General features: G+C 35.8%; 5 protein-coding genes and 1 non-coding gene across 6 annotated transcripts; 4 read left to right on the top strand and 2 right to left on the bottom strand.

Moving 5' to 3' along the window:
- Positions 1-5,618: 5,618 nt before the first annotated feature.
- On the top strand, positions 5,619-5,725 carry LOC133799117 (small nucleolar RNA R71). The gene has a single exon (XR_009876320.1). It is a non-coding gene; the product is annotated as a small nucleolar RNA R71 (small nucleolar RNA).
- An 8,298-nt stretch (positions 5,726-14,023) lies between these two features.
- On the top strand, positions 14,024-15,059 carry LOC133793950 (light-harvesting complex-like protein 3 isotype 1, chloroplastic). The gene is made up of 3 exons (XM_062231173.1): positions 14,024-14,427; positions 14,521-14,658; positions 14,746-15,059. Exons 1-3 carry the CDS (start codon positions 14,067-14,069, stop codon positions 14,985-14,987), a joined length of 741 nt encoding a protein of 246 aa, XP_062087157.1. The 5' UTR covers positions 14,024-14,066; the 3' UTR covers positions 14,988-15,059.
- Positions 15,060-15,679: 620 nt separating this feature from the next.
- Positions 15,680-19,328, top strand: LOC133798078 (uncharacterized). The gene is made up of 8 exons (XM_062236263.1): positions 15,680-16,141; positions 16,761-16,900; positions 17,022-17,121; positions 17,221-17,319; positions 17,449-17,796; positions 18,117-18,209; positions 18,285-18,491; positions 18,760-19,328. The coding sequence occupies exons 1-8, from the start codon at positions 15,809-15,811 to the stop codon at positions 19,033-19,035; spliced, it is 1,596 nt and encodes a 531-aa protein (XP_062092247.1). The 5' UTR covers positions 15,680-15,808; the 3' UTR covers positions 19,036-19,328.
- Positions 19,329-39,927: 20,599 nt separating this feature from the next.
- On the bottom strand, positions 39,928-41,583 carry LOC133795799 (uncharacterized). Its single transcript, XM_062233259.1, has 3 exons — positions 41,286-41,583; positions 40,794-41,149; positions 39,928-40,722 (listed from the first exon to the last, which is right to left on the bottom strand). Exons 1-3 carry the CDS (start codon positions 41,581-41,583, stop codon positions 40,135-40,137), a joined length of 1,242 nt encoding a protein of 413 aa, XP_062089243.1. The 3' UTR covers positions 39,928-40,134.
- A 7,100-nt stretch (positions 41,584-48,683) lies between these two features.
- LOC133798077 (ankyrin repeat-containing protein BDA1) lies at positions 48,684-50,567 on the top strand. Its single transcript, XM_062236262.1, has 2 exons — positions 48,684-49,454; positions 49,729-50,567. The coding sequence occupies exons 1-2, from the start codon at positions 48,882-48,884 to the stop codon at positions 50,500-50,502; spliced, it is 1,347 nt and encodes a 448-aa protein (XP_062092246.1). The 5' UTR covers positions 48,684-48,881; the 3' UTR covers positions 50,503-50,567.
- A 651-nt stretch (positions 50,568-51,218) lies between these two features.
- On the bottom strand, positions 51,219-59,867 carry LOC133798076 (DEAD-box ATP-dependent RNA helicase 10-like). The gene is made up of 14 exons (XM_062236261.1): positions 59,733-59,867; positions 59,500-59,648; positions 58,711-58,834; positions 58,545-58,614; positions 54,829-54,891; positions 54,307-54,381; positions 53,940-54,059; positions 53,384-53,425; positions 53,217-53,291; positions 52,948-53,094; positions 52,729-52,866; positions 52,044-52,155; positions 51,860-51,948; positions 51,219-51,765 (listed from the first exon to the last, which is right to left on the bottom strand). The coding sequence occupies exons 2-14, from the start codon at positions 59,636-59,638 to the stop codon at positions 51,556-51,558; spliced, it is 1,404 nt and encodes a 467-aa protein (XP_062092245.1). The 5' UTR covers positions 59,639-59,648; positions 59,733-59,867; the 3' UTR covers positions 51,219-51,555.
- Between the last annotated feature and the right edge of the window lie 12,222 nt (positions 59,868-72,089).

Here is a 72,089-nt window from a genome sequence, read left to right as displayed (position 1 = left end):
TATGCAGTCTGCATTACTGAGGTTCATGTGGGCCAGAATCGGCTCCACATTCCTTAGCGACTCTTCTGCCTCAAAGGGGTCTGTAGTCCCTTTGAAGTTCGGAGCGTGCTGCTTGCGGAACCTCTCATACACTGGCTCCATGTGCTGTACTGGATATGGAGCGTAGTTCGTCATAGGCCATCCCCCATACGGACCAACTTGTTGGGGTGCTGGGGCCATTTGCTGTGGCTGCGGCTGTGGCGGAGGCTGAGATTGAGCCTGTTGGCGTTGTTGCTGCAGAAGTTCCTCGACTTGCTGTCGCAGTCTGGCAATCTCCGCAGTGTTGTCAGCTGGCGGTGCCGGCGCGTTGCGGCGAGCAGTAGCACGCACTCTCCTTCGGCGAACTGGAGGGACTTCATTGGTCGCTGGAACATCGTTGGTGGCGTTTCCGTTGGTGCGTGCAGATCTTCGGAGCGACATCGTAGCAGAGTTCTAACAGTTGAAAGAAACATGTTAGGACTTTACCTAATAGGCTCTAAGGCAAAAACTTATTCTAAAACAAACATATCTCGGACCTATTTATTATGACTTCTTATGAAAATTATATAAGTCTTTATTTATATTTAAAGTGGGTTTCTATACTTAGAAAAACAAGTCATCTTTATTTTCTAAGTGTGTTTCTAATCATCCTATATGACTTAATTCTCAGGCTCGAAACTTATCTTTGTTCCAAAGTTAACCATATTGAGGGAGGGCTGGGATCAGTAAAATCGTTCCCACTACTATGGCCCCCTAACTCTCAATAAGGAAACTTGGTTCATTGATTTGTATCCACCCTCACCGAACTTAGTCATTATTCATTTGATTTATTATTTATTATGATTGCGAAAATAGAATCAAACTCATACATGAAAATAAAATAGCATGTTATTCATTTGGAAAAACAATTTTCACTTATTACAATCATAAAAACAAAATAAATAAAACAAACAATAAAAGCTATTAATCTAAAAAATCGGGATCTTCTACATCCGATCCGTCATCTAACATATCATCATCTATCTCCTCATAATCATCATTATCATGAGCATCAAAATGCCCTCTAGGAAGGTTTGTGAGAATTCTATGTTTTTGTTCATTTGTGAACTGAAGCTCGAATTTTGCGGTGAACCTAACTAAGAGGAAATAATATCTCATTGCTAATGGTAGTTCATTCTCATCATTCATGTCTTCCCATATTTCTTCTAAGGTTGCTATTACAGTATGAAAATCTTATAATAGCCTTATTACTAGTACATATTGTTCCGTTGATCTTAACATTATTTGCTTAGCCTCTTGAAGGCCACCTATCTCTTGGTGAAACAAGAGCAATCTTCGAGTGATCCTTTCTAGTGCTCCTACGGTGTTTCTTGGCTCCCTTATTCTTTTTAACGCCTTAATGGCTCGGATATCTTGGTAGGTTAAAGCTCCGTTCATACTTAACTGAAAACATAAACACTAAGGTTGTTAGCTATACACATAGGCAAAATAACCATAACTTAAACACTTACTTGGCGGTCAGATTCGGAGCTTTGAGCGTGTGTATCGAGGAGAACTTCATGCGAAGGAACCGTTTCTCTGATACCAACTGTAATGATCCACTAATCTAGACTTTTGGACCATTAACGAAACTATACATACAAAACCTTAATAGAACTTACATTTGCGAAAATACCATAATTTTATTAAGTAACTTGTAAAAATAAGAGTTACTTACAAAATATCAAGAAGGATATGGGTACCCATTGTCTTTAAATCAAAACATAACTTAAAGTAAAAAAAAGAGTTACATAGAAAATGCGAAAAAATACATGTAAAACCATAAACAGTAAAACAAGACTACATCCTCGAGAAATCGAACTCTCGACTCCTTGACTCCATTCATCATCGATACACATTCTCTAAGCGTCCATGAATCTTACCGCCTCTAAAGCTATTTTCCTGCACATAAAACAAAAAGGAATGAGCCTAATGCCCAGCAAGGAAAATCTAACACATAGTCATAAACATAAAATTTCATAATAAACATAAAGACATATCATAACACTTATTACATACACTTATTATAAATGCCATTATTACTTGGGGTCCCATAGACTAAACAAGTCATATGCCCAAGAGATTAATGGGGTCCTACTAGCTAAGTAGGTCATATGCCCATAATCTATTTGGGGTCTTGTTAGCCTTATGGGTCATATGCCCAAGCCTACAAACATACATATTCATAACATATTTATAACATATTTTAGAACATAACACATAAGATAACATAAGCATAAAACATATAGATTCTATCCTATTTTCCTTACCAAAGTTACCGGGATAAGAGGACAGCGTTAGGACTTTTTGGAACACTCCTAAAACCATATATAACAGGGTGAGTCTAATGAAGAAAAGAGATGAAATGAAATGAATGGAAAGACTAAACCATTGAAAGTCACACTTACCAAAACTTATGTGCTCAAGAACTTAGATTCCCTAACCAAAATAAGAATGAGGTTAGAAGACTGAGTAAAAGACTAAGAGAAGGGAAACGTAACATAAAACAAATGAACTAGAGTTTTGGTTTACCTCAAAGACTTGTAAGACCAATCTACACCACAACCGAAATACTATAGAACCTTACTTCCCAAAGTGTTTGATAAGCTTATGATGTTTAAGCTTATGATTTCCCCAAAACCCAGGTGTTTATACTCTCACACTCACTTAGCACTTGCAGCCTCTGAACTTAGAGCAAAAGGTGAATAATGGCTGGGTACTAGGTCCTATCTATAGAGTTTAGGAATGAAAGGAATCCTAATTTTACTTGAATAAAAATAATAGCTTTTTAGGTGAAAATAATTTGAATAATCATTCAGCAGAGGCTGAAGATCCGTTCAAAAGATGCTGGACTTATGAAGAAGTTGAATGGCTGAAAGGACAAAGAATTCAAAAACATTTAAATTATGCTGAAGGAGGCGATATATCGCCCCCTGTAGGCGATATATCGCCTGGGCCAGTATGCCCGAGGCGACCGTGCATCGTTTCGTGTTTTCCGTATCTACGTGCTGCGATATATCGCCCCCTATAGCTGCGATATATCGGCACACGCTGATTAATTACACATTTTTAGCTAAGTTTGAATGGAGTAAATAGCCTTGACTAAGCCCCCAACGTATTCAAAGCTGCTGACTGACCCTATAACATTCAAACTTTACTCCTTATTAAATTAAATCCTCAAAATACTTAATTCTTAATCACCCATTCATAACATGTGCTTAAAATCCTATTGGTTGATATCTAAACCTTATAGTATAATAAATATTATTCTTAATATCAACTATATAATCAAACCTTAGGTTAAAATTAATATTCTTAAACTATAGGTTAAACTTAGAAAGTCTATAAGTACTACTATGAGTGTCCAAATAATTCCCGGTCTGAACCAATAATCCACAGTTACAAAGATAATACTAAACATACTATAATACTACTAAATAATTAGCTAAGTAAAGTTCTTGGACTCTACACCTAGGCCCATTCTACTTCCTCAAAGCCACCCAAGGGAAAAGTTGTCATTTTTTACATATCCCGTTAATCATAATTAACGTCCTCCAATTCCCATTATTCTCAATATCCTCAAATAATCATTAAATCATATCCCATTACCCGCTTATTCTCGAAAATGTACTAAACATCAAATTACCCCTAGGCTCACCCCGAGCCCGGTAATTAACCCCGTTATGACAAAGCCGCTAATTTGCTCCCTAGGATCGTCTCATGCCGAATATCTCAAATATATCCACATAATAATGTGGTCTCACTCATATATTACATACATGCACATAAATATACAAATATGCCCTCATCGGGCCAAAATTACGAAAATGCCATTCTAATAAGAAATGGGCCCACATGCATGCAAATATTATCATATAATAATATAACTCACATAATCATGCATATAATCATATAATCACATATTAAATCAATTATGGCCCTCCTGGCCCCTTAATCCAGCCACTAATCCACATTAGGGAATTTGGGACATTACAAGAGACTTCCAACTTGTTCTCTTATTTTTTTACCACTTCAACTCTACAACAAGTTGGAATCTCCGTTGCTGCAAAAACATTAAATGTTAGCTCCTCTTTTTGCACTCGCAGCTTCAACTCACCATTTTGTACATCGATTAAAGCCCTACCAGTGGCCAAGAATGGCCTTCCAAGTATTATTGGAATATTGTCATCTTCCTACATATCAAGAATGATAATGTCCGCAAGAAAGATGAATTTGTCCACTTTCACCAATACATTCTCAAACACTCCACGAAAATGTTTAATTGAGCGATCTGCCATTTTAAAAGACACGGTAGTGGGCCGAGCTTCTCCCAAATTCAACTTCTGAAAGATTGATAGAGGCATTAGATTCACATTGGCCCCTAAATCACATAAAGCCTTTGTCACCACTGAACCCCTATAGAGCATGAGATATTGAAACTACCAGGATCTTTAAGCTTGGGAGGTAGTTTCTTTTGAATTATCGCACTGCACTCCTCAAATGCCACTGTATCATAGTCCCCCAGTTTCCTTTTCTTTGATAAAATTTCTTTCATAAACTTCACATAACTTGGCATTTGTTCAAGTGCTTCGGCAAAAGGAATGTTGATGTGGAGCTTCCGAAAGACATCTAAAAACTTATAAAATTGTTTGTCTAGTACCTTCTTTTGAAGCCTATGAGGAAATGGGATCTTAATGTGATGCTCTATACTTATTCCTGGCTCCTTTTTATCTAGGTTTTCATTAACCTCTTCTTCTCATCGACCACTTTTGGTAACTGAATAGGCTTCTTACTTGGCTCTTCCAACTTCTTACCATTTCTCAAAGATATTGCATTGCATTGCATTGTTCTTTTGGGTTTACCTCAGTGGAGCTTGGTAAATTCCCTCAAGCCCGGTTTGTCATCAAAGTAGCCAACTGCCCCATTTGAGTCTCCAAACTCCTGATAAATGTCCTGGTTTCTGTCATGAACTGGTTCAGTACATTGGACTGTGCATCGGGTTGTTTCATATGTGTTGGTTGATGTGGTTATGGCTGTGAAGGTGGGTATTGTTGTTGACTTTGAGGGAAAGGTTGTTGTGCAGCTTGATTATTTGTCCAAGAGAAGTTAGGATGATTCCTCCACCCTTGGTTATATGACATCGAAAAAGGGTTGTTGGTTGGTCTTTGAAATTTTCCTATAGCTTGGACTTGTTCTATAGGTATATTATTCATATCCATGGCAGGACACTGATTTAATGGATGAGCACTCCCACATGCCCCACATAAACTCTAAACTTGCATGGTTTGGGCTAACAGGTTACTCTGTTGTAACTGCTTCGTTAAAGTTGCCACTTGCGGTGTAAGCATGGAAATAACATCCAATTCAATCATACCAGCCACCTTCTTTGGTTGTCCCCTTTCAGTTGGCCAATGGTAGTTATTCATTGCCATTTCCTCTAGTAGATCATAAGCTTCGCTGGCACTTTTACTCATAAACGCACCTCCAGGTGCAGCATCTATTATGGTACGAGTAGTACATTCAACCCATTATAAAAATTATGGACTAGCATCAACTTATCTATACCATGATGTGAGAACTTCCTTAACAACTCTTTAAATCTTTCCCATGCATCATACAATGATTCCCCTTCTGTCTGGTAGAAATTATTGATTTCCCCTCTCAACTTTGTAGCTTTTGCTGGAGGGAAAAACTTTGCTAAGAACTTCTGGGCTAACTCCTCCTATGTTGTGATCGAATTAGCTTGCAATGAAATTAGCCAACTCTTCGCCCGGTCTCGTAGAGAAAATGGGATAATGTAAGTCTAATCGCATCATCACTCATCCCATTCATCTTAAATGTTGCACATAGCTCCAGAAAATTGGCTATGTGCAAATTAGGATCTTCTGTGGGCAACCCCGAAACTGAACAGTAGATTGCACCATTTGTAATATTGTGGGCTTAATCTCGAAATTATTTGCAACAATAGTGGGGTGTCTAATGCATGAATGCACTCATGTGACAGTAGGAAGTACATAGTCTTGAAGCGTCCTTGGTCCTTGTTCCACTGGGACTTCTGCAATATTTGGGATATTATTAACATTAGCAGCATTGATTGCTGCATCTCCTTGATTATTAGCCATGGTAAAATCCAGCCTTTTCTTTATCTTTTAGTTTTGCTGCACGTTATTTCAATTTCAAGATCTACTGGTATGAGTTCCTTTTGTCTACTTCCTCGCGTATACCAATAATTCATGAAACAAAATACAGTCACAATCTGAATGAATACTAAAAGTACAAACCAAAGTAGAACAAAAAATAATTAATTTTGATATTGGATATTAGTCCCCGACAACGGCGCCAAAAACTTTATCGGTAAAATAATGCATGCAAGTATACGTGGTCGTGATAAGTAATAATTTCCGTAAGAACGAGATCGTCCCATAGAGACTACTAATCAATTACCAATAATTTATTCTTAGTTCCTATTTGACTATTGAAATTCAGATTGATTAATAAAATAATAATAAAAACTAAAGTAAACAAAACAATAATAATGAGTAATTCAAGAATAAAGACCTAGGGTATTAATTTCATCAACTAATTCTCTTGTCAATTTAACTATGTCACCACAATTCAATATTCTAATTCTATCTCAATAGTGGGTTATCAAAGACAATCTTAATTCTTTATCAAGATAAAAAGACATCAACCTATATGTAAATCTTCTACATATATGTGACAGATTTTAGCACATAGCAGACATTAAACATCATAACCCTAAAAACTATACAAATCATATAGATACTATCGTCCTATATGCAATCTATGTCTCAATTGCTACATAATAATTAACTCCCCCTCTCAGATCTTGAATTAAAATCATAAATCATACAATAAATGACCAATAAATTGTAAGCATTAAACACAAACCAGTAGAGATTAAGAATAGAAGAAGAAGAATAAAATTGCACTTAATAGAAAATCAACAAGAACCAAAGTGACTACATTAAACCCTAGAGAAAAAATATTTAGTTCTTGGCAAACAAAGCTAACACCATAAAAATAAATGTTATCATCTTTTATATCCAAAAATTGAAAAGAAATTAAAGAAGAAAAATACAGAAAATAAGTTTAGCCATCAAGAACGCTCTAAAAATTCGTAATTAAAAACACTAATTCTCCTTAATTCCAAACCTAATCTCTAATGTTTTAAACCTAAATAACATTTTTTTCTCTCTTCAGGGAGGCGTGCCACGACACTGACATTTCCATGCCACGACCTGTGTCTTCAAAATGACCAGGAGGTTCGTGCCACCTGTTCAAGTGCCGTGACCCTTATGAGTCATGTCGCGGCCCGTGTGAATGCCCAATTTTTCTTTGCTCTCTGCCATTCGTCATGCCGCGAACCTAAAGAGCATGCTGCGACATTTATTCATGCCAGATTTTGCATAGTTTCTGACTTTGCTAGAGCCGCGACCCTTAAGCCTATGTCACGACTCTAATTCTATTTTTCTCAAAACTTGACCATTTTGAATCCTTCCTTCATCAACTTCATCAAAAACTTCTTTTAGCTTCTCCTTCATGCCAATTTAACTCAAATAACCACCAAAAGCTCAATTTTTTCACCATTTCTTCTTCTTTCCGTGTTTAACTCATGATTCATAGCCCCGACCTACAACAAAGACAAACAAAAGCGTAATCTTGCACAAAATAAATAAAAAGACTCAAGATTACCACAAAAACACATCCTAAAACTACACTAAAATGGAGTTATCAATAGCACCCGTGAACCAAGGCTCAGCAAGAAAACTTAAACATGCTCATAAGCAATTAATAACATATCATAGAATTATAATAAGCATTCCTAGTAGTAATAACCTTACTCATCCATGCATTCTATTTAGATAAGTGAATACAGTGTCACACCGGGGGCCCGTTGCCCTAAATACGTGACCATAGAGTCACCCCTGGGCCGCTGCCCTAAATAAATGACTAATAAGTCATACTGGGGCCCGTTTCCCTAGGATAGGGGACTAGGGGCCTGCTATCTTCCCCTCTGTATAGCCAGCCTTAGAGCTGGCCCAACGTACCTAGTGCTTTAATTTTCCAACGACCATAGGGTTGGTCAGGTGTATGTCACACACCTGATTAGGCCTAACCATATCGACCAGCGCACAACGTGCTATTGTCGCCCTTGAATTATAAGTTAATACTTTAGACTAGCGCTCAATGCTACTGCTGTCCTTGACTTATAAGTCAATGATTTTTAATCAGATAATGCAAACAAGCATACATCATCTAGAAATTATCCACATATAGAGTATTCAAGAATGCTTAATCAAGCAATCACATACATAATCATAAGCATGCTCATTCACAGGGACCTGAGCCTTAATCACATATATCACGTATTGGGTGCAATTTTCTTACCTCTGGTCTAAGCACATGCTAATTAACAACGATCCCCGAGCACGATCCCCGAGCACGATCCCCTCCCAAGTCCTAGCAGTACCCTAGTCACAACCATAATAAGCGATATCCATAAATATCGAGTAAATAAAGATTTTCGAACCGAGTCCTAGTCTCCGGGACCTCGAATTCTACTAAATCGGGTAGTAGAATCCTTCCCGAGCCCTTGGGTTCGGGTTCCCGCTACCCAAAACCTAACTTGGCCAAATTCCTCAATTTGAGCCGCGATGCCCCTTACTAAGCGTCGCGGCTCTCCACAAGTTAGAGAGCCCAACCCTCAATTTCACTGGACACGGGCTGCAGTGCAAAGGCGGTTCAAGGAACTGCCCGCAGCGCAAAGGCGGTTCAGGGAACTGCCCTAGCCTCTGAGTTCATGAGGGCCGTAGCGTGACCCAGCGAACCCAGTTTTTCAAACATTTTTCCTGAGCCAATTCCTCCAAAATTCACCCCAAAGTGGTACCAAACTCATAATTACGTTCCAAAACATCATCAATTCAATATAAACAAAAAAAACCCAACCTCAAACTTAACAAACTATCCTCCCAAAACAAAACTCAAACTTTGAGTTCCAAAACACAAAACACCATAAAAACCAGACCAAAATTCAACAAAACAGAGCTAGGGATCTTATCTCAACAGTATAATTCGACCCTAAGCTGGCCCTTGATACAGTCCTCAGCTCTACACCTTCAATATCCAACAATATCACCTCCAAACTTTAGAATCCAAGAGTTTTCACAAGAAAAACTCAAACTCCAAGAGAGAGAGAGAGAGAGAGAGAGAGAATAAGATGCTTTTCCTTTGTTTCCTACCCCTAAAGCTCTCTAGTGACTAAGTCACTACTAGGAGAGAAAGGACCAAATTGCCCCTTGCCCATTAATGCCCTCTTCAATGCTCACAAGGGAAAATCAATCTTTTGCCACTTTTCCCGCTAATCATTATTAATGCCTCATAATTTCCTATTAGCTCAAATATCCTTGAATAATCACCAAATAATTTCCCATCACCCGATAAATCCTGGTAATGTACTAAATTATCAAAATACCCCTAAGCTCACCCTGAGCCGAGTCTTTGACCCTGTTATGACTAAATCACTAACTTGCTCCTTAGGATCACCTTATGCCAAAAAACTCAAATATATCCACATAATAATGTAGTCTAATATACCCTCAATGGGCCAAAATCATAAAAGAATGCACTTTTAATAAGAAACGGGCTCAATTGTATGCTTAATACACCTAAACATGCCCATATAGTCATATTATAGTATAACCCACATAATTCATATAATTATGCATATAATCACATAATAATTCAATTAAATCAATTATTGTCCTCCTGACCCCCTAATCAAGGCACTAAGCCTTATTAGGTAAATTGAGACGTTACAATTATCCTCTCCTTACAAGAATTTCATCCTCGAAATTTTACCTTAACTGCTCGGGATACTGATCCCGCATGTTGGACTCTAATTTCCAGGTCACCTCCTCGACCTTGCTGTTCAGGTAAAATTCCGAGTCTTTCCCTTCCAAATGTGTTTCTCTTTCTGCAGACTTCCCCAAGGGGATAAAATTTTGTTTCGGGATTTATTTTTAATTTTTATTTTAAGATATATTTATTTTATATTGTAAAAGAAAAGAAAAAGTAAAAAAAAAGTTATTTGTTATTAATTAGATTTTTAATTTTTGACTATGTTCAATTTATTTAATTAATTTGAAACTTTTAGTATTGTTTATTTTAAAAATAATTTTTAAATTTTTTTAAGGATTTAATTATTATTTTTAAGAAAAATTTAGATTTTCTTAAAAAAAATTAAATTAGTTTTAATAAAAATGGCACAATTTGGCGGTGGTCAATGTTTGAGAGGCAAAATTGTTAATTATTATACACATGACATTGCCACATCATTAGTCTGTTAGCTACCTAGGACGAAATCTAACAAAAGTCCCATATTTTAGTAATGTGTATAGTTCGGAGGGAATTTTTAACATCACAAATTATTCAGGAGGCACGATCATATAGTGATCATTGTTCAGGGGGAAAAATGCTATTTATTATTTTTTATTACTCATGATTGTTTGATCTCAAATGGTGTTATACACTCATCCTTTAAGAGCATCTTCAACGCATATGCAAATCTATGATGCATTTCTAGAATATAGCTCTTGGGAAAACTTATACATGATCTTGTTTATTTTCTTGTAAATCTTATATTAAACAAATTAATATAAGCCAACCTCGAACATGTTTCTATAATTGAATTTAAACAGAGATAATGATAAGAACACTTACATTATACGCACCAGAATGTATTAGTCATTCCTTCAGTTTCTCTAACCCTTGAATCCTTTCTGTCGCAAGGTATCACCAAGAAACAGAACTGATCTTCAAATTTCTTCACAACCTTCCAAAGTATCCTTAGAATCACCTAGACTAGAGTGAGAACTTCTCAACACATGAGATAGAAACAAAGAGAAGATAATTTAGGGGCTTAGAAAAGGACTTTTTGCTGTAGAGAGAATCTAAAAACCTAGAGCATCAAATCTAGATATGCTCTGTTCTTCTGTTCATTTGTTAGATCTTCTTATTTCAACTCTCACTTAGCATTCATTTTATAAACTCAATTAGGTCATTTATTTAATTAGAAATCAATAAAATAATAGGTAACATCAATCATTAGGTCAAAATTATCATGGGCCTTAGGCCCGTGAAATTTTCCATTTAATTCTACGCCCGTTGGACTTAAAATCAAGGTCCGTATTATTTTCTATTGATTAATTAATTAAATAATTATTTAAATCATTTATCAAATTAATTATTTATAGTTTGAACCTTGATTTAAACTTATTTATTAATTTAGACACCAATTTGTCTTAATTAATAAATCTGTTATAAAATCTCTTTTCTTCTCTAGATTGTATAACCCTGTGAAACTATCAAAAAATGACATGGTCAACTTTGATAATTCTAATTGATAATTAAATTACTTAATTGAGAATATCTAGATAATTTTATCCAAGGTACAGTAGGGACCATGGGCCTATGAAATCAAGCTCCAATAAGTTATCATAAATTTACTAACTTATTAATTCCTCGTGATTCCATAAAGACTCAGAATTGCACTCTTCAATTCATAGAACACTCTATAACCAATATATATATATGCTATTAATTATCCATTGTTACAATTATAATTGTCACTCAATCTTCTATAGACGGTCTACAATGAGATGGGACTAAACATACTGTTTTACCCCTCATTGTATTTTATTCTTAAAACACTTAGTTCCTTGAAATGATATTTCAGTAAACTAATATTAATTACTGAAATGAGATCTCTATCATTTTTCACCTTGAACCAAACTAAAAAGAAACCATCATTTTACTTCTTCATCAAAAGCTATAAATGTTCATATCTATGAAACACTCCCTCTCAATTATACTACCGTGTTCCCAAGATGTAAGTATGAGCTAGTCCGTAGGGTAAGCTGATAACGAACAAGTCAAAGAACTCAAATAATACAATCAGTTATAATACTAATCACTCAGAATTGACCTATGGTAAACTATATGATATGACTAGAATAGATAATAACGATATGTTTACTTATTCTAATTATTGTCAATATCGGTGCAGTCCGATGTAATAAATACATCCGATCTTATCTATTTTGCTAATGTTCTGGAAAGAACATAACACTACAATGTGTAAGTAGATTATATCATAGATTGACAAGTTAGTATAAATCCTGTGCACTGACTAATCTTAGGACTGACTTATTTTGAACATATAATCATATTTATATTCCACTGTGATTATGTCACTATAAATATGATTAGTTATATACTCGGGATTTAATAGAAGTTTATATTAAACAAATAATCATGAAAATAAAACATGTGACTAAGTTAAAAATGATTTCTATTCTTTTATTGATAATAAAATGAGATTACAAATAAATTAAGTTTTAATTAGGGTATAAAACCCCAACAATAACATAATTCAAAGAAAAACTTTTCTAATGATGTGCTAAAAGTTGTTCCGAATTTGATTCATACTAAAAGTTGATCCAAATTTAAATTAGAATATAACATGATCCAAATTTAAATCAGCAATAAATATTTAATTTTTTATTTATTCTTTTACCATTATTTATTATTTACATTAAATTTTTTTTTTATCATTATCTATATTATTATTATTATTATTGTTGTTGTCATCCTATTTATTATTACTTTTTTACATCACTTTATCTATATGCATTAGAGTGGAATTATAAAAATTGTGCTCAATATGTCATTTATTAACATTTCGTGCTAAATTTAATACTATTTCTCCATCCATCACGAGAAATGATCTAACAATAAGTATTATGTTTGTTGATTCAAGCACGTGCAAAACAAAGACTTGCCATCTTCTTTATGACAGTTTTATGGGAACTGCCAAACCTGACTCTTGAAAGTTGAAACCCGGAATAATCCTCACTTGGGGGCATGCAGTAGAAGTTAGGGCTCAGCATAAAATCCAAAAAACTAAAAAATTTGTATACACCGATTTACTGAACACCGAAAAAATTAAAACCATTTAAACTGAAAACCGAAAAAATCGCCGACGGTACAAACCATCACTGTTTGGTCGATTTTGAAATTTTTGGTGAACCGACCAATAAAACGGAACCGACCGAACATAATAAAATAATAATATAATATTATAGAATTATTAATTATTAAATTTTTTAAAATTTGTACTTTTAATTATGTTTCAAACTTTAAAATTTGTAAATGTAATTATATTCTATATATTTATGTTTTAAAAATGCACAAAAATGAATTCCAACAATCCAAAATTTTTAATTTTTTAACTAAAACTTTCAAAAAAAAAAAAACAATAATCAATTCGGTTTGGTTGGTTTAACCGACCAAACCGCGGTCCAAAACAGTCGGTTTTTTTTTAAACTGGTTTGGTTCGGTCAGTTTTTGGATTGCACCAATCCAGACCGAAAACCGAATTCTGAATTTTTTGTTGTGAAATAACCTCCCAAACCGACCGATGCTCACCTTAGTAGAAGTGTTCTCAGTAGAGTTGAGATACCATTCTGCACCCTTTTATTTGTTTATTTTTTCTTCGATTTTTCAGAACTTTCATAAATGAAAATGAAGCGAATTGGATAACTGTTAGAGATTGTATATAGTTAGGCTGTTACAAGTTTGTTAGTTTTATTATTAGTTTGTTACAGAACCGTTATGCTATACAGCTGCTGTAGATTAGTTTAGCTTAGTCTAACCATATGTATTTATAAATACTCTGTAATCAGTGGGTTTGAAAACTAATGAGAAGATTACTTCATTCAGACTTGTTCTATTTCTTTACAATAACAAATAAGAGCTTGCCCATATCGTTACTGACAAGCCACAGGAAGAGGAAGATAAGCTTTTAAATTTGGAAGCATGGGGCTTGCTCCCTACTTTCTATCCCATAAGCTCAATCAATCAATGCAATTTGCAAGTGAGAATAGAAAACCAAAGAACCAGATTAGGAGCTATCCTTTGAAAGAATTATGGCTTCCATTTCCATATCTGCTTCCTTACAAAGAGCATGCAACTCAAACCATGTCACTAAGAAACAACAGCCTCATCAACCCAGAGCTGCAAAGTCTTCGGGAACAAAGCACACTACAGCTAACGTTGTGGCACTAAACGTTGAAGGCCCAAAAAGTTTGGGGGTCTCTGAACAAGTTCAACACAAGTCTACTTCTCACATCAGTAAACCAGAGAATGCTGACAATGAAACTATAGATGGTTTGGATTCGAATTTCGATGCTCCAAAATTCAGCGATTTGCGCTGGAAGAATGGAACATGGGATCTGAACAAGTTTGTTCTTAATGGAAAGATGGATTGGGATGGCCTCATTGTGGCAGGTGAACTCTAAATCTTGTTGTGGTTTATGTATGTTATTTGTTTTTGGTACAAAAACGTTGAAGAGAGTTATTTGGGTGTGGATTTTATTACAGAAGCAAAACGGAGGAAGTTTCTTGAACTATTCCCAGAGGCATCTACAAATGAAGACCCAGTTCTCTTTCTGACCTCCATCATACCTTGGTGGGCATGGCTAAAGAGATCCCATCTCGCTGAAGCTGAGCTTCTCAGTGGTATTATTAAGACTTGAATTGAAACTCAAAAGCACTTCCTCAGTTCTCTCTTTTTCTCACTCACTACATAAATCTAAACTATTATAGGTCGAGCTGCCATGATTGGGTTCTTCATGGCGTATATGGTAGATGTTTTAACAGGGCTCGATGTGGTTGGACAAACAGGCAGTTTTATATGCAAAGTGGGGCTCTTTACCACAGTCATTGGTGTAATTATATTCAGGAGAACCAAAGATTTTGATTACTTTAAAAAGTTAGCTGAGGAAGCTACTTTGTATGATAAACAGTGGCAATCTTCTTGGCTAGATCAAAACGAAAAGAAGCTCTAAGCTTTCTTAATTAGTACTGTGAATGTTGTTCCATTCCATCTGGAAATTTGGTGAAGCTTGTTTTGCTTTTTAGCTTAGCCATATATTTATCTTATCAATACATAACCTTTGTTATTTAGCAAAGTTTCTCATATGGTCTTATTCTTGTTATTATCTGATGTAATTCGCCATACTCTGGATTGCCCACCATTTGACCCGCATACTTTAAATTTTTTAATAATAATTAAAAAATAAATTAAAATAAAACTTGAATCTAGATAAGTATATTACTCTTTTTTGAATAAAAAATGTCCAATAATTAGATTGAACAATGAGAGATTATAATAAACAAAATATTAAGGGATATTATTCAATATCCAACCAAATAGCATCACCAAAGGGATAAAACAAAACATTTTAACCATCAAAAAGTGAACGCGAGGACTAGATCGTTTTATTAACTTCCACTGATAGTTTATGGATTGGAAAATGTGCATAAAATGTTTTCTAGTGCATTTAAATTGTAATATATCTATTTAAAAAAAGCATAGAAAGTGACGATTGATGCTGAAGAAGTGTTAAGTCTAAGCTAAGATACATAGAAAACAACACCCTTTGGTTGGACCCATCTCCCACTTACGAATGAAATCAATTTCATCAAATATATACAATTACAATACCATAAAATTAAATAAATCTCATCAAATATAATATTAAATTCATTTTATCAAAGCCGAAATGAGTAATTAAAAATATCATATTTAATAGCTTCATCTCCCGCTAATTACAGTCGCGGGGATCCCATTCTTGCATTTGCAGATGCCAAACCTCTCTTCTCGACAATGGCGTCGACTATCCCCGAAGATCCTTCCACTCCGATGTCGCCTCCGCCAGCTGATAGCTCCGACGCCGAGCGCCGCCTCCGTGAAGCAGAGGACCGACTTCGCGAGGCCATCGAGGAACTTCAGCGCCGCCAGCGCAGGGCCGCCGCCTGTGGATCCCCGCAACAACCGCCTTGTCACCACTCCAGCGATGAGTCTTGTGTCGCCAACGCCATTGGTAACCTTTGCCAGAGCTTCCTTCTATCCTATGGTGTCCGAGTCGGTATTGGCATCCTCCTTCGCGCCTTCAAGCTTGTTCGCGGCCAGTCCTATTCTTCACTGCTTGATCTCAAGGTATTGATGTCGCTTTAGTTGTAATTCTTGCTTGATTGTGGTCTGTGGAACTTTCTTGTTTTTTGGTTTTGGCTAGTGATGGTTTTGCATGAGAGCTATTGGTGAGTAAACAAGATGGAATTAGGGTTTAGAGTTTAACAAATTGAATAATTTCATGAATTAAGGTTAGCTACAGTTCTGTTCTTCACATTTCTGGATGTGTGCTATAGTTTGGTGCTCGCATTGGCGAGTATATTGAAAATGAAGATGCTGTCCATAAGAAGTTTTAGCCATAATAATTGGGGAAGAATTTTGATAAAGAGAGAACCGATTCAATCTGAAGATATTTTTCTTATTACTTTTAAATTCTGGTGTATTAAATAATTTTTTGGGAAACTAGGCATTATTTGATTGTATTGAGAATTTTGATTAGTTATGCTACTTATGATCAACTATGTTCAAGAAAAAGAAATCACTTTGCAGTAGCAAATCACATTACTCTTGCAAGACATTTAAGAGTTGTACTATTCATGGTATGATGTTAAAAAAGAAAGTAATTCTAGTTCAATAGTTTGGATGGGTTGATAATGATAATCCCAAATTCTCATTTCTGCATTAACTTATTTTTCTTTTTATGCAGCAACTTGTTTCAGAGAAAGATCTTATAGTAAGAGAAGAAGCATGTCGTGTTGGTTTACTTTTTGGTGGCTTCACTGGATCATACCATGCTCTTAGATGCTTGTTGATAAAGTTGAGGAGGAAAGAAACTCCATTAAATGTGTAAGATTACATAATTTGTTGAGGAGTTTCGATTTACCACTGGAATTTCTTTATACTTGCTATTGTTTCATGATAAGGCATATCCCTTATTTTTGACCTTTTTAAGGGCATGATGGAGCAGAGTCATAGCAGGTTCCGTTGCTGGTTTGTCTATTTTAGCTTTAGATGATTCAAACCGAAGGCGCACACTAGCTCTATATCTGTTGGCTAGGTTAGCTCAGGTAGTCTCTTAATGAATCTACTCTGTTTATTACTTCTTTTAACTTTTAAGCTATCTAGTATTCTAATAATACTCAAATGGTTTTTCCCTGTTTTCTCAGTCTGCTTACAATTCTGCAAAGTCCAAGAACAAGTTTCCCGTTTGGGGAAGCCATTTGAGGCATGGGGACTCGTTGCTTTTTTCCCTTGCATGTGCACAGGTATTAGAAATCTTATTTGATTTGTCAAGCTTTTATTTTGAACTATAATGTTACTAACAAAAAAAAAAAAAAAAAATCTGTAAAATGTGTGCTATCCATGTCACTTTATTAATTTACAATTGTATTCAGGTTATGTATGCCTTTGTTATGCGTCCAGAGAGCCTTCCAAAATCATATCAAGATTTCATTCAGAAGACAGGGCCAGTTGCAAAGCCTGTGTACAAAGCTGTGAGAGATTGTTGTAGAGGATTTCCAGTGGACATTACATCACTCTCTGACTATTTGTCGAAAAAAAGTAACTCCAACTTTGTAAAGTTGGAAAAGTTCCCCTCCATCATCCCTTGTTCTGTTATTCATCCAGAAACAAGTTCTTGTTTAGCTCATAATGCAAAAGCAGCATCAGCTACTTTCAGAAAAACATTTCCTCTTTATTTCTCCTTGACATTTGTACCATTTGTCGTTCTGCACTTACAGAAGGTATACTTTTTACCCACTTGTATTTTCTTTTACTTTATTTCCCCTGTCAAGGGCTTCTGTTCCCAGAAGTAAAATAAATAAGACGATGTTATTAATAATGTTTACATCTGCTCTTAATTAATCCACATTTTATCCAAGTATTCTTATATTTATTTTGCTGTTTAGCAGCTGCCAACATGCTATATCCTTTTCCTTTATTCGATTGGAAAAATAAAGAAAGGTCTCGATATGGGATATCAAATAGCAACATCGTATAAATATATCTACATATATTTTTATTTTTATTTTTATCATTATATATTAACTTGATATACTTTTAGTTCTTAAGTTCTCCTGCTCGTACCTGTTGGCTTGCTGTCAAAGGCGCTGTTCGTTCAACATCATTTTTGTCTGCTTTTGTTGGAATCTTTCAGGTAATCCCGTTCTTCATACTTATTAGTGCTTCCCTTATAATCTGCATAGTGTTAACTTTTCTGTGGTGATGCAAGGGGGTCATATGTTTACATAGAAAAGTTGCATCAAAAGACCACAAGCTTGTATATTGGATTGCAGGTGGATTATCCGCACTTTCAGTACTAATAGAGAAAAAGGCTAGACGTGGTGAACTTGCTTTGTATGTTCTTCCACGAGCAGGGGATTCCTTATGGTATATCTTAGTGAACCGCCACCTGCTACCAAATATCAAGAATGCCGAGGTATTTACCTCCTTATAAATTTTTTCTTTTGTTTTTTTAAGAGAGGGGGAACGTGGGGTTGTATTATCGAGTCCGCTCAAAGACCTCATCTCTATGTCCCTTAGTAAACATCTTGCAAATCTTATTTTTCAGTTATCTAAACAAGGGTCTTGTTCTGGTCTCTCCATGTTTGTGAATCTACTACCTAATGGAACTTGAGAATTTTTACCATTTAATAAATTTTCTTTGGCTTTAAACTAGAAATTGAACCATTCTTTGAACCGTACAGGTGTTCTTGTTTTGTATGTGCATGGGCGGAATCATGTATTACTTAGAGCATGAACCTGAGACCATGGCTCCATTCCTAAGGGGCCTGATTCGCCGCTTCCTTTCCAGCAGAATAAGCAATCCCAGCCCTCCGCCTAATCGGAATGCTTCCTACACTTATTTGCAAACTCTTGATGCTATGAATATGCCAAACTTGCAGGAGAACGATGAAGCTGAAGCTAAAGCTAAAGCTTTGCCTTCTGCGAAATACAATCTCGAATCAATACCAGGGCTGTAAGTCGAATATGGGGAACGATCAATACTAATAGAGATGGACACAGATCTAACAGATTTCTTGAAAGTTTTCTTATAGTTCGGGGGATCTTATTAAATGAAACTCAATAATTTTGTCTCTTCTCATTCTTGTACAAAAGTCAAACTTCGGTATTTGATGTACTTGATTGATTACTAATGAAATCAATCAGATTGAACTTGTTTGAATTCATAGCAAAAAAACAAAAAAGTTTGATTAGTTTTTCTTCCTCTGGACGAGAAATTCTAAATGCGCTTTGGAATTCCTTTTTTTTTTCCCACCCCAAATCCAAGATCCAATTGTTAGTGATATAATAATGTCGAATGGATTCAATAAATATATAAATATATATATATATATATATATCTTTTATCTCAAACCTTCATACAAGTTTAAATAAATAATAAGAACGTCTGGATATAATTGAAATACGTCCTGAAGTATATAAAACGATGCATATAAAATTTTATCAATGAAATCCATTGAATTGCATATATGTTTTAAAAACGCATCAAAATCTATAAATTTGCTAATTGATTGCAAGTGTCAAAATCTTATTGAACTGCTATGGGAGATAAAATACAAAATATTGCAAATCTTAATAAAATCGATTTGTATCGGCATTGAAAATTTTAATACTAGTAAGATTTGACGACCAAAAATTTGATTATTAAAAAATTATTTCAACAAATATTAGCTAATAACATATTGATTAATACTAAACATTTTAAATGCCTACATAACCATTGATGAGTGCCTAATTTATGCATTCATTTCATGGTTTTTTATCTTGTTTTGGTGTGTTTATCTCAAATTTTGACGTGGATTTGATGTGTTATTTTTAAATGTGCAAGAATAAGCTTAATTGATAATTTTGTGGTCAATTTGAATATACTCTTAGTTTTATGTTATCTTGTGTTATATCATGGTTAATGGCTGTTTTTGACATATTTATTATATAGTTATGCTTTATATAATTATGTTTAAATTTTATTTAGATTATGAGAATTATTACGTGAGAGGGGAACATTTAAATAATTTGTAAGCGGGTAAAGCAACTTAAGTGGTGTGAGATTGAAAAATAAGCATTTATGTAGATAGCCGAAATAATTTTGGGTTGTGAAATCGAGAAGTGAAATACTTAGAATTGTTTTTAGATCTAGTAAAACTTAAAGAAGATAAAAATAGTCAGAGATATATGTTATATATCACTTACACATATTTTATGCAACACTCAATAAAGGGTATAGAGATAAAATAATACTTCAAGTTCATGAGAACATAGGTCTAGATTAGGCACGTGCACATTAAAGAAAATAAGTATAATTATATAAAAATTAAACTGAAACCTTGACACTTCAATACATTCTTTGATTCTGAAGACCTCGGTACTACAAGCTTTATTTGGTGGGACTCAATATTGAATTGCACCAAGACACTTTGTGTGATGTTTGGTACTACTAATGTACCTTAGCAATACTTTTTTCAATACATTAAAATGAGAGAGAGCTAGCTATTGTAGTCCGTTACGTGTGAGTCTCTTGCTTTTGTGTTATTTTAATATTGTTGAAAGGTAAATAGTGTTGAGTTAATTGGCAAAGACTTAGAAATGTTAAGTTTTTTTTTGGTTGGACATTTTGTGTATTCCTATGGGTAAAGCTAAAGGACATATTTTATTGGATATGTAATTAAGTCCACGTGACACATTATCCATATACATTGATACATTATTTTGCTCATGAGAGACATATCTTTTTGGAATTGTAAAATTTGTAAACTAAAAGAACCCATATTTTGAATTGATATTATATTTGGTAACATGTTTGAGTGGGAGAAAGCATATATTTGGTTGGATTTTATTTATTAATGTGGTATCATATAAAATTGATTGTAAGAAAAAAAATCACAAGAGGTAATATTTATTAAGTTGAGTTAGTGGTACATGTTAAGAGTAATTAATAGAGGAAGAAGACATCTAGGAACTTAAAAGTAGACTTAATAATTACAAATATTGTAACGAAAAAAAAAAACATAAGATACATAGTATTTCTTTAGCGAAAATTAAAGGAGTAAGAGATAATGTAAGGTGTAAAGTTTAATGATGAAGAGACAATGATGTTCTAGAGGGTATCGGAAAATGGTTCTTGACTTGGAGACCCTTCTGTGTATTTGCTTATTACCAAATCTTGTCCTTGAGAACTTGATGATGGTGGCGAAGGGCCGGTTGATCCTGTTTGAGATCTTCTATTGTGGTCAACACCATGCATGGCACAATGCACTCTTCATTAGCTAGTGTTTTAATGATGCCCAATGGCCATTGTCTGGGCACATCCTCCCCACTACTTCATGTGTTTCCAGTACATTTTGGTCTAACATAAGCTATGATAATATTTGCATTGTTGTGATAGCTTTGACTCATTCTCAGTTCATTGCTCCTGGCATTCGAACCTATTGCAAGAGCATCCTTGAACATATTGGTGTTAGTCTTGCCACTTCTTTCTATGCTATTTTGTGAGCTTTCTACTTTGATGGCAGGATAGTCGTACATCATATTTGTATAAGTTGTTTTTTTTTTGTATGTTTACCAAACAATTATATTGCAAAGTTTTTTTTTTCTTCAAAAAAAGTAATTTTTAGCTTTTCTACAAATTGTACTAAACAAGCCCTTAATAATAGTGCTTTTGTCAACATTAATCCAATGAATAATTCTAGACTTTTTGCCATTGTTTGCGGTAAACTGTCAAATTTTCCAGATGGGAAAAATTGTTTGAGTATTGAGAGATGAGACGAAATATCTGGGTTTATATTCGTATTGATGTATATATTGTATATATATTACAGAGAAAAGAACTAAGCCCTATATATATACATAAAAATGGTAGAGTCATGTATTGTACATTAATTACATAAAAGGACCTAAGGGTATATATGTACAAATACTACTTATCAGCCCCCCGCAAGATCAGCGGGCTAGTGAGCACGGTGAGCTTGGTGCGAAGAGATTGAAAGGGCTGAGAGGCCAGAGGCTTGGTTAAGCAGTCTGCAAGCTGATCCGTGGATGGCACAAAACGAACATATAGAGAGCGAGCAGCAACACGTTCACGAACGAAGTGGAAATCAATTTCAACGTGCTTGATGCGAGCATGTAAAATGGGGTTGGCTGTCAAATATGTGGCACTGAGATTGTCACAGCAAAGGGTGGAAGTGGTAGACAAAGGAATACCAATATCAGCAAGAACAGATTCAAGCCACGTGAGTTCAGATGTACCATTAGCGATGCTGCGGTATTCAGCCTCGGTGCTGGAGCGAGAGACAACTTTCTGCTTTGACGAAGACCAAGAGACAAGATTAGAGCCAAGAAAGATGCAATAGCCACTGGTGCTGCGACGATCATCTGGGCAGGAAGCCCAATCCGCATCGGTGTAACAAAGAAAAGAAAAATCAGAGGAGACTTGAAACCATAAACCAAAATGCGGAGTGCCTTTAAGATAGCGGAGCAAGCGTTTGACAGCCAGCCAATGCTCATCAGTGGGATGATGCATAAACTGACAAAGTTTGTTGACGGCATAGGCAATGTTGGGTCTAGTCATGGTGCAATATTGAAGGGCACCAACTATGTTGCGATAAGTAGTACCATCCGAAAGGGGAGTGCCGGTATGAATAGACAAGGGAGAACCCGTGGCCATAGGTGTAGGAGCAGGCTTGGAATCCAATAAGGCAGTGCGGACCAATAAGTCATGAATATACTTGGCCTGAGATAAATGAAGACCCTCTAAAGTACGTATAGCTTCCAACCCCAAGAAGTAGTGTAAAGGACCTAGATCCTTGAGAGCAAAGTGCTGTTGCAAATGAGAAATCAAGGTGACAAGAGCAGAAGAGGAGCTACCCGTCACTATTATATCGTCAACATAGATAAGGACCACGGTAGTGACGGAGGTAGTGCGATGAACAAACATGCTGCTGTCAGAGTTGGAAGCCAAGAACCCAAATGAAAGTAAGGCAGCAGTGAGCTTGTGAAACCACGCACGTGGGGCCTGCTTTAGACCGTAGAGGGACTTGCGAAGCTTGCATACAAAATGAGGATTAGAAGTATCAATAAAGCCCGGGGGTTGCTGCATATAAACCTCTTCAGATAAATCCCCGTGAAGAAAGGCATTAGACACATCTAATTGCTTAATAGGCCAAGAAAGAGAGACAGCCACAGAACTAACCAAGCGTACAGTGGCAGCTTTAACAACGGGGCTAAAAGTCTCAAAATAGTCCAACCCCTCGGTTTGGTGATATCCTTTGGCCACCAAGCGAGCTTTGTACCTGTCTATACTACCATCTGCTTTGAGCTTGAGATGATACACCCATTTACAGCCAATAACAGTCACATTAGAAGGGGGTGGAACCAAGACCCAAGTATCATTGCGACGAAGAGCAGCCATTTCAAGAGACATAGCATCATTCCATTCAATAGACTTGCTGGCCTGAAGAAATGTTTGTGGTTCAAGAGCTTGTCCTGCATAAACACTAACAAACAGCCGAGGCTTATGAACCCCGGCTTTAGCACGTGTAATCATAGGATGAGTATTAGTAATAGGTGTGGCAGGGGCATCAAATTGGGCAGGTAAATCCACAACTAACGGGACAGGGGGAGGGAAAGAGGGAGAAGAAGAGGAGGGAAAAGTGGATGAAGATGAGAGAGGAGGTGGCGGTGGTATAGTGTGTGATGGTGAGGAGGAAGATGGAACAGTAGGAGTGAGGGAGGTGGATGGGCCAAGAGAGGTAGGAACGGAAGGAGGAGAGATTGAGGGAGGGCGAGTGGATGGAGAGGAAAGTGAAACAGGAGGAATAGGAAGAAAGTCAGAGGAGGACGAAGGAATAGGAGTGGAGGAGGAAGGAGAAGAGGTAGGAGAAAACGGGAAAGAGTGTTCGTTAAAGACAACATGGCGAGAGACATATACACGAGAAGTGGAAGGATCAAGACAGGAGTACCCCTTGTGTTGAGAGCTATAACCCAAAAACACACACGGTTTAGAACAGAGTTGTAATTTGTGGTCCGTATAAGGCCGAAGAAAGGGGAAGCAAAGGCAACCAAAAACTCGTAAATGAGTATATAAAGGGTGTTTTTTATACAAGAGAGAATAGGGAGATTGGTGCCCAAGAATTATAGTAGGCATGCGATTGATTAAGTATACAGCCGTTTGGAAGGCATAAGGCCAAAAATGCAGGGGGACATGTGCATGATGTAATAAGGTTAAACCGGTTTCCACAACATGTCTGTTTTTACGCTCAACTCGACCATTTTGAGCAGCGGTATGAGGGCAGCTAAGGCGAAGAACAATACCAATTTTGGAAAAGAAGGAGGACAGGGGACGAAATTCACCCCCATTATCAGTTTGAACTTGCTGGATTTTAGTGTCAAATTGGCGTTCTACAAGAGATTGAAAAGTAGAATATGCTTGGTCTTTTGTGTGTAAAAAATAAATCCAGGAAAACCGAGAATAATCATCAACAAGCAAGAAAAAATAACGAAAACCAGCATTAGAAACAACAGGGGAAGCACCCCAAAGATCAATGTGTATTAACTCAAAAGGTCTTAGAGCCTTAGAGGCTGATACAGAAAAGGGGAGTCGGTGACTCTTAGCTAAATGACAAGAATTACAAAAGAAAGGAGAAGAGCCAGTAGAAGCCGAAATAGCACAGGACTTGAGAACTTGAGAGACAATGGAGGAAGTGGGATGACCAAGCCGAGAATGCCAGACAGAGACATCGGTGGTGCGAGCAAGAAATACTTGAGGAGAGGACGATGAAGAAGGAAGCGGCACAGGAGCAAAAGAGACTCGATAAAGGCCTCGATCAAGTAGACCACGAAGGAGGATATTCTTGGAGACCTGGTGTTTGACAAGAAAGTAAGAGGGAAAGAACTCAACATAAGCATTGTTGTCTTGACACAATTTAGTAACACTGATAAGATTATGGGTAATGGCAGGAGAATGAAAGACATGTTGTAGTTTGACAGCGTTAGTGAGATTTACATGACCAATATGAGCTATGGGAAGAGCCTTACCATCACCTATTTGAACCTGATCAGTACCCGAATAGGGAGATGCAGAGGACAGAGCAGACACAGTAGGGGTAAAATGGTGGGTAGCCCCGGAGTCCATGAACCATGCTGGATCGGAGACAGAAGAAGCAGAGGCATAGAGACCAGCCATTCCAGTTTGAGAGGAGGAATCAGGGCCAGGAGAGAGGGAGGTGTTAAAATTTCTGGGTTGGGAGGTAGGTTGGTAGTGGAGGTTCTGGCGATGATAGCAGAGAGCAGCAATATGGCCCAGTTTGCCACAAATTTGGCATTGAGGGCGAGAACCCGGAGAGTGGTTAAGAGGAGGAATCCATGGTTGAGATGTAGGTGGTTTAGAGGGGGGTCGGCCAAGAATACCAGAGGTGGGGGAGGAAAATGGTGGTTTGGAGTAGAGAGGGGAATTTGTGGGAGATGGACGGTGAGGGTATCTGTGGGGCCGAGGGTGAGTGTGAGCAAGGTTTGCCTGAAGATGAGGAAGTTGGTCATGGGTAGAGTGTCTTTCCAAACGAAAATCGAATTGCATAAGAAGGCTATGTACCTCTTCTGGGGTCGGTTTGTCAGATCGTGTGATAATAGAGGAAACAATTGGATCATAATCCCGATTAAGACCACCGAGCAAGTAGAGAAGATGATCTCGGGCAGAAACCGGATCACCAACAGCAGCTAGTGTATTGCACAACCCCTTGAACTTCTGAAGATACTCAATCATAGAGAGACCACCCTTTTTGATATTCTGAAGAGATGTACGAAACTCAGTAATATTAGAGAGAGATTGGGAAGCATAAATCTGTTGCAGACCATCCCAAATTTCTTTGGCAGTGTTGTAGGAGACAATCTGAGAAAGGAGACCCTCGGATAGGGAAGCATAAATCCAGGACATCAGGAGACGGTTGTACCTGTTCCAAGTTACATAAGTAGAATCTATCACAGTAGGCTCGGCAGAGGAAAACTGGGCTGGGCAAGGAACCGAACCATCAAGAAAACCTTCAAGGCCATGAGCGGCAACAACATTGAGAAGCTGATTGCGCCAGATAAGAAAATTGGAGTTGTCAAGTTTAACATTGAAAGGCTGATTTACAGAGGGAAGATTCGAGAGATGGGCAGAGGAAGAGGAGCTGTTTGGAGTGAAGGGAGCTAACGGGGAAGACAGGGAAAAAGGGAAGAGGCCGGAAGAGGCGGAAGCTGGGAGGCCGGAGGAAGAGGTCACCGGCATGGTGGAGGACCCGACTGGTCCGAGAGAAGGAGAGGAGAGCGGCGGCTCTGATGCCATGTTTGAGTATTGAGAGATGAGACGAAATATCTGGGTTTATATTCGTATTGATGTATATATTGTATATATATTACAGAGAAAAGAACTAAGCCCTATATATATACATAAAACTGGTAGAGTCCTGTATTGTACATTAATTACATAAAAGGACCTAAGGGTATATATGTACAAATACTACTTATCAAAAATTGATATTCTTCTTCACTACAAAGTGACTTGTTTGTCAGGAGTTCATTAGATTTTTAGTAAAAGATTCAGTATTAGTTTTCCTTTCTGCATTTTTGACGTTCGTTGAGAGATTTGTATTTGTTCTTTAAGCAATTCAGACATAAAAAAAACAAAATAAGAGAGAACATAGTGCTAAAAACACATTGGAATATTAGAGGAATTTTTAACTATATTCTATCGGTGTTAAATAGCATCAAACCAACTCGTGCAAGCCTTACCTCATTTCTTGTTGTGTTCATATTGAATTACTTTGTTAAACAATTCATTTTTTGTTTAGAGGTCTTGTATCAGCCACTTGTATATCTCTGAACTACATGACTCATCCCAAAATATTAAAGAAAAAGGATGTATATTTAATTATAATATGATGAATATATTATTAAAATAGCGAGCCGACTACTCGTAATATTCAAAATAAGTAGTAAATTACATATAGAAATAAATTAAGGAACGAAATGAAATTTTCTGATGCCAACGAAATGACGAGGTGTCGTTTCGTATGGGGAGAAAACTATTTCTTAATAAAACTACATTGATCAAATCGAAAATAAAATAAGAAGGAAGTTATCAGTTACGTACCATCCTAAGGTCAACCAAGATTATTGTAATATATAACACCAATCCCTCCCAGGGAAGGGTATATATTTATATTTGTATATGTATGATCAAGCTCCATAATTAATGAATTAAAAAAAAATGTTTGGTCAACATAAATTTATGATAATATTAAGCATGCTACGCGTCACTAGTACTAATAAATATGCACTGATTTGTGTTTCTTCATAAAAAAATATCATTTAATTTTGTGACCAACATTATCATATCCCAAAGTACCAAAAATAACGACATATTACAGAAAAACAGATTAGTTACATAATGGACACAAGGCTATTAGAGCAACCGTAGTGGACGCTACTATAAAAGTACCTTAACTCACCTGCCACTATTTTATCAAAAAAAGAGAAAGAAAGATTAAAAAAAAAATAGCATATCAACAACGTTGCTTATATTTATTCTAACAAATACCCATTTACCTCATCACTTGACCTCACCACCTGACAAACTTCTTTCCTAGCAACACCCATTGAAGTTTCTCTTAGAGGCTTCTCGAGAATGAAGTACCATGATGTTACTGTTGGTACTTTTTGTACTTTATGAATTATTTTTCAAAAAAATAGAAAAATGTATTTTGTGTGTTAAAAGAGAAAGAGTCTCACATGTATTTGGAATACTCTTTTAAGAATGTATATTTAGTGGGAGCTCTACCTTTAGGGAAAATCCAACCGAACCACAAAACTCCATTTTGATGTGAATTTCACATCATATATGGGCCAATTTGGTACAACTGTGTTGTGGGAAAAATCAGTTGTAGATGTGCTGTGGGGAAAAGTCGCTGAGTGTTTGGTAAATTACAGATTTTAAAATGCTGTAAGTTGGAGAAGTTGTATGAGGATGTCATATTTATTTTATTTTATTTAAACAAACTTACACTTTTAAATTAAATGTATTTTTGATAAAAGGCTATTAAAGCGATACTAAACAAAAATATTATGTTATATAATATACATTATGATGTATATATATTATAACTATTCGATGTAGCTAAGATTCGAATTATAATGATGATAGTATTATAATCTTGTTCATAATATAATTAAATATGTAAAACTTAAGTTATCTCAAAACACTCATTTTTTATGTCTTTAATTATTTTCCTTTTATTTTTTTCCCTAAAACATAATATTGATATGTTTTTGATAAATTATAATTTAAAAGCACTATGAGATACAAAAATAATATTATAGTGTATAATAAACTCTACATTAAAGTGGTTTTTTAATTTATACTTACTAAAATAAAATAATATCTAAAGAATATAAATTATAAAAATATTTTTTTGAAAAAAATATATTTAAGAATTAAATATTTTTTATTTTATTATGATATTAATTTATTTAAATATTTTTATTTTGAGTAATATATAATAAATAAGTTTTTTGCAAAGTTTTTTCAAAAAAACTACTTTTAGAAAAAACTAAAAGTTGGGTTTTGCCAGCTTTAGCTTATAGCTGTAGCTTTTGCATAAATTATTCAATAAGTTGTTTTCCGACTCTTTACCAAACACCATTATTGCACAGTTTTGTCAGAATTCAACTTTTTTAAAAACTGTCCCAAACGAGGCCATAATCCAATGATACTGTAGTTTCTTCACCAAAATGATGGGATGCTACAGTGGGTACACTGTAGCCACGACATATTTTTTTCTAATTTTATATTAATATCTTATAAATTTATATATATATTATTTGTAGTATAAATTTAGTTAGTTTATATTATAATTTAATTGTGAACCAAATATGCAATTGATATGTAGTTTATAAAAATTTAAATATATCACAATTAAATATTTGTATAATTTAGTGTGTTTATAATCTAAAGTATTATTGTAAAGTAATTAATACTAATAATTATATTAAATAATTAATTGGATTTAATAATTATTTTGATTTAGTAAAATAATATAATAATGAAGAGAATATCCTATTTTAATAAATAAATAATATAATAATAAAAAATATACTTTTTAGTGTAACTTTTAGTATTGTGGTTAGAATGGAAAAAAATATAGTGCTAAAATTATACTATTTTGATGTTGGTTCAATACCAAAATACATTTCATGGTTGGAGTTAGCCTTAGGGATGTGCCCCAAGGGGTACCCAGTTTTGTGCGCATGGGTTAATAGAAGACACACAATCGCGTGCCGTCGTCTGGCTGGTTGGTGTGACACTAATTATTTTTGTTGAAAAAATGTTTTAATAAAATCTCTTTTATCTGAACGTGAACCACCTCTTTCCCTACATCACAAACATTTTCTTTTCTCGTTGTATGGCCTGGCTTTCTATTTTTTTAAATAAACATTCTTTCTGAGTTTTTTTAGCATTAACGGGGTGTACGTAGAACAGTGTTCTTCAGTGCATAGGGATATTGAGATAGAGGCGATCTGGGCTATTTTTATCCTGGGGACGACATGGTTGATAGGTTGTCTTGCACAAATTGGGCAGAGCCACGTAACTTCTTAAAGAAAGAGACTAAGTCTGCGACTCAACTCAGAAAATTCATTCGGTAAATTCGTTCCTTTTAATTTCAGCAACAACAATTTTAAGACGATTTAGTTTCTGCCATGTCTACTGATGAGTTTTCTGGTTCTGCTTCTTTTGATATCAACAAGCCTTTTTGTTTTGAGGGTCTCTATTTTAAACGATGGAAACAAAAGATGTTATTTTTCCTTACCATGAAAAAGTCGCTAATGTATTGCCCACTGTTAAACCTGTTGTATCTGAGTCTGCTGATGAGAAAGAAAAAGAAAAACATACTAAGGATGTACAATCTTGGGACGAGAATGATTTCCTTTGTAAGAATTTAATTTTGAATGGTATGTCTGGCGATTTGTATGATTACTATAACTTTGACAAATCTGCCAAGGAAATCTAGGAGGCATTACATAAGAAGTACGACACTAGGGAGGCTGAAACTAAGAAGTATGCTGTCAGTCGCTACCTGAAATTCCAAATGACCGATGACAAGCTTGTAGAGACGCAGTCCCATGATCTACAAAAAATTGCGCATGAAATTATTTTTGAAGGTATGCCTCTTGATGAACAATCAGTGGATCAGATGGGTGATGGGTATATATCGGCGCTTCTCGCCACGTCTGCTATGATCGTGCTATGCTCAAAACATACACTGCTACTGAGGATAAGAAAGTGTTGTTGGGAGACTCTCACACCACTACTGTTGCTGGAATTGGAAATGTGGAACTAAAGGTTACCTTTAGAAAGACATTGTTACTAAAAGATGTAATGCATACTCTAGAGATGAGAAAGAATCTGGTTTTTGGTTTTCTGCTTAATAAGGCCGGGTTTACTCAAACTATTGGGGCTGATTTGTACACCATCACTAAGAATGGTATTTTTGTTGGGAAGGGTTATGCTACTAATGGCATGTTTAAGTTGAACGTTGAATTTAATAAAATGTCTACTTCTGCTTATATGTTGTGTGATTTTAATGTTTGGCATGCTATACTTTGTCATGTTAATAAGTGTGTTATTAAGAACATGAGTTACTTAGATTTAATTCCTAAAATGTCATTAAATGATTTTGAAAAATGTGATTTTTGTAGCCAAGCAAAAATAACTAAGACCACACACAAATTTGTTGTTAGAGAATATGAGCCTTTAGATTTAATTCATTATGATATATGTGAGCTTGATGGGGTATTGACCAGAAATGGTAAAAGCTACTTTATTACATTTATTAATGATTGTTCTGATTTTTCCTACGCTTATCTTATGAAAAATAGAAGTGATGCACTTGACATGTTCAAATTAATGGAGACTGAAATTGAGAATCAATTCAATAAGAAAATTAAGATATTTCATAGTGATAGAAGAATTGAATATGATTCAAGCATGTTTATTGAGTTTTATAATTCACATGGAATTGTTCACGAAAAGGCTGCACTATATTCACCAAAAATGAATGGTAAAGCTGAAAGAAAAAATAGGAGTTTTACTGAATTTGTTGTTGCTATTTTATTGCATTCTGGCGCTGCATCTCATTGTTGGGGTAAGATTTTGTTAGATGTCAGCTGTGTCTTGAATAGAGTTCCTAAGTCTAAGAGCAAAGTATCACCTTATGAGATTTTGAAAAATAGGCAACCTAACTTGCCTATTTTAGAACCTGGGGTTGTTTGACTTATGTTCATATTCTTGATCTTAAGAGAATTAAGCTAGCAAGTAGAGCCTATGAATGTGTATTTATCGGATATGCAATTAATAGTAAAGCATTTATGTTTTATGATCTAAATGTAAAAGTTATTGTGGAATCAAATGATGCTGATTTTTATGAAAATAAATTCCCGCTTAAATTGAGAAATAGTGGGGGTGCATCTTCTAGTAACATTCCTATGATTAGAAGTAATGAGCATATTGTGGAGAGAGAATCAGAACCTAGGAGAAGTAAGAGAGCTAGAGTTGCTAAAAATTATGCATCTGATTTAAGTGCTTATACCTTAGAGGAGGATTATGCTAACCTCAAAGAAACTTTGTCTTCTCTAGATGCTGACCTTTGATAAGAAGCCATAAATGATGAAATGGAATCTCTTGAGTCTAATAAAACCTAACATTTAGTTGATTTAACTCTTGGTTGCAAACATATAGGTTGTAAGTGGATTCTAAAAAGAGATTGAAACCTGATGGTACTATTGACAAGTACAAGACTCGTTTGGTAGCCAAGGGTTTTAGGCAAAGAGAGAATGTAGATTTCTTTGACACTTTTTCACCTGTTACTAGAATAACATCCATTAGAGTCTTGATATCCCTATCTGTAATTCATGATTTAGTAGTGCACCGAATGGATATTAAGACTACATTTTTTATTGGTGAATTGGAAGATGAGATTTACATGATTCAACCTGAAGGTTTTGTGATCCCCAATCAGGAACATAAGATTTGCAAATTAGGTAAGTCTCTATATGGTCTTAAGCAAGCACGTAAGCAGTGGCATGAGAAATTTGACAATTTAGTTATCTCACGTGATTTTAAAGTGAATGAAATTGACAAAATAATTTATTATATATATGAGAATGACATTTGCACTATTGTATGTCTATATGTGGATGACTTGCTTATTTTTAGTTTGAATATTCATGTTGTGAATATGTGAAATATCTGTTGTGTGTCAACTTTGATATGAAAGACCTTGGAGAAGCAAGTGTAATCCTTGGTATAAAGATTACTAGGTGTGAAAAGGGAATTTCTCTGGATCAATCTCATTACATTGAGAAGATTATAAAGAAATACAACTACTTTGATTATAAACCTGCTTACACACCATATGATCCAAGTGTAAAATTATTTAAGAACACTGGTGACAGTGTTAGAAAATCCGAGTATGAAAGCATCATTGGCAACCTTCGGTATGCCACTGATTGTACTAGACCTGACATTACCTATTGTTATCCCCAAAATTTGAAAAAGATGACGTGGCAATAGAAGTGACTAATGGCAAGGAATGGTTGGGTGACCTGGCTTAGGAGTGACCTGGTGGACCAGTGAAGAATTTTGACTGGCCAGAGAAGTGTCATGACCGACCAGGCATGACCTTGTTTGACCAGTCACAAGTTTTTCTGCCCAGGCATGACCTTGTCCAACCAGTCACAAGTTTTTCTGCCCAGGCATGACCTTGTTCGACCAGTCATATGCTTGTCTGCCTAGGCATGACCTTGGCCGACCAGGAATGACCGTGGCCGATCGGTCATGACCATGTCTGCCCAGTCAAGTGCATGTCTGCCCAGCCAAGTGTGTGTCTGCCCAGTGAAGGTGTTCGACCAGCTTGAATGAGATATGGGTCGACTAGATAGAGCAAAGCTGCGCAGGAGATCCCAGAAACGGCTTCAACAAGAATCGGTCTTGGCTTGCGCGAGAATCTCTCATTTATCTCACGAATATAGTGTACTGTTACATTTTGAATATTATTGTAGTTTAAATATAATGAGAATAATAAAATATCTCGATTGTGGGGGGATATCATCTGTACGATCATGAGCCTATAAATACAAGGCTTATGGCATCATAAAGGAGACTTTTTGGGACTTTTGGGAATTTTTTATTCGAATTCTTATTTTCTAGAGAGAGAGAGTACTTGTATTTGAGGGAATTCTTGTATTCTTGTAATCTGCACTGAAGAAACTCAGTTGACTCAGGTTCATTTGATCTTGAGTGCAGATCTATAATCACAATTCTAAGTTGATTAGGCTATTACCAACATATTGGGGCTGAACCACTATAAAATCGTCTGTATCGTTTATTTCTCTTGAATGTTTTTGTCATTTTTGATGTCTACACGTCGTTGGCCAAAAACGCGGTCAACATTTTGGTGCTTTCATTGAGAGCTTGAAGAGAAAGACAAAAGATCTCTGAAGTATTATGGCGCCTAAGAACACCAATGTGGCCTCCAAGAAGATAGGCTCCTCTAAAGAGCCTGCCAGATCAGAAGGTCCTAGCCTTCAAGACCGTGAAACTGAGCCTAGAGTCGTGCTCGAGGACGTAACTCCAGAAGTTGAAGAGCTCCAGGAAGCCATGAGCGCCTTCCAAGAGGATATGGCATAATTCAATGCCAGACAGGAGGCGTTCGCTAAAGAAATGGCTAGACAGAATGCCGTATTCGAGCAGCAAAGGCGGGAAATGGATGGCAGGAGTGAGGAAATCTGACGACAGCAGGAGGAGGCCGATAGGGACATTGCGAGGCTGTACTCGCTCTGGAGGCAGCTACGCAGCTGACTCGAGCCAATGCCCAAGCTGCACCTGGAGTGGCAGCCACCACAGGAGCAAGGACCACATAAACTAGTCGTAAGAACACTGATAGACCCCATTCTCGAGGGCCAAATAGGAGTGATAGTAGCCCACCTGGTCGAGAGGAAGACGGGGTCCGGTCGCGCACTGCCTCAACTCAAAGGGGGAACTCCAGAACCCCTCAAGGAGCCACCGATCAGAGACTTCTAAGTCTGGAAGTCATAAATCAGGTAGCAAGAAACTCCACCTGAGCAGGAGCACAATAGAGCTCCTCGAGGTAAAGAAACTTCCCACTTCAAAGATGGGCATGGGCGTGATGAAGCTGATAGTCATCACACTGAACAGTCGAAGGAGAAGAATGATAACAACCGTCGAGGAGGAAAAGATCGCCCAGCTCAGACAAGAAGGCCACCACTGCATCCCAAACAGTGCAGTGGCAAGGAGCATGTTTCGCCTAGCAAACCTTCCAAGAAAACTCAGAGTACAGTGTTCGATCGATTAGGAAAGCACACCACTCAGAAGGATCTAAGAGATGTCATTGCTGATAGGAGAAGGATCGTCTCGGTCGAAGGGCGAGATCCAATCCGACCTACCAGTCAAGTAGAAATACTTGATGATGGTCTGCCGGATAGGAACGCCCGACCAGGCGGTCCCGAAAATGAGGCCCAAGCGGTGGCCCCAGGAATTCAAGCCCAGCTTAATGCTCTGACAGCAGCAGTTCAGAGTTTGTCAAAATGACCATCTACGATTGATCCAGTAGACCACAGGAGCGGCAACCTTTTCTGTGCTCGAATTAGAGCAGCCCAACCACCAGCAAAATACAAAGCACCGATACTGCCAGTTTATACAGAAAAGGCAGACCCAATAAGGCACGTGGGGAAATTCGAAGATCAGATGGAGCTGCTCGGGGTAAGTGATGACTATCGGTGCAGAGTCTTCCCCACCACATTGTCCAACACTGCCCAGGAGTGGTATTGGAAGTTTAAGCCTAACTCCATCACTTCTTGGGAAAGTTTTAGAAAGGAGTTTTGCAGGCATTTTAGTGCTGCTCGGACCCCTCCTGTTTACGCCAATCACTTGGCAGATATTAAGCAAGGAAAGGATGAGTCTCTCAAGAACTACATACAAAGGTTCATGAGGGAAGCTAACCGAGCTACTATAGTTGGAGATGAGGGGAAGATGGTGGCAATTTCTTCCGGCATTATCTATCGGAGTCCTTTGTGGGACAGCATTCATCGCAATCCAATTTCAACATTACAACAATTTATGGACCGGGCAGACAAATACATGAAGTTGGATGATGCGATTGAGAAGGGAGAGAAGGGCCTGGACAATCCGAGCGGATTGACTGATCCTCCCAAGAATGGTGGAAATGATCAAAATGGTGGTAAGAAACGTGGGAATAACGGGTCTGACCGCCACAATGAGAAGAAGGCTAAGACGGGATCAAACGACAAGCCAACTAAGTATGAACCCCGGTTCACCAATTACACCACTCTTTCGGCGAGCCGAGCGGAGATCTATTTAGCAAGTCATCAAGAGGTCCCCTACCGGAAACCCCCACCTATCAAGAAGGAGACGAGTAAGAGAGATATGAATAAGTTCTGTCGCTTCCATGGAGACTATGGTCACGACACGAATGAGTGCAATCATCTCAAAGATGAGATAGAGTTTCTCCTCCGGTCGGGGAAACTGAAGAAGTATCGAGCAGAGAAAACCCAAGGAGGAGGTAGACGAGATGGATGTCGACCTAAGTTTTTCAGTTGTAACCGATCGGGAAGAGGTGTTAGAGGAGTTTGGCCAAGAAAACACTCTTGGTTTAAGAGAACAAAAAGCCCCATCCGGTGATGATGTCACCAAATAGGGCATTGCCCAAAGCGAGGGAAGGGACTTTGATCCTTGCTTTGGGGATTATGAAAGTGATGTGGGACCGTCCGAGGAGTTAGAGGAGGTCCCAATAGATGAGAATGATCCGACCAGAGGAGTCAAGGTTGGAAAAAAGTTGAAGGCAGAAGTGAGAGCACAACTAATAGAATTTTTGCAAAGGAATCAAGATGTCTTCGCTTGGTCGCACAAGGATATGGTGGGTATCTCACCAACTGTGATCAGCCACGTGCTCAACGTGGATGAAAGATATCCAGCGGTGCAGCAGAAGAGGAGATTGCTTGACAAGGATCGAGCAAAGGCTCTTAAGGAGGAGGTAGAGCGGCTAAAGGAGAATGGGTTTGTAAGGGAAGCATATTACCCTGCCTGGGTTTCAAACCCAGTGCTAGTGCCCAAACCCAATGGAAAATGGAGAACTTGTGTAGATTTTACCGACCTGAACAAGGTGTGCCCAAAGGATTGTTTTCCTTTGCCAAGAATAGACCAGCTGGTGGATGCAACCTCTGGTCATGAAACATTGTCCTTCATGAATGCGTATTCAGGGTATAACCAGATCAGCATGCATCCTCCTGATGAAGAACATACCAGCTTCCGAATAGACATAGGGCTATACTGCTACAGGGTCATGCCCTTTGGATTGAAGAATGCAGGAGCTACCTACCAGCGTTTGGTAAATGGTATGTTCCGTGACTTAATAAGAAAAAGCATGGAGGTGTACGTAGACGATATGTTGGTGAAGTCAAAGGAATCTGAAGGACATGTGCGAGACTTGGAGGAGTGCTTTGCAATACTGAGAAAGTACAGCATGAAGTTAAATCCCCTCAAGTGCTCATTTGGAGTGAGTTCTGGAAAATTTCTTGGGTTTATTGTGAACTCCCGAGGAATAGAAGCAAATCCAGAAAAGATAAAGGCTCTCGCAGAAATGAAGTCTCCGACTAGAATTAAGGATGTGCAAAGCTTGACTGGGCGGATCGCAGCTTTAAGCAGGTTCATCTCTAAATCAACGGACACGTGTGTCCCGTTTTTTAACCTGCTTAGAGGGAGCAAGAAGTTTGAGTGGACGGTAGAATGTGAGCAAGCTTTCCAAGCCATAAAGGAACATTTGGCCCAACCTCCTGTTCTTTCGAAGCCAGTTGATGGAGAAGACCTCTTTATGTACCTAGCAATCACGGAGCATGCTGTTAGTGCTACCTTAGTACGAGAAGAGGATAGAGTGCAGCACCCGGTGTATTATGTTAGCAAGCGATTGATAGGAGCAGAATCCCGATATCCCATGATCGAGAAGTTGGCTTATTGCTTGGTACTTGCATCGCGTAAGTTGCGGCCATACTTCCAGGCATACCCCATTAAAGTCCTTACCGACCAGCCCCTACGTCAAGTCTTGCAGAAGCCGAAGTCATCTGGTCGGCTACTTAAATGGGCGGTTGAGTTGGGCCAATTCGAAATCAAGTACCAACCGAGATCTGCTATTAAGGGTTAGGCTTTGGCAGATTTCATTGCTGAATGTACTGGGATCGCTGATGCTCCCGACCAGCAAGAGCATGTCACTAAGCAGAAAGAGGAACTTCCTACTTGGCAACTTTTTGTTGATGGGTCGTCGAATGAGCATCATTCAGGAGCTGGAATTATATTGGTCACGCCAGAGAAGCACCGAATTCATTGTGCACTAAGGTTCGGATTCAATGCTTCTAATAATGAGGCGGAGTATGAAGCCCTCTTAGCAGGCTTGCGCCTGGCTAGGGATGTGCGTGCCCGATCGGTGGAAGTGAACAGTGATTCTCAATTGGTGGTCTATCAAGTCTTGGGGGAATATCAGGCAAGGGGCCTACGCATGGTGGCATACTTAAATAAGACCAAGGATCTGCTAGCACAATTCGAGGAGTATACCATCAAGTTGGTACCACGGGAGCATAACTCTAACGCAGACGCTCTAGCAAAGCTAGCTAGTGCAAAAGATACCAAAACTCTGAACATAGTACCGGTGGAATACTTGGCGGAGCCGAGCATTAATGAACAAGAAGCCATGCCTATCACAATAGCTGACACTTGGATGACACCCATCGTTGCTTACCTTGAGCAAGGAACCCTCCCAGACGATCGTAATGAAGCAAAGAAGGTTATGAGGCAAGCTGCTAGGTACATTATGATGGATAGGGTATTGTATATAAGAGGGTACTCTTTGCCTCTACTCAGGTGCATAACACCCGACCAGTCAAAAACTTTGTTAGCTGAAGTGCACGAGGGGTTCTGTGGAGATCATGCTGGGGGGCAGAGTCTATCTAAAAAGATTTTGCGGCAAGGATTTTTCTGGCCTACAATGAACGAGGATTCTATGGAGTACGTAAAGAAGTGTGATAAATGCCAGAGATTTTCTAAAGTGCCCAGGGCACCTCCGAATGTCTTGAAGCAAATGCAGAGCCCATGGCCTTTTGCAGTTTGTGGCATTGATCTGATTGGGAAATTACCCAAAGGGAAAGGAGGAGTGCAATTTGCAGTGGTTGCCGTGGATTATTTCACTAAGTGGACTGAAGTCGAACCACTAGCCACGATCACCTCAAAGAAGGTGTTGGACTTTGTGGTTAAGAATATAATATGTCGCTATGGTCTACCCAAGAAGATAGTGTCTGACAACGGCACCCAATTCGACAGTGACATATTTACCGATTTCTGCACTCGGTATGGCATCACGAAAAGTTTCTTCTTAGTGGCCCATCCACAAACCAATGGGAAAGTTGAAGCCGTAAACAAAACTCTGAATGCCACCTTAAGAAAGCGTCTGGAATGAGCTAAATGTGCTTGGGCGGAAGAATTGCAAGAAGTCCTTTGGTCATACAGGACTACCGCCCGGACAGAAACTGGTCATATCCATTTCTCCTTGGCATATGGGTATGAAGCCATGTTACCTGTGGAAGTAGACCCACCATCTCATCGAAGGACCATGTACAACCAGGAGTAGAATCATCAATTGCTGGCAGAATCTTTGGATTCCCTCGAGGAGAGACGAGAAAAAGCAAGCTTGAGAGTTGCTTCTCATCAGTAAAAAGTGGCGCGCTATTTCAATTCCAAAGTCCGAGATCGAAAGTTCCAAATCGGAGATTTGGTCCTCAGAAAGGTGTTCATCAGAGATCCGGCGGCTGGAGTACTAGGACCAAACTGGGAGGGGCCGTATCAAATTGAGCAAGTCTTGCCACCTGGCACTTACAAGCTTGCTCGGTTAAATGGAGAGCTAATCAGGAACTATTGGAATGGCGAGCACTTGAGGAAATATTATCAATAAATACTGCTTACAGGGTAGTAGCTTTGTATCAAGTGCTTAACTTGTTATTTAAGTTTGTTTGTGAACTGGCTATTTGCTAACCAGTCATGTTATTTTGTTTAAGACTCGTAATTAGACACATTTTGTCATTTTTTTTACGAGTAATAAAAGAGATCACGCGCAGCGTGGTCGAATCTTGCTACAAATTTTGCATATATGTTGATTATTCTTGCTGGGCAGTGTTCAACTGTCATTACAATTTAAAACAAAAAAGGTCTTCTAAAATATATATATATATACCAGGTAGTGTTCAATTGGTCGGTATCCATCGGATGAATGACCAACGTTTAAATAGTTGCATGTTTTTGCAGTGGTTAACTGCTGAAATATGTTTGTATATTCTATGTGTTTCACGAGTAGTAACTGCTCGGACAAATTCGGTCAAGTAGCAAGTGATCAAGGATTTTTCAACCCTCAATCACTTGGGGGGCACATAGGGTATACTGGCGTGCACTTCAACACAGGCAATAAGAGCACGAGCAAAGATATATGTTTTTAGGCTGACTTGTAAATTTTTGAAGTCCAAAAAGGCCATTAAGCTAACTTGTTTGACAAAGCTTAAGTAACTTGGAATTTTTTAAAATTTTAAGTTAGAAACAGATATTCGTGTGACAATAAACGTTAGGCTCATAAAATGTTAGAGCAATAAGAGCGTGAGGAAGTATACTTAGTATGGACTTATGAAATGTCTAGAATTTCTAAGTTAGAAAACTAAGTACTCATGCGAAAATATAAGGCATATATCAGGGTGACTTTGCTATTCACAATAAACTTGTAATGTTTTAAGTATAAAAAGACTTGAATGTTTCAAGATAGCCAAAAAAGAAAAGTAAAGTACAAATGCCAAACAGCTCGATCATACGAGCAAGAGTATATAGCAAAACACAAAACAAAGTATGATAGAGGGCTGGTAGAATGACAACTTGTTTGGTCAGGCAAAGGCTTCTCTGGTCAGATGAGGGGTCACTGGTCGGCTCTGGCAGGTTGGTCAACCCCTTCCTCAGCTTCAGCTGCTCCTTCCGGTCGGAGTGACAACGTGGGAGAAGTAGATGTGGCGCCGGCAAGATTAGTAGCTTCCTCAGCAGCCCTAGCCTCACATTTAGCAAGCTTTTCTGCCTTAATCTCCTCGGTGAGAAAGTCGAGGTTGAGATGCTTGTTTAGTTTCCACACCTGATAAAAACAGTTGAAGTAGATTTCTTCGTAGCGAGTAAGATCAGCTTCTTTCTCCTGCTTCAGCTCCTCATTCTCGCGAATCAGTCCCTCGTTCTCGCGAGCCAACCCCTCGTTCTCACCAGTCAGTTTCTCTAGCCGATCAGTCAGTGACTTGTTGGTTTGGGTTAGTTTATCATTCCCATCAGCCAACCTCCTAAGAGACTCCTCTTGCTCAGCCACAGTCTTCTCTGACTGCTCCAGCTTGGATTTGGAATCTTTCTCCGAAGCAGTTAGAGTTTCCACTTTAGCTTGGGCGTCCACTAGTTGATCATTTAGGACCTTGATCAACTCCTTATAATCAACTGCTCGGAGTTGAGCGTGACTAATGGTGACAAGAGACTGCATGGGAAACATGATGTTATTACGAGTAAACATATTAATAACAAATTTTCGTAAGATAAAACACTTACATTCATCAATTGAGCAAGCCCTCTTCTTAAGACGACTTCAACGCTAAGCCGAGGAAGTGATTCGAAGCTTTGGAGCATTGAAGTATCATGGGTAGTTTCCTCGAGTAGTTCTTTTCCGAGGCCGCTAGCAATGCGGAGGACCTCACTCGAGCTAGCTGAGCGGGTAGGAGTTAGGCTCGCAGAGGGAGGAAGCGAGGAAGGAGTCAACTGCGGAAGTGCAATCAACCCCTCAGGCTGTCTCCTTTGGCTGGGCGGTACTGTCCTCGAGACCTTGCTCGGGGGAGTGGAGCCACTTCCTTCTCCAGACTTCCTCTTTAGGGCAGGATGGACGTTGTAATGCCTGAACATCTCTGGATCTGCAAAATAGAAGGCACAAGATTTGTTAGTAAAAATATAATAAAGCAATATGTGGATAAATACATTACTACTACTAGACAGTTTTATTAATCTCATATCACCAAGTTATCAAACATATTACTATGACTACTAGACCTGAGTTGAGGATCTGATTGAGGAAGTCATCCTCGTCGTCGGATGATGAGCTCAGGTCCCTTTCAGGCTGGATGGCCTTTCCATTCCCGGACTGGGTGGGAATAGTAGGTCTGCACTGATCCTCTGGCTGAGGCTCCCTAATGATGAGATCGCCTGGTCTATGGCAGTGAGGAGATGGTCCAGGAGAAAACTGGTCAGCCACCACCTTAGTGCCGGTGTTGGACTGATCAGTTGTGTTATTCTCCTCAGCAGTACTCTCCACTGTGATGTTTTGGTTACATGGTAGCAGACCCACCATCTGAAGGTTGTCCACAGTAACCAAAATTTTCACGTCCTTCTCCTCGATACACATGTTGGCCAACTCCTCTGCTCGCTTGAACATCTCTTGAGTGGGCAAGGGTTGATCGAATGGACCCGCATGTGTAAAAGCCAAGTTGTTGGCTCTGATGTCTGATGTGAGGAAATACTCTGTATAGTATTTCCCAGGGTTCGACTTGTGGGCGATGCCACAAAGGTATTTAACCCCCTTTTTCCTATGAAAGAGGTGGAAAAAACCTGTATTCTTATGGCTTGGGTTGGTCCTGAAGTCGAACAAGTAATGTATCTCGTGAGGAGTAGGCTCATCCCAGCCTTGCATGTAGTAGAGAATGTACAGCGCAGAAAACGCCTGAATCCCGTTCGGAGCGATCTAGAAGGGAGAGACGTTGAAATAATCCGCTACTGACCAGAAGAAAGGGTGTAGCGGGATGGTCGCTCCTGTGAATATATGGTGCCTGGACCAGGCACAGTATGGTCCACCGGGCCTGTTAGCTCTCTGGTGAGGGTGTGGACATATCACATTCACCCCTCTCAAACCCAAGGCTTGGATGTGTTTGTCAAACATCCCAGGGTTGAGTTTTGTAGGCTTGGCGGTAAACCAGGAAGGTGTGTCTTCTCCTTCCTTCCTTGGTTTTTGGACGGCCAGGTGCTGGACCTCGGTAGCGAAATTCTGGGTGGTTTGTCTCCGAGTCTTGCTTGATTTTGACATCTGGCGAGGTGGCCTCGAAGAAGCTGCAGTGTGGACCTCACTGTGTTCCACCACTTTTTGCACCGCTCTGCGGGCAACTTGAGGATCCTGGTCCTGTGGGAGTCTATTGGAATTTTTCACCCTCATTGTCGACTGTGCAGCTTGATGAAGGAACTGCTCTTCGTGAAGAAAGTACAAAGCTGAACGGGGAAGGATCTGCTTAAAGCGGCGGAGGCGATCCTCAGGAGTGCGACTGGTGGGAGACTTTGACGAGGAGTCGTTGCTTTGAGGGGTCTCGATCGACTGCGGGACGGACGTATCGGAATTCGTGTGGTTGTCACCTCCCCTATAGTCAAAGCGATTCATCTACAAAAAAAATAAAAATGGGGAGGTGAGTAACCATACAGATAAAATTCAACAAAAGCAAAGTTTATTTTTTCTACTTAGAAAAAATTTATCTAAGTAGTGAAAATTTAGCATGCATGGAGAAAAAACAATTTTAGTGCCTAAAAATGTTTAAAAGTGCCTCAAAATGCTAAGGGGCAGCGTAAGTGTGCGCTCGGGTGCGCCTGGTCCGAGGGGGTGCGTGCCTGCAGTGTGGTGTCCTCTCGGGTGCGTCTGGTCTGAGGGGGTGCGTGCCTGCCGTGTGGTGTCCGCTCGGGTGCGTCTGGTCCGAGGAGGTGTGTGCCTGCTATGTGGTGTCCGCTCGGAGCTGCACGCCTGGGTCGAGGAGCTGCGCGCCTGGGTCCTGGGGTCCGAGGAGCCATGATGTCCAAGGTGTGTGTCCAATCCGAGGGGCCTAGTCCGAGCAAAGCCAGCATCCGATCGGATGCCCTTGGGTCCGAGGGGCTATTATATGGTCCGATCGGACCATACTTTTTACACAAAAGAAAGAGCTATGGCCACTCGGGCATACCCCATGTCCCATACCCAAATAAATCTTAAGCCGAAAACATAAGCCTAAAATCCCTAGCACAAACACATTTTTTCACCCAAAATACACAACCAAAAGATCAAATGGGGAAATTGAAAGGTTTTCCAATGTTCTTGGACCCAAATATACTATCAAATATCCAAAAATCCATATTCATGATTTAGGTTAAAATGAATCATTTTTCTTTAAATTTTTATGAAATTGAAAGTAAAATTGGGTTACCCATAACCTAAACAACATCAAAACAGCCACCAAACATATTATATCTCCAAGATTCATAGACAAAATTCAAAGAAAAATGCTAAGGAAGTTTCGACCATCTCATGCATTTTCATGGAGTTTTTTAAAAAAACTACAAGAACATGAGGGCATGGAAGAGGAGACTTACCCAATATTGAAGAGCCCTTTATTTGCTTGGAGAAATGAGAAATTTTGACTTGAAGGTCCTTGAAGTTTCAGCCAAGGGAAGAAAAACCCAAGAGGGTTTCGGCCAAAGAGGAAGAAGAAGATGAAAGGGTTTTTTGATGTTTAACTTTCTTGTGTGTGTGGAAATGTGGAAGTATAGGGACATATTTAAAGGGAAAAAGTGGAAATTACCATTTACTTTTGGACCTTTGGGATTCCTGAGATATTTTTTCTCCCCACAATTATGAGCAGTTAATTGCAGTGATCGTGGTCTGTGGAGTGGTCTGTTGCATGGCGGGAAGATGAACAGTTGATTTTTTTTTATAGTGCCGTCAGCTGTGGAGAAAAAAGTTTATTATGTGAGACATCATATAATAAACTTGGGGGGCAAATGTTATCCCCAAAATTTGAAAAAGATGAAGTGGCAATAGAAGTGACTAATGGCAAGGAATGGTTGGGTGACTTGGCTTAGGAGTGACCTGGTGGACCAGTGGAGAATTTTGACAGGCCAGAGAAGTGTCATGACCGACCAGGCATGACCTTGTCCGGACAGTCACAAGTTTGTCTGCCCAGGCATGACCTTGTCCGACCAGTCACATGCTTGTCTGCCCAGGCATGACCTTGGCCGACCAGGCATGACCTTGACCGATCGGTCATGACCATGTCTGCCCAGTGAAGGTGTGTTCGACCAGCTTGAATGAGATATGGGTCGACCAGATAGAGCAAAGCTGCGCAGGAGATCCTAGAAACGGCTTCAACAAGAATCGGTCTTGGCTTGCGCGGGAATCTCTCATTTATCCCACGAATATAGTGTACTATTACATTTTGAATATTATTGTAATTTAAATATAATGAGAATAATAAAATATCCCGATTGTGGGGGGATATCATCTGTACGATCCTGAGCCTATAAATACAAGGCTTATGGCATCATAAAGGAGACTTTTTGGGACTTTTGGGAATTTTTTATTCGAATTCTTATTTTCTAGAGAGAGAGAGTACTTGTATATGAGGGAATTCTTGTATTCTTGTAATCTGCACTGAAGAAACTCAGTTGACTCAGGTTCATCTGATCTTGAGTGCAGATCTATAATCACAACTCTAAGTGGATTAGGCTATTACCAACATATTGGGGCTAAACCACTATAAAATCGTCTGTATCGTTTATTTCTCTTGAAGGTTTTTGTCGTTTTTGACGTCTACACGTCGTTGGCCAAAAATGCGGTCAACACCTATGTTGTGGAATTACTGTGCAGATTTACTAGTAAACCTAGTTAGAGCATTGACATGCTATTGAAAGGATCATGAGATACCTTAAAAGAACCAAGAACCTCGAATTACATTATCAGAAGTTTCCAGCTGTCCTTGAAGGATACAATGATGCAGATTGGAACACTTGATTAGTGGCCAAAAACACACATTTATTTATTTTAATAGTTAAAATAAATTAAGTTTTAATTAAGATTTTCATGGAATTAATATGATTTATTTTATAATTGAAAATATTTAATTTTAATTTAATTTGTTTTATTTTGTAGGAATTAGTTGGTATTTTTGGCACTTGAAAATTCAGAAAATTTAGAAAAAAGAAAGAATTGTTTAAAATGAAGAAAAGAAGGAGAAAAGTAACATTTTTCAATACCCAAGCCCAAAAGACCCAGGCTTGCCTGTCTCTCTCCCTCTCCCCAGCATGCTACTTGGCTAGCTGAGTGTGCTAACAAGTGCCACACGTTTCGTAAATTCGAGGAGTCAAGTTAGCGGCCTGTGACAGTTGGTATTAGATCTGGGTTAGAGAAAGTTTGGTGACCCCGCATGATGGTGAGCAACACTCAAAGGATCGAAGCACTGGAGAGGCGCGTTGGAGAGCTAGATGGCCTGAACGAGAGGGTCAGGGATCTTAGCTCTATTAGGCTAGAACTAGAGTCGGACGACACACAAAATCGCATGGCTATGTTGGAGTGGGATACAACCAATTTACTAGCCCGCATAACTGCAATCGAGTGAAGGGAGAACCTTTCAAGTACATTCAATAGTCCTCAGAGGGAGGAACGTATTGAGGCAGTGGAACGAGCGGTGAAAGACCTACAAGATACACTAAATGACCTTGTAGAGAATCGCAGGGGGTCAGTTGAGGCGTTGAAGGACGAGATGTTGGAGATGAACACTAAGTTGAACCTTACCATGAGGGTGGTCAGGAATCAGCCTGCAGTTGGACCCGTTGGCATGGAATATGGAAGAGTAAAAGTGCCTGAGCCAAGGCCCTATGGCAGAGCTAGAGACGCAAAGGACTTAGAGAACTTCATCTTTGACATGAAGCATTACTTCAGAGTCGTGAAAGCTGAATTAGAAGTTGATTTCGATCGTGGAAGGGATGAGGCTTCACCATGGGTTCCGACTAGGGACAGAGAAACTCCTCAACGTCAATCATTCTCAAAGCCAAATCTCGACTGTTGGGAAGGACGAAGCTCCTTGATGGAAAAACTCGATCTATGGTAAGGACCATTGGAAGGGATGGAGTACCACAAACCTAGATCTCGACCATAGTTCATAGTTCTTCAGATCAACAGAGAAGAAGAAGAAGAAGAAGAGACAAATATTAGTTTTGTTGTTTTTTTTAATTAGTAAGAATAGATTTAAATTTTCACATTTAGTTTCTGTTAGTTTTTAGTTTTCTTTTTTATTTAGATTAGATTTATGTTTTAATTTTAATTTTAATTTATATATTTTTTATGTTTTTATTGAAATTATTTCTTTGCTATTACTATTTTAAAGTTTTAATTAATTAAAAATTTTATTTTTTAAAATTTTATATTATTGTTTAATTGAATAATATTATATTTTGTATAATTTAACTCATTAGCTAAAAAAACTAAGGGCATTTTAGTTATATTGAAAAATTGTTTAAATGAAATTTGGCTCGGGATATTATTTTGATCAATTTTACAAGATACAAGGTCTGATTTGTCATTTAACAAAATACAGGAGCCGATCGAGTATTCAGAAAAAAATACGGGAACCAAACTGGTATTTTCCCTATTTATAATACACATGACTACTAATTAATATATAGTCGTGAATGATGACGACATGAGATTAATTTTTATTGGCGATAAGTTTCTAAAATGAAGATACCAACAAGATTTTTTTTTCCATGTAACACATATAACTAGCTCCATTTTCAACTAATAACACAAAGGCCGATCGAATATTCAGGAAAAATACGGGGACCAAACTAGTATTTTCCCTATTTATAATACACATGACTACTAATTAATATATAGTCGTGAATGATGACAATAGGAGAGTCGATAAGTTTCTAAAATGAAGATACTAACAAGATTTTTTATTCCATGTAACACATATAACTAGCTCCATTTTTAACTAACAACATTTGGCCTGCACACATTTTTTTCTCATTATTAAAAAGAGTAATGATATGTGCACCCAATATATACACTCAAAAATTACATAGTGACGTGACATTGTTTTTCCAATTCAATAGTAGGTCCCAGTTTTGATAGATGCGATTGAGAATAAAATGAAGAAAAAAAATGTGTCTCATGTAAATTTTCCAATTCTAATCCCCACTCCAATGTCAATATATATTTATTTAATATTAATTCATTATTTTAAAAAAATCTCATACGAAACATCAAAAATCATATTCAAACCCAAACTTTAATCCCAACCCGCATATAAAATAACATCATAGAAATCATATTTAAATACCCTACCCTTTTATTCAAATAGACAACCAAGAGAACAGATATGCCTCATAAGATATTTTATAAAATTTTTAATTAGCATGCACAATTTTTCAATTTTTGCATTGAGTTGCATTGATTGTGCGTTGGCGTTGTATTGATTTTGCATTAAAATCAAATTTTGATAGGATCATCAAAATGCATCGATATAACATTATTTTTACATCTTTTTTTGCCTCTAAAATCAAGTTTTGATGGAACCATCATCGTGGCAGAATACTACTTATACAACCTAGAAGTCTTGTTGGTTAAAATTAGGATATCGTCCCTCCAAGACACCAATCATGTGGTGTGTCGGTAAGATAATCAAGGAGTTGTTACCCTTGATGTGAATCCAGCTTTCATCAAAGAACAAAGCACATCAAAATTGGTGTTCATGTTCTTCCCTTGAAATATTAAATTATGCTTTGTCCCTATACAAGATCAAATTGTTGACCAATCTCTCAAACTAGACATAAGAGATCAATTTCTTCAGCTTCAGCCCAACCTTCAAGTTGTGGAATCCCCTTTTTGTTTGAGGGGATATGGAGACTAAAGAACCGGCACAAAATGAGAATTAAAATTTATGTTTTTATGTTAGTCTAAATTGATTATTGAAGTTATTTTACAGTTAAATAACTAATTTTTACTAGCTTATGTTTAGTTAGGTTCTTTCAGTTGAGTGTACGGTAAAACCTCTATATAAGAATAACATTTATTTTATTATAAAAAAATTTGATCCCAATTTCAGCTGGTTATAAATAAGAATAATCTCTAAAATGTAATTAGTTATATATTATTTAAGTCTCACATGAAGAAAATATATCTCTATATAGTAATAATTATGTATACAATTAAATAAATATATATTATATCATTTATTTGTACTAAAATGAAAAAATTAAAGATTTATTCCAAAATTGAATTGCTTGAATTACTTTTAAATATATAATAGTTATTATCGAGTTTTTATTGTTATTGTTGTTAAAGTTTATATTTTTTATGTTTGGAAATCATTTTCTACATATACCTCTATTTAGTTATAATCTATCAATTAGAATACAATTAGTTCATACAGCATTTTCACATTACCTTTGCAATATCATTTCCTCGTTCTCTATCTCTCTCTACCATTTCGTTACAGATATTAATACTATATGGAAAGTTGGAGTAGACACGCAACAAGAAATAACTAATAGTGTAGGACAACTCCTAATCCTAAGGTCAACCAAAATTATAGTAAGCCTCAAGGAGGAAAAATAAAACTATATTATAGTAAGCCATTTATCAATTGACAAATGGTTATTCAAATTGATATAATACTTGGTAATATTCTTCTATAGTCTCAGCGAAATCATGATCACCATGTAGACATTAAATTATTTGATTTACGTTTCATCTTCTTCTAGCCAGGTCCATTCAACTTTCTCACCAACCAAACATATCCAAGTCCTAAAATCAACCCTCTAACGACATATCACAAGAAAAACAGATTAGTTCATCACATCATGGACACAAGGCTATTGAAGGCTTCTCAAACTGGAAGTACCGTGATGTTACACCAATTGCTTCAAGAGAATCCTCTCATACTCCACACACACGATCTTTTCTCATCAGACAATCCCTTACATGTCGCCTCGATGGCTGGCCACGTGGACTTCATCAGAGAGATTGTAAGGCTAAAACCAGAATTTGGGAAGCAATTGAATGAGGATGGTTTCAGTCCAATTCACATAGCTTCTGCAAAAGGGTATTTGGAGATTGTGAGGGAGCTTTTGAGAGTTGACCAAGGACTTTGCAGGTTAGAGGGGAGAAATAAGTGGACTCCTCTTCATTTTGCAGCCAGCAGAGGATGGTCAAACCTCGTCAAAGATTTTCTCCTGGTTTGTCCTCAGAGTCTTGAAGATGTAACTGTTCAAAAAGAAACTTCTCTGCATCTTGCCATTAAGAATAGTCAATTTGAAGTAGTTGATGTTATGTTGGCATGGATTAAAGAAAAGAAAAGAGATGATATACTGAATATGAGAGATGAATTTGGTAATTCAGTTCTTCATCTAGCAACTTGGAGAAGACACCGACAGGTAGGCCAAACTATATGTTTTCTTTCTTTCAAGTCAAATAATTTATCACAACCAAGCAAAAGGGTGACAAATTTGATCAAGAAAAGAATAATCTAATTGACTCTAGCAAGATTAGTTGTATAAACCATTAGTTTTAGTTTCACTAGCTGTATTGTCATGACTCATGTACAACTATTTTTCTTACATGACAACATAAAATACCATTAGTTTTAGTTCCACTAGCTACATTGTCATGACTCATGTACAACTATTTTATAAGAAATTTTTCTTGCAGGTAGTGGAATGGTTAATCGGCTTTGGAAATACCACAACAGGAGGTACTTTGGTAGTAAATTCTGTAAACAAGAGTGGCCTCACTGCCCTCGATTTGCTTCTAATATTCCCAAGCGAAGCAGGCGACAGGGAAATTGATGAGCTCCTTCGCAAAGCTGGAGCTAAGAGAGCAAACGACACGCTCTTCTCTTCTTCACCATCGTCTTTCGAATACAACACTAATCAACAAACCATGGAAACCCATTGCACCAGCGAGAGTGAAGATGATTTATTGTACTTCAGGTTCAAAAAGGGTAGAGACTCACCAAGCGATGCCAGGAATGCCCTCTTGGTTATGGCAGTTTTAATGGCCACAGCAACGTTTCAAGTGGGAATTAACCCTCCAAGCGGTGTTTGGCAGGACAGTGACCCAAATGGGAATGGCACTACCCCAAAACACGTAGCTGGGAGCTCAATTTTGGGGTCATACAGTCAAGTTTCGTTTACCTTATTCGTGGTTTTCAACTCCCTTGGACTCTCCCTCTCACTTTACATGATTACCATCCTCACAAAGAATCTACCTATGCAGTTGGAGTTTCAATTATGTGTAACTGCACTATATTTTACTTATTACACTGGATTGACCAGCATGGCGCCCCTAAATGGTATCAGGACCGTCATCGTAGTATTATCAGGAGTTTTGCCTCCTACTATTCCTCACTTAGTCAAGCTTACTAGGCTAATTATTATGAAGAGTAAAATAGTTCTACAATATCTCTCGAAATCTTTATGTTGAAACAAACTATTATCTTACCTTGTATGCATAAACTATTATAGTCAGATGTTACTCTTTTGTACTGACGAGCATTTTGCTGATCTCTGGCCTACATCGATGGTTAAGATATAGTATTACATTGTATTAAGAAATTGAGTGAATCAATTGTTTATTTGTAATAAATCGTGAGGAAATAACTTGAAGATAAAGATATATGTATTCAGTAAAACTTCAATAAAACAATAGTGTTCGACCAAACTTATTATATACTAATTGAGAGGATACAACTCAACATAGATATTGGTACAAAAGAATTTCTTAACATCCAAAAGTATCAAATTTAACATTAAGAACACCCTAATAATTTATTAGACTAATATTTAAGTAAAAAAATTTGGCACATTAATTTACTTTTTTTTTTTCTCAATAACCTTTCATTTCTTTGTTACAAGGTTTACGCCATCGCAGACCATTGTTAATTATCTATAGTATTTTATCGGATAATGGTAGGGTAGTGAAGTTTAATGATTATTATTCTTAGTATGAAAATTCCGTACTCTTGCCAAGTTATTTGGTATTTTGGTGCAAAATTAGTGGAGTTTCATTATTTGCTAGCTAATAGGCTAAAGTAAAGGCCGATTTTTACATGACAAATAATCTTTATTAATACCAATAAAATGATTCAGAAAATCATTTACAGTTGTTTAGCCTAATAATCCTTATAATAACCCAATGCTTATTAAATTCATAGTTTAAATTGTATTCCCATTATCAAATTAAAATCGAAATTAATTTGACTAATTATTGAAAGAACATTATCAACACCCACCAAAGAAAACACAAGATGACTAGGGAGAGATTTTCGTCTTTTTCAATGGTTATATACAATACTACCCTGGAATGGCAACTGAAATCACTACAAATAAATTTAAAATTGGCTTTACTAAAATATCACTATAGAACAAAACTAACCTTTGTCAAAAAAAAAGGAATAAAAAACAAAACAGGTCGCCTCTACATTTTTTTTTCCAATAAATAAAAATAAACAAAATTTGTGGTTGGTGAGCAAGTGTACTACTTACCTCGACCGCCTCGACCGCGACATCGACCTCGTCCACCACCACCACCACCACCACCACCACCACCACCTCTACCCCTACCTCCATTTAATTTCTTGGAGAACTTTCGAGGATCCTTGAGACCAAAATACTTCTCAGCAGCATCTTTCTCATCTTCCTCATCATCTCTATTCCTCCTCTTCTTCCCAACTCCATCTTTGATTTTCTGTAGTACATATATCACATATTCACAGTTATGAGCAAGCCATATAAGGCACTTGAAACAATAATAAAGTCAGAAACATAAACTATATTTGTACCAGTTGGGCAATTCTTTTGGCATGTGAAACACGCTCCAACAGTAGCAAGACTACTGCTTCTTCAGCAGAATACATGGGTAACTTTTGACCTGAAACATGTAATAACTTTTTATTATTATTAACTCACTCAGATATTCTCTTTGATGCCTTCCAAGCCACAAGCACAAAAATGTATATTACTTACCAATATACTTTTCAATCTGTAAATACCACTCCAGCTCGTACTGATTCACAAGGGAGATTGCAACCCCTGATCGACCAGCTCGAGCGGTTCTTCCCACTCTATGTATATAATCCTGTGGCCAACTTACAGTTAGTACAGCATAGCAGAGTTCACAAAAGAAAAAATAATTACAAGAACAATTCTTGCCAAATTTACATAATTAATTCAAAACCGAATAGATTGGTGTAACAAGCCTTTGAGAAAATTTTGCATATCAATAGTAAGAAAGTAAGAGATATTCAGCACATGAAGTCTACATGAAAAATAATGAATGATTGCATTCAAGAGGAAAAAGCTGATATAATACACTCATTCGAATTTCACATGGAATGGAGCTTCTAAGAAAATTAGTAAGCACCAAGAAATACACGTGAAGAAAAAATGTCACCCGGTAAAACATATTGAAATAACTCACGCAGTCTTAGAGAGAAGTTATTGATGAATAATAAACAAATAAGGGAGAAAAGGTGCAGTAACAATAAGTTGATAACATAAATAGATTAAATTAGATTTCCCACTCTCAATAATTTTGATGCAAGTGGACATGTGACCTTCGTCTCTTTTTCCAAGAAAAAAAATAGTCCAGCATCATGGATGCAAGTTTTACATGCAAACATGTTCTGGGACGGCTAACAGCAAGACTGACCTTGGAGTTTGATGGGATATCATAATTAATGATCATATCTACAGATGGAATATCCAGTCCCCGACTTGCCACATCAGTGCACACAAGTATATTATATTGTCCAGACGTGAATAAATTTAAAGCTCCAAGTCTTTTTGCCTGTCACAAAAATTCCAATGAAAAAAGTTCTGATTTAAGATTTAATGCCAACAAAGGAATTTCTGGTAAATAAATGTATACCTGGGTCATATGACCACTAATTGGGATAGCCTTTAGGCCAAGATTTGAAAGAACCAATGCTAGGAAACGGGTTGCATCACATGTACGAGTGAAAACCATTGATGTAGATTCAGATCTTTTAGTAAGAATATAAACTAGATAGCAATCCTGTAGCAGAAGAAATATGAATTAATACACCAGTAAATTAAGCTTCAGTAGCAAACATTACCAGGAACACCAATAAGTCCCATGGGTTTATGAAACAGAAAACAAAGAAGAAAGTTAGAAACCTTGTATCCAGCAGGCAGAAAGCAATAAAGCTGTGTTAGCGTGTCAACGGTGGAATACTTAGATGCTGCTTCAATCTGAAATATCATAAAACCAATAATCACCTTCACTTCAAGTCAGGAGAAGTATTATTGATAACAAATTTAAGATATGAAGTAAATTTTTTCACCTTCACGGGGTTCCTTAGACAAGCCCTTTGGAGCTTATTGACCTGGATTGCAACAAGCATAATTTGATCAATGTATAAGGATCTTTTGGCAAAGTAGATTAAGTCATATAAGTTCAATAAGTTGTAACTCCTCTAGATCTATAACCCAAGAGTGAACATTAGAAAAATGCTATTATAGTAGGTGAAATATGTCTTCAATTAAAGACTAAAAAGATACAAATCAACAAATACCCTTTTCCAAGAAGCAATTGACATTCACAACAATTACCATTATCCAACAATATAAAGTATTCAGGGTATGATTAGCAAGAACTAGACAGAAGCACATTCACTCGACCTCTTATAAGATTCACATGTTATGAGAAGCACCCACAACGAGAATTAGAAAGTGCATACATAATATATTGTGAATACTTGGCACAAAACATTCAAATGCTGCATTGCAAAAGGTATTCAACGTTCACTACTACTGAAAATATACATCATCATATCATACACGCATCTGTGAATACTTAATATATATAGATGGATAGATATAGATATATTAATTAATCACCTTCTTGGTCATGGTAGCAGAAAATAAATATGTTCTCCGATCACGGGGGATAACATTCAGAATTTCATCAAGTGATTTTTCAAAATCCTCATCCAGCAATCTGTCTGCCTCATCCAAAACCTGTATAATGTGCAAACCAATCATATGAACAACTTAAAGAGTTTTAAAATCAACATACACGAATGCCTAAATAGCAGGAATGATATGATATAGAGTGCAGCAAGCCATGAGACCGTGATCGTGACCGTGATTCCTCAGTCAAATAAAGATGAAATAATGCTCAACCAGGTTTCTAAATGGCAAAAAAATAAAATGGTAGCAGAAACCATCTGGATATAAACAAAACAAATTTAAATAAAAAAAATACCAGAAATTTCAGCATACGAAGAGAAAAACCCTTTGTGTTGGTTAAATGATCCATTAGGCGACCAGGTGTCCCAACCTACCAAAAAAAAATAGAAATTTGGTATATCAGAAACATGTTGAATAATAAATTAAGCAACTGGTATCAAAGGACAATTGCCACTAAATCTAATCATTTTAATCTCGTCAATTAAATAAAACTGCAACTACAATATGATCACCAGTTTACAATGTCTTCAACATCAATAAAGATCATATGTTATGTCCTTCATTTGTCTTCTTCTTCGAAGAAATTCCTTTGATATACTACAATAGATATTCATTTCTTACAACAATTCAAACAGTTTATATGTTACTAAAGGACAGTTTCAAAACCTCAGCTCTAATCAATAGCAAAAATAATAGTAACACAAGCAATTTTAGGGAAGAGCAATAGTAACATATTCCAGCACAGCCGCATTATTAAACAGTGAACACATTGCATATCTAAGAGCACTAAGAGTCTTTGCTTAGATTCAACACTTACAATGATATGTGGCCGCTTCGCAAGATTGATAGACTGTTCCACAATCTCCACCCCTCCAACAAGCTACAGAAAATTATGTAAAGATAATAAGCAAAGACAGAAAAATATAATAGACAAGAAATTTCCATCCAGCCACCCCAACATCTTAGCTCAGATTTTTAGGCTTTGTTTCGATTGAATTATATTTTTAGGGGGAAAAAGAGAACATTTTCCTAACTTTTCATAATGTCTGCTTTTCAAGTTTTCTACAATCTCAATCTTTTGTTCTAATTTAAAGTCTTACACTACTATACAAACATCTTTTTATGACACTTTTTTAGGTACTCAACTATGTGTGTCCTAAAATTTTGAATTTTTTTTAACAAAAATTTGATTATTATTTATTAAAAAAATAAAAAATCACTCAACGCTTTTTCTCTCTCTCTCTCCCTCTCTCTCCTTGCGTCATCTCTGCCAGGGCCTAACAGCTGCCTTCCCGTCTCCGGCCATTGCCACGCGCCACACCATCGGACGTGCTGTCCCACGAAACCCTTGACCCCCGAAGATGGACACCTCACACGCGGCCTAAGACCCTCAACGGGGCACTCGAAGTTCGGTCGTTCATGAGTTTCTCCCAAACTTTCCGAGCATTTTTCGGCCACCACGAGATGAACCACCACCACCACCACCATACTCCTTGCTTCTTGGGCTTCAAAACCCACTAAAAAATCAGACTTAATGGTCACTGGAGTTGGAAGTCGATGCCGTCGGAATCCATGGTGATTTCCGAACCTTCAAGCGTAGATCCGAGCTTTTTAGAGCCATTTCAAACTAAACCACTGCCACCACGACATTTTCCTTGGCTTGGGCTTTAAAACTCAATAGTTTGTTTTCCAAACCACCACCTTTGAATGGTGGCCCTGCTGCTGCCGACCACCACTGTGCTTTAGGATTCAAAACCCACTAATTAATTTTTTAAAAATAAAAAATTAAACTTTTCAGGAGGCGAGTCCTAAAAGACCTCAGTTGTTAAGGCTTTCAATAGAGGACTCGCGCCCCCGTGGGTCCTAAAAATTCTGTTTTGTAGTAGTATTATTAAAGTTTGGTTATAGTTTGCCAATGAAATATTTATATTTATATATATAGGAGAATTCTCCTATAAAGGCTTCACTTTAAGTCCTACCGGTGGGGCTCTCAGTGTTCTCGACCCGTGAATAGTTTTCAACGCGATTTTTTTTATGACCGTGTATATTGTAGCTATTTAGAGCATCGTGCAAATTTTCAGAAAATTCTGAATAGTTTACAGTACCGAAAACTAAGTTCAAACATGTTGCACACGTGACTATTTTTTTTATGCGCGTGGAAAGCAACATGTTTGAACCTAGTTTTCGGTACTGTAAATTATTTGGAGTTTTCTAAAATTTGCTGGATAGTCTAAACAACTACAATATACACGAACATAAAAAAAATTCGCATCGAAAACTATTCACGGATCGAGAACACTGAAAATCTTATCGGTAGGGCTTAAAGTAAAACTCCTATAGGAGAATTGTCCTATATATATACATACTAGTGAAAAATACGTGCCAAAGGCACGTACCACCTGTCCATGTTGCTTATTTTATATAAAAAGTTGTTAAAAGAAAACATATTTAACATAATATTTGTATGGATAAAATATTTTATACAAAATTACAATATATGCTAACAAAAAAAATTACATAGCAGCTTATATATACAAAAGAAGAAACGTGTGGCACCATTCTTAGCTAATTATTGTTACCTTAATATAAAGTGTAATAATATTATTAGAGGATACATATGAATTATTTGTGATTTGTTAGATTTTATTTATATTATTTATTTGTAAATAAATAAGAATTGTAATTAGTGGATACATGCTAATTATTTGTGATAAATTTTATTTATAAATAGGAAAAGACAAAAGAAACTTAAATAATTCATAGGACATGTGGCCGGTGATCAATTAAATAATAAGTAAAAGAAAAAGAGAAAGAAAGAAAGCTCATAGTGATGGAGATATTCGAATAAAAAAGAAAAGACAAAAAAGGACTTTCAGCACCTTATTCACAAATATATATATAATATAAATATAGATATTGATATATATTCTTATTTTTATCTTCAAAATCCAAACACAGCATGTAGAAAATTCAGAGTGTGATTGACATTGTTTTTAAAGTTGTGTTTTTATAAATAAGAATAGAAAATAGTTTTTGTAATTAAAAAAACAAGAGTTGTTTGGTTAATATTTTATAAAATTAATTTTTTAGTTTTTTTTAAATCTTAAATAAAATATTAAAAAATATATTTACAAAAAGAAAAATATTATAAAAATTTGTAATAAATAATAAGATAAAATAATATGAAAGGAAAAGTGATATTAGGAGTGAGAAAGTAAAGAGAAAAACTTTAAAGAAAGAGAGAGTGATGAAAAAAAATTCAGAGGAAAGAAATTAATGCCAGAAAAAATGAAAAATAAAGTGATGAGAAAGAAATTGAAGATAAAACGGTGAAAAGAAAGAAAGTGATGAGAGAAAAAAATAAAAAGAGAGAAAATGAGGAGAGAAGCTAATGGGAGAAAAAGTTATGCCAAATAAATAATGTGAAATAATAATAATTAAAAAGTAATGTGAGAAAAGAAAAAAAATGGACAAAAAATAAAAAAGTGAGAACAACAGAAAATAACTATTTATTATTCACAAAATTTTCTAGTTGTTGATCTCAAAATTTTATATTTTTTGTAACTTTATTTTTAAAAATTATTTTCTAAAAACAACGTCATACACTTTACTTGTTCTAAAAAAAACAAAAAATAATTTTTTAATTAAACAGCCAAACACTCTCCCACATTTTTTTTTTCCTTTCCCTTCCATACAAAGAGTTAGAGATGAGATGGGGAAAAAAATATCTGCTATTGCAAAGGCTGAGAATTAAACAAAACATTTAAGAATTCATTGTAGGAGAATTCAACCAAAAGGGAAAGGGAGGATAAATAAGTCGCTTTCTCGAAAAGAAAAGGACTGCAATTTAGCAAAATCATATTACTTTAACTTAACAATAATTTTCTGAATAAATTTAATCTGTGAAAAAGTCAAGACAGCACATTTCTAGAATCTGTGAGCCTGTTTGTTATTGTTTTCTGTTTTTTGTTTTTAAAATTGTGTTCTCAGAAATGAAAACAGAAAACTGTTACAAGAGGTGTTTGGTTAATGTTTTCTAAAAACAATTTTTTAGTTTTATTTTTTTTTAAATCTTAAATAAAAAATTAACAAATATATTTACAAAGAGAAAAATATTTTAAAAGTTTGTAATAAATAATAAGATAAAATAATTTGAAAGAAAAAATGATGAAAAATAAGAAGTGAGAAAATTTGAGAACAACAGAAAACAATTTTTTCTTGTTTTTAAAATAATCTGTTTTTTGTAACTTTGTTTTTAAAAATTGTTTTCTGAAAACAATGTCAAACACCCTCACTTGTTTTCAAAAAACTGTTTTTAACTTTTAAAATCAAAAAACAATTTTTTAATTAAAGTGCCAAACACCCTCTGTGTTTTCTGGAAAAGCTTTTCAAACAATAAAACAACATTCACTTGCAACTTATCAGAATTCTTAATCATCAATCTCACATAACATATAGAGAGCACCATTAAAATATAGAAACATGCAATGCGAGAACATCCATGAAGCAAACTAGTATGTGTGAAATGCTCACCACTGCACACTTAACACCAATTTCAGATCCTAATGCTTCAAACTGCTTGGAGATCTGGATTGCAAGCTCCCTGAAGCAAGATATAACAAATGCAGATAAAATCAGAACCTTTTCATGAGATATAACAATGACCGCTCAACAATAAAATTCGCTACACGAAACTAACCTTGTTGGAGACAGCACACAAGCAAAGAATGATTGTGGAGTCTCTAAAAGGGCTTGCAATATGGGAAGGGCAAAAGCTCCAGTTTTACCAGAACCCGTTTGTGCAATTCCAATTAGGTCCTTACCTACAAATTCAAATTAATTTTTCAAAACCACTCCTCAAATATATGCAATCACAATGTTAAAGCCATCATATTGATGCCATAATGTAATGTTAATATCTATCTACATATACATACATATACATATATATATATATGTATGTATGTATGTATATAAAGACTTTTGGATTATAAAATAATTAAATCCCTCATCAAATGTACTACTCGGTCAAGAACAATAAATTAACTATGTATTTGGAAAAGAATCCACGCGATGTTTAAATGTCATCTATCCCATGTATGTTTAGCAATCCAATAAAATTAAAATCAAAATATATGAAAAAAAAAACAATTACGCAATGCAAAGTGAAGTAAAAAAATATCCAAAACAGATATCCTAGTATGATCAGAATTGGCCCTATAGTCGGCTAGTTTTCACATGATGAATGCCCTTTCAAAACTATATATAAAAAAAATTAAAATAAAGTTCAGAAAATTTTTCACTTGTCAGATAAAAACTAGAGAGCACAAGGAAAATCTCTAAACTGTGGCACTATCAATGAATTACAGAGAGCATGGCCAAGGAATTGACAGGGTTTCAAATATTAACAAAAATGTGTGTGTGTGTATGTATCTGTTGACAAAACTTATGAAATCAGAGTCAAATTTTAACAAAGTTGAGGAGCAACCATCAAGTGCATGAGGAATAGCTTCAGCCTGTATCTTCGAAGGGTTTATCCAACCCAATTTATCACAAGCCTCAGCCAATTGAGGATGTACCCCCAATTCTTTAAATGTTTTCTGGACCTCCTCGCTTTTCTCTGCCATTCCCAAATCCCTAATCCACCAAATATATCATCTCCATGAGTTTACCAATAATTGAATAACATATGATCATCTTTATATGTGTAACTTAACATACCTCTCAGAGATGAAGGGTAGAGAAGTGGCGAAATAAGACAATTACAATAAGAGAAATAACGGAATGCTTCGTAGTTTCGTATCTTGGAAAAGGGAATTGTGATTCAGACGAGACGAGACGAGACGAGAGAGTGAGGTGGTGACTAAGGGTCTGACTTAAGGCAGTTACTATGAGAGAGATAAATAAGGCGGTTACCTTTTCTTGAACAAATTTTAATATACCCATATACTAATAATAACGGTTTTTCCTCTGTAGCCCTCGTCAATTTCTAAAAAATAGGTCCGAAAAATGATTTCGTATTAATTAGGCCACAGCATTTTTTAATAGTATTGTTAAATGCTATATTTTTTCTTTTAAAACACATAAATAAAATATAAAAATATATGAATAATTTCAAATTTTAAAAATAACTAAAATTCTATATTTTTTCTTCACTTTTTTATAATTTCGCAAAATAATTTTAAAAATTAAATATAAAAGTACAACATTTTAAAAACATTAAGTATATTTATCGAAAAAAAAATCTATCTATATGTCTATATATCTATGTATATCTATTATATATAAAAAGTGTATAGATAATGGAAATTCTTGGTTTTAACGGTTTTTTATTTTTTTAATGTTAACTTTAACGGAATATTCTTATATCTAACAGAATATTCTTATATTTAACGGTAGTTTGTAAACATCTCTTAAACTTAAATAAAATAAAATAATTAATTAAAAAATTTAAGATAAGATATTTTTTAGATATTTTAGAATGATAATTATTTAAAAATAATAAATAATTAAACAAGTTAAAATATGATATTTTTGAGATATTTTACAATGATAATTATTTTAAAATAATAAATGATTAAACAAATTAAAATATAATATTTTTTAGATATTCTACAACGATAATTATTTAAAAATAATAAAATCATACATTTTATAACTTAAATAAAATTTATTTAAACTTAAACTCACTTATTAGAATAATATCATATTAAATATATAATATAATCTAATGTGAATTAGTAACAAATTGCTTTTTTTATAAAAAAAAACTAGCCAGAAACTTAAATTTAAAATACACGTATAATATTTAATATTACATTAAATATATAATATATAATCTCTTGTTGTCACTCCCAAATTCAAAAATTAGAACAAACATAAATTTAAACAAAAATAAATAAATTATTTAATTAAAATAAAATATTTATTTCAAAATTTATATGACATTAATATAAATTTAATAAAAATAATTAATAAATTCTATAAATAAAACTAAACAAACGTGCATATTGCACGTTGCTTGTATCTAGTATATATATAAAGGAGAGGTTCAAGGATATTATGTGGCACTCTAAAATCTCTTCAAATCACTCTTTCTATTTTCTCATTTAATCTAATTTTTTTATTCATTTTCTATTTTCTAAAATATCTTAACAATCTATATATCTATATCTATATATATATAAAGGAGAGCTTCAAGGATATTATGTGTCACTCTAAAATCTCTTCAAATCACTCTTTCTATTTTCTCATTTAATCTAATTTTTTATTCATTTTCTATTTTCTATATATCTATTTTTCTTATTATATTATAATTATGTTTTTTTATTCCAAAGTAAATAGTTTTACAAAATATTTATATCTATATCTATATATAAATGAGAAGGTGGCATCCTATATTTTTTATAATCTATTTTTACTATTTTGTGAGAATTTTATATTGTGTCCAAAAAAAAATATACATACATATATACGTACATCAATCCTTCAACAAATGTAACAGAATTAACCAAATTAATACACATACTTATAAATACATTGATTCTAATATAGTCATACGTAACAGTAGTTATCCAATAATAATAGCATAAAAGAGATATCAATGAGAATGGTCACATATGGTTTAACTAAACAGTTATCACAATTAGATTTTATTATATTATTATATCATTTTATAATTAACATTTTGCAATCTAAAGTATCTAATTTTTTATTATCTTTAATATTTTATTAATTTTTTCAGTTTTAACCCATAAAAGTATGCCGTTACAAAATTATATGTTGCTTTTGCAGACAGTTATCTTCCTTAGAAAGAGAACTAGCTTGATATTGGTAAGAACATATAATACCTGAATATTAATGAGAATTAAAATTTATTATCGGGTGTTGAATCGCTTGATGCTGTCATTTTTATTTAAAATTCTAATTATTATTATTTTCACTAAAGAAAGTAAACTCTGAGTATATCGATTTACACTGTATATATGAATTTTAAAGAACCCACGTACCAAATTTTCAATTTTTCTTTTCGCTATGTAATTCAGTAAATATTAAATCTATATCTTTATATCTATATCTATATCTATATCTATATATATAAATGAGAGTTTCGATGAGATTATGTGAGACTCTAAAATTTATTCAAAGCACTCTTTCTATTTTCTCATTTAATCTAATTTTTATTCATTTTCTATTTTCTAAAATATCTTAACAATTAAAAATATTAATATATATACATATTAATTTAATTAAAAATTTAATTTGCTTAAATATCTTAACTACTTAATCATTGAAAAATACTAAAAAAAATTAATTAAAAATTACATAATAGTTTTCGGTTCTCTATATATCTATTTTTCTGATTATATTATAATTATGTTTTTTATTCAAAAGTGAATAGTTTTACAAAATATTATAATTATTATCATCAATATTTATAATTGTATTTTTCTCTTATTTGATATTTTACTAAGCTTGTGAAAATAAGATATTACTAATGGCATTCTTTGGATTTGTGATTTGTTTTCACTATAATAAATAAATATTTTATAGATTGTAATTTTAGTGGACATTCCCGCAGCAACAAAAGATGCGGAGGTTGATGTGAAACACGAAAAATTCTTTTTAGAAATAAGGAACACATTATGAATGAAAAATAATATTACTAAAAATAAAATAATGCACAACAACAAAAATAATAAATGTTTATTTAAATTATTTATGTTTTTTTTTAATTTAAATGTAATAGTTTTACAAAAATATATATTAACAACATGTATAATTTAATTTAAATTTGATTTATTTCAACGATGTATATTTTGAATTTAAATTTGATTAGATATTTCATTACAACAACTATTTAATTAAATTATAAATATAAATATAAGTAAACAATATTTTTTTCTCATTTTTTATATTACTTTTTTAATTTATAGCTATTAATTTATTAATGAATTTTTTTATCTATTTTATTTGTTCTTTTTTTTCTCATTTTTATTTTAATAAAAATTATAATAGATAAAAATATCTACATATAATAATAATAATATTAATAATAATAATAATAATAATAATAATAATAATAATAAAATCTATCTATTTATATTTTAACTTTTTGACAAAATACTGGATCCAAATGTTAACTTTTAACAATAAAATATTCAAACGGGTAATCAACCAAATTATATGTGGTTCAAATAATCTATCTTTACATTCCTATTTTTTAATTTTTGACAAAACACAAGGTCCACAAGTTAATTTAAAAAAAAAATTAATGGTCAAAATTGGTAAACAACTAAAATACAATGTTCAAAATAGTGTGAACCCTTATAGAAAACATAAATTATATATATTTATATAATTTACTTTTTATAAATAATTTTTAACATTTTGAATAAATATATGATCCACAGGTTAATTTTTAAAAATAAACAATCAAAATGAGTAATCGGCCAAAATATAGTGTTCAAATAATAGATTTATCTATTTCTATTTTAATATTTTGACAAAACTTGAGATCTACAAGTTAATTTGTAAAAATAAAAGTTCTAATGGGTGATCGACTAAAATATAAGGTTCAAAATAGTGTGAACCCTTACAGAAAACAAAAATTATATAAATATATAATTTAATTTTCATAAGAAGTTTGAACATTTTAAATAAATACATGGTCCAAAGGTTCATTTTAAAAAATATAGGGTCAAAACGGGTAATGAGCAAAAATACAGTGTTCAAATAATCAATCTATTAATTCCAATTTTTATTATTTTGACAAAACACGAGATCTAAAAGTTAATTTTTAAAAATAAAGACTTCAAACAGGTAATTGGCCAAAATAAATCTTACACAAAATATAAATGTTCTTATACATAATTTAGACTTTTTATAAAAAGAACTACGCAAAGCGTATAATAATAATAAATAAAAGTAAATGTACAACAAGCTTTTTGAACTTTGTTTTCAGTACTTTAAAATTTCTCAGAATTTTTCAAAAATCTACAGGAGGTTCGCTATACAATAACAGTGAACACCATCATGAAATAAAAAATTATGGTCAAGATGTCTTCACGTGTCTATATAAAGAACATGTTGTACGAGTATAGTCAAAATGAATCACCACCCCACAGTCTCCCAAAAAATATTTTAAAATATATATGTTTTAATAATTACAAAAGACTGCGCGGAGCGCGGTTATATTTTCTAGTATATATATAAAGGAGAGCTTCAAGGAGATGATGTGACACTCTAAAATTTCTCCAAACTATTTTTTCTATTTTCTCCTTTAATCGAATTTTTTATTCATTTTTATTAATGAGGAGATGATGTGTCATTCTAAAATTATTCCAAACTATTTTTTCTATTTTCTCTTTTAATCTAATTTTTTTTATTTTTTTTATTAATAATTATTTAAACTTTAGTTTTTTAGATATTTAAATAAGATATTTTTTTAATTAAATACCTAATAAACTAACAAAAAATAAAATAAAACAAAAACTACATTAAACGTTATTTTTTTACATATTTAAATAAGATATTTTTTGAATTAAATACGTAATGAACTAACATAAAATAAAATAATAAAAAAAAAACTACAAATATATTCTACATAATATACCAATAAAATAACATCTTTGAAGTGGTATATAAAAGATTATCCAAATGAGTAATCAACATTTTGATAAAACACAAGGTCCATGAGTTAATTTTAAAAAATAAAGGGTCCAAACGGGTAATCGGCTAAAATACAAAGTTCAAAATGGTGTGAACCCTTAAGTAAAACATAAATTATATATATTTATATAATTTACTTTCTTTAAAGAATTTTTAACACTTTGAATAAATACATAGTCCAAAGGTTAATTTTTAAAAATAAAGAGTCAAAATAAGTAATCGGCCAAAGTATAGTGTTCAGATAACCAATCTATCTATTCCTATTTTTAACATCTTGACAAAACTTGAGGTCCACAAATTAATTTTTAAAAATAAAGACCTCAACGAGTAATCGGCTAAAATACAATGTTCAAAATGATGTGAACCCTTACAAAAAAACATAAATTATATATAATTTAATTTTTATAAAGAATTTTTAACCTTTTGAATAAATATATGGTCCAAATGTTAATTTATAAAAATAAAGGGTCAAAACGGGTAATCGGCCAAAATACAATGTTCAAATAATCGATCTATCCAATCCTATATTTAACCTTTTAACAAAACACGAATTCTAAAAGTTAATTTTTAAAAATGAAAGGTTCAAACGGGTAATCGCCTAAAATAAATCTTACACAAAACATAAATTTCCATATACATAATTTAGACTTTTTATAAAAAAAAAAAAATCACACAAAGCGTATAATAATAATAATAAAAAATAAATAAATGCACACATACAACAAATTTTTTGAACTTTGTTTTTGGTACTTTAATTATTCAGAATTTTTCAAAAACTTACAAGAGATTTGATATACAATGGACACCATTATGAAAAAAAATTGTATTCAATACGCCCTCATGTGTCCATATAAGGAACATGTTGTACGAATAGGGTGAAAAAGAATCCATGTCGTAGTATTCTCCTAAAAGTATTTTAAAATATGTATATTTTTTAATAATTACAAAAGACTGCGTGAAGCGCGGTTTTGTTTTCTAGTTAGATATAAAAGTGCAACATTTTAAAAACATTAAGTATACTTACTACCAAAAAAAGATTAGATATAAAAGTACAACTTTTTTAAAACATTAGGTTTATTAGTCGTAGCTCGTATAAATATATATGCACATGAATAACTTTATGTACACTACTAAGTTTTACAAAAAGCATGAAATAAACAAACATAAATATAATTAAAATTGATAATATCATATTTTTATTAGTATTAATTATAAACAACAATGTAGGTAATAATATTTTTTAATAAAACATTAATTTAATTAAAAAATATTATGTATTTTTAAAACAATCGTGAAAATACTTTTTTCTCATGTTATGTTTATTATTGTCATAAATTAAATGTCTAAATATTTTAATAATGATTTATTATTTATTTTGTATTTTTATGTATTTTAAAATAAAAAAGAAATAAAAATAGCATTTAGGGACCTAAATAATACAATTTAAAAATGTTGGGCACCTAACTGATATAAAATCAACTTTTGAGATTTAAGTGTCACAAAGTATAAAGAATGGAGACTGCAGTTGAAAAAATTCCAATAATTTTATTTTTCATTTAATTATACCTATTTTATATTAAACAAAACATGTCCTTACCATTTTGAAACATTCAATTTAAATATTCAATGATACGTGTACTCAAAATATATACTCAAACATTACACGAATATAATGTTTAAGGGCATAATTTGAGAATTTCGGTGCACATATCATTTTTCGCAGTGAACTCAATTTTAGGCCTTGGGATCGTTCCTACTACCCGGATTAGTGGGATTCGATGTCTCAGAGGCTAGATCTTGGTTCAGGAACCTTTGTTATTCATTTTATTGATGGTGTCCCATATTTGGTTATGACTAGGTGACCGCTAAATGACTTAAATGTTGATCATTCTCAAGGGTCATTCTTTTATTCATTCTCGCTCGAATCAGAGGTAAGAAAACTGCACCCTGAGTATATGACATGCGTGGTTGTTGTTGAGCCATGTTGGTTATTAAATGTGGACATTGATTGCATATTAAATGCTTAGCAAATGTTGCTTATTTGTGTATGGCACTGACTAGTCAGGGTCGGCACTGGTCGCGTATTACTGACCTGAGAGTCAGAAACGGCATAAGCATCATGAATGCGGGGCCTATAAAAGATTAGATCTAATCGATATCAGCGTTGAGTGACTCTAGGAGCATTAATGCTGGACTGACCCTAAGGTCAATGAAAATTATAAGCGCTTGACTAGTCTAGGACTAGTTACTCAAAGCCAGGGCCAAAGGCCTAGGTGACTGCTTGTCACGTGGCTAGGGAGCGGAGTCCCATGGTTGTGACTCTATGGTCATGCAATAGGTTATATTGGTGACTACTTCATTGAGCACCTATCTTGATAAGCTAGTGAAAGGTTCACTTATTTGTAAAGCCCAGGTGACCCCATCGTCAAATGGCTAATGGGAACATAACCCACTTTAGTGACTTTTCCAATTGTCACTCCTCTATTTTGGACTGAAAGTCCTGAATGATTATTATGATCATTGTTGATATTATATTCATGAAATATTGTGTTTTCTTGTTGGGCTTTGGCTAATGGGTGCTATGTGGTGCAGGTAAAGGGAAAGAAAAGCTCACCCTGCCTTGAGTAGAGAGCTTAGGTGGTGCTGTGTACATATGCGACTGCTTGACCACCACGGCCAAGGAGTTCTCAAGGGAACTAGGGGCTTTACCCTATTTTTGCCGCTTAGGTCGGCGGGTTGTAAATTTAAACTTTAATGACCATTTTGAGTTGTAAATAAGTTGATCATGTTTTGATGGGCCCATGAACAGTTTATGTTTTAAATAAAATATATCATTTCCTTTTGATTGGTTTTCCACCTTACTCTATTAATAACACCTAGAAGCACGTTTTTAACCAAAGAACTCGGGTAGCGAGTTAAATTCACGGTTCAACGTTCACAGTAACTGTCTTGGGGTAACCAGGACGTTACATAGCCTTTAGACTAGACAAGCGCTTTTGTTTTCATCGAACTTAAGGTCGGTCAAGAATTTCATGCTTATGTTGATAATGCTTATGTCGATAATGCTTATGTCGATTAGATCTAATCTTTTCAATTTGCGTTAAATATGCTAATACCGTTCTTGACTCATAAGTCAATACCATATGACCAATGCTCAATACTACTGCCGAACTTGACTAATAAGTCACAGCTTCACAGTCAATACTAACACCATTGCCAATTCTGACTAATAAGTCAATACCATTCACAGATAAGCAAGACTGCTAAGAATTTAATATGCATTCCATATATACAAATAGAGTACTCAACATGCCTCATTAAGAACCATACATGTCACATACTGGGTGCATTTTTCTTACCTCTAGTTCGAGCGAGAAATAATAAAAGAACGACCCTTGAGAATGATCAATCCTTTGATCCCTTAGCGTTCACCTAGTCATAACCAAATATGGAATCTAGTTAATAAAATAAATCATAAAAGGTTCATGGTCTAAAACCTCTCTCCCGAGACATCGAATCGTACTAAAACGGTTAGTAGATTCGATCCCGAGCCTTAGGAATTGAAACCCCGAGCCAAAAACCCTCAAAAGTACCCAAAATAGTACCCTGGAAAAGTAGGGTAGCACTACAGTGCTGCTCCCCCAGGCGCCATGGCGCTACAAGCAGGGCTGCTATGCCCTGGACAGCGTTGTAGCACCCATCTTTGGGTGTTGTAGCACCAGAACTAGGGTGCCTCAGCCCTGGTTTTTTCCCTTCGAGTTCTCAAATTTCCAAACGTCACAAAATGATTCCAAACCTCAACCAAACTCACAAATGAACCCAAAAACCCATTCTACAAGTCCTAGGCATCAAAACCCAATCAAACTTTGCCAAAAACTTCATTGAATTCACAACTATCAAATCCAAAATTCCAGCTGAAAACTAATTGAAAAACAGGGAAAAAAACCAGAGTTTCCATGGCTAAATTCTTACCTCAAGCACAAGATTAAACCATCTTCAATGGTAGAACTCTATCCTAAACCCTCAAGGCTTGATTCCCTAGCTTGAATCCTCAATTGGAGCTTCAAAATTCAAAGGAAAAAGAAGAAGAAAAATGATAGGGAGGAAGAAGAGAAACGTGCTCTGTTTTTCTGCCTAATCTTCCTTCTACAGCTTTCTAGTTCACATATAACCTAAGGTCAAATGACCAAAATGCCCCTAGGTTAAGCAATTTCTTTTCAAAGCTAGCAAGGGCAAAATCGTCATTTCTCGTCTATCTCGTTAATTATAATTAACATCCTCCAATTCCTGTTGTTCTCAATATTCTCAAATGCTAATAAATTATATCTCATTACCCCTTTAATTCCCAGTAATGCACTAATCATCAAATTACCCCTAGACTCACCCCGAGCCTCGAAATTAATCCCGTTATGACCAAACTGCTAACTTGCATTCAAAGATCGTCTCATGTGGAATAGCTCTAACATATCCACATAATAATGTGGTCTCATCCATAATTCGCCAACATGCATGAAAATATACAAATATGCCCTCAACGGGCCAAATTACCAAAATACCCTTATAATGAAAAGTGGACTCACATGCATGCATTTATCATCATATAATAATATAATTCAAATAAGCATGCATATAATAATTTAATTGCATAATAAATCAATTATGCCCCTTAATCCAGGCACTAAGCCACATTAGGGAATTTGGGGCGTTACATTAATGAACCTGCCCATCACGTTCACGGAAGAAGATGCCCGGAACGTTCATTTCCCGCATCATGATCCCTTGGTTATTAATGCCCAAATCCCCAACAAAATGGTATCCCGAGTGTTGGTGGATGACGGGAGCTCCATCAATGTACTATTCAAGCCGGTCTTCACTACAATTGGTTTGACCGAGGAAGATATGGCCTCATGCCCAACACAGATCTACGACTTCAATGAGGATTCATTGCTCCCAATGGGTAAGATTCAACTACTTGTGGCGTTGGGGAACAATATTCAAGGCTCGTTCAAATATTGTACGTTTGTAGTAGTGGACTACCTCATCGCTTACAACGTTTTCTTGGGTTGTTTCACTTTGGTCGATTTTGGCGCATCACCTCCATCCACCATCTCTGCATGAAGTTCCCATGCGATAACGGAGGAGTGGGAATCGTATGGGGAGATCAGAAAAGCACCCGAAAGTGTTATCACGTCTCTGCCCGACCTATCTACATGGTCCGCAAAGATCCTCTTGAAGAGGAAAACGCTGATCCAATTCCACCAACACAGCTTGCACGGAGGGTGGTTCGGGAGGAGGAAAAATTGGACCCGCGGATAGGAGGGGATAGGGCATTAGAACCTATGGAGGAGGTGGAAGAGATATGCATTAGTGGCAGCGACCCGACCAAAGCAATTCGTATCGAGAGGCACCTGAACTTGGACGTCAGGGCTGCCATAATTGCCCGAGTAAAAGAGAACCAAGATGTTTTGGCCTAGTCTTACTCGGATATGACTAGGGGGATCCACCGCAACGTAATATGTCACGCGCCTGAACATTGACATAAATCCAACTCCGTTCTGGCAGAAGCGGAGACCTCTAGGGGCGGAGAGGGCAAAGGCCCTCAAATTAGAAGTTGAGAAGTTGTCCTTGATCAACTTCATTTGAGAGGCCCTGTATCCCATTTGGCTGGCCAGTCCGATGTTGGTACCAAAGCCGAATGGGACGTGGAGAACTTGCATCGACTCCACCGACCTTAACAAAGCCTAGCCAAAAGATTGCTTCCCTCTGCCCCAGGTCGACCAGATTGTGGATGCTACATCCGAGTATGAGGTATTGAGTTTCATAGATGCCTACTCTAGCTACAACTAGATCTCAATGCACGTAGCAGATCAGGAACATACCAACTTCCAAACAGACAAAGGTGTGTACTGCTACATCGTCATGCCCTTCGGGCTTAAAAACACTAGGGCCACCTATCAGAGGCTGGTCAACAAGATGTTCCGAAATCAACTGGGGAGGAACATGGAATTCTACATAGACGACATTTTGGTCAAATCCAAGACCTTGGCTGGACACGCATACGATTTGGCAGAGGCATTTGCCATCATTCGGAAGTATAGGATGAAGTTGAACCCAAAAAAATGCACCTTTGGCGTGGCATCCAGGAAGTTCCTGGGCTTCATAGTAAGCTTGAGGGGAATAGAAGCCAACCCGAACAAGATCAGAGCGCTAATCAAAATTCCATCACCACAGAAGCACAAAGATGTTCAAAGCTTGACGGGAAGAATAGCAGCTTTAAGTCACTTTGTCTCGAAATCCACGAACAAGTGCATCCCATTCTTCAATATACTTCGCGGAAGCCAGAGGTTTGAGTGGATGGTCGAGTGCGAAGAGACCTTCCAGAAATTAAAGGAACATCTGGCCCAAGCACCAATCTTGTCGAAACTAGTGAATGAGGAGCTATTATACCTATATTTTGACCGTGTCAGAACACACCATCAGCGCTGCTTTAGTGCGAGAAAAGGGAAAGGTTCAACTCCTGGTCTATTACATGAGCAAAACGTTGCTGGGCTCAGAGTCCAGATACCCGTTAATTGAAAAGCTCACATTTTTCTTACTCTGATACCTTACTTTCAGGCCCACACCATTAAGGTATAGACAAACCATCCCCTACGACAAGTATTACAAAATCCCGAATCTTCGGGAAGACTCTTGAAGTGGGCAATGGAGCTTAGCCAGTTGGACATAGCGTATTTATATCAAAGGACAGGCGCTGGCCGACTTCATCTTAGAATGCACCGGGATAACCCAAGAGGAAGAACCTGTTGACCCCATAATGCCTTTATGGAAAGTCTTCATAGATGGAGCCTCAAATGAAAATGGGGTCGGGGTCGGGATCATCTTAATATCTCCACAAGTTAGCTTCCCAAATTTGCTAATAAGGCTTAGGACCTTGATTAGCGTGCCTGGAGGGCAATAATTGATTCAAGTATGTTAATAAATGAATGTAATGATTATGTGATTAGAAATGCATGTTTAGGTGAATTACATATGCATGTGAGCCCAATTTGGTTATTAGGGGCATATTTGAAATTGAGCTCGCTGAGGGAATAAATGCAATATTTGTGTGTATTGTGATTGATACCACGTGTGAGTGGTGATATATTTTTGATGCACAATCCGAGACAGTCCTAGGGAGCAGATTAGCTAGATGGTCACAATGGGGTCAAATACACGGCTCGGGAGGAGCCTAGGGGTATTTTGGGAATGTAATATGTATTTGGGATTTATTGAGTAATGGGTAGTAATTTAGTAATGATTTGGGCGTGTTTGGATTAAATGGGGATTTATAGGAATACTCGGGGACTTAACGGGATTTGGAAAATGACTAAATTGCCCTTGGGTTACTTAAGGATTGAGGATAAGTTT

Source organism: Humulus lupulus, chromosome 8, assembly GCF_963169125.1.
Source record: "Humulus lupulus chromosome 8, drHumLupu1.1, whole genome shotgun sequence".
Classification (NCBI taxonomy): domain Eukaryota; kingdom Viridiplantae; phylum Streptophyta; class Magnoliopsida; order Rosales; family Cannabaceae; genus Humulus; species Humulus lupulus.
The sequence above is the reverse complement of the archived record's forward strand: the minus strand, read 5'-3'. Positions and strand labels throughout refer to the sequence as shown.

Excerpts from the sequence above, each read along its gene's own strand:
- LOC133798077 (XM_062236262.1), top strand. The coding sequence starts at position 48,882 with ATGGACACAAGGCTATTGAAGGCTTCTCAAACTGGAAGTACCGTGATG. Across the intron at positions 49,455-49,728 it reads CTTGGAGAAGACACCGACAG|GTAGTGGAATGGTTAATCGG; the intron begins GTAGGCCAAACT and ends TTTTTCTTGCAG.
- LOC133795799 (XM_062233259.1), bottom strand. The coding sequence starts at position 41,583 with ATGGTGGGTCTGCTACCATGTAACCAAAACATCACAGTGGAGAGTACT. Across the intron at positions 41,150-41,285 it reads CAATCAGATCCTCAACTCAG|ATCCAGAGATGTTCAGGCAT; the intron begins GTCTAGTAGTCA and ends TCTATTTTGCAG. Across the intron at positions 40,723-40,793 it reads GGCTTGCTCAATTGATGAAT|TCTCTTGTCACCATTAGTCA; the intron begins GTAAGTGTTTTA and ends TTTCCCATGCAG.
- LOC133793950 (XM_062231173.1), top strand. The coding sequence starts at position 14,067 with ATGGCTTCCATTTCCATATCTGCTTCCTTACAAAGAGCATGCAACTCA. Across the intron at positions 14,428-14,520 it reads GGATGGCCTCATTGTGGCAG|AAGCAAAACGGAGGAAGTTT; the intron begins GTGAACTCTAAA and ends ATTTTATTACAG. Across the intron at positions 14,659-14,745 it reads TGAAGCTGAGCTTCTCAGTG|GTCGAGCTGCCATGATTGGG; the intron begins GTATTATTAAGA and ends AAACTATTATAG.
- LOC133798076 (XM_062236261.1), bottom strand. The coding sequence starts at position 59,638 with ATGGCAGAGAAAAGCGAGGAGGTCCAGAAAACATTTAAAGAATTGGGG. Across the intron at positions 58,835-59,499 it reads TATTCCTCATGCACTTGATG|GTAAGGACCTAATTGGAATT; the intron begins GTTGCTCCTCAA and ends TTGAATTTGTAG. Across the intron at positions 53,292-53,383 it reads GTCTAAGGAACCCCGTGAAG|ATTGAAGCAGCATCTAAGTA; the intron begins GTGAAAAAATTT and ends ATGATATTTCAG.
- LOC133798078 (XM_062236263.1), top strand. The coding sequence starts at position 15,809 with ATGGCGTCGACTATCCCCGAAGATCCTTCCACTCCGATGTCGCCTCCG. Across the intron at positions 16,142-16,760 it reads CTTCACTGCTTGATCTCAAG|CAACTTGTTTCAGAGAAAGA; the intron begins GTATTGATGTCG and ends CTTTTTATGCAG. Across the intron at positions 16,901-17,021 it reads AAAGAAACTCCATTAAATGT|AGTCATAGCAGGTTCCGTTG; the intron begins GTAAGATTACAT and ends ATGATGGAGCAG.